The sequence below is a fragment of the Halichoerus grypus genome, chromosome 4, assembly GCF_964656455.1.
Source record: "Halichoerus grypus chromosome 4, mHalGry1.hap1.1, whole genome shotgun sequence".
NCBI lineage: Eukaryota > Metazoa > Chordata > Mammalia > Carnivora > Phocidae > Halichoerus > Halichoerus grypus.
In genome coordinates, this window is record NC_135715.1 from 82525077 (window position 1) to 82586024 (window position 60948).

At 45.7% G+C, this 60948-nt stretch overlaps 2 long non-coding RNA genes across 3 annotated transcripts; one reads left to right on the forward strand and one right to left on the reverse strand.

The window, feature by feature from the left end:
- Positions 1-19957: 19957 nt before the first annotated feature.
- LOC118538278 (uncharacterized) lies at positions 19958-52353 on the reverse strand. 2 transcript variants are annotated; one of them, XR_004918539.2, is made up of 7 exons: positions 51958-52353; positions 51318-51412; positions 47604-47792; positions 43011-43373; positions 42650-42869; positions 20637-20694; positions 19958-20087 (listed from the first exon to the last, which is right to left on the reverse strand). It is a non-coding gene; the product is annotated as an uncharacterized LOC118538278 (long non-coding RNA). The 2 variants fall into 2 exon arrangements; XR_004918537.2 differs by lacking the exons at positions 19958-20087; positions 20637-20694; positions 42650-42869; positions 43011-43373; positions 47604-47792 and having other exon boundaries at positions 51101-51412.
- Positions 52349-58432, forward strand: LOC144381599 (uncharacterized). Its single transcript, XR_013447057.1, has 2 exons — positions 52349-52626; positions 58083-58432. It is a non-coding gene; the product is annotated as an uncharacterized LOC144381599 (long non-coding RNA).
- Positions 58433-60948: the final 2516 nt, after the last annotated feature.

The window sequence follows — 60948 nt, forward strand, 5'->3', positions numbered from 1 at the left end:
GACTCCAAATCCCTGAAGATGCAGCCAAGCCTCCGACCTCCCAGCCCAAATCTCGTGAGATCATGCCCAAATCTCATCCATACATTGGCAAAATTTCATGATGTTTCATGGAGCTTGAGTATGATTTCACTCCAAATATCGAGAGCTCTCACCCAAATCACACTCCTTCTTGGGCAAAATCTCGTGAGATCTCATGGAGCTCCAAATCTCCTGTGCTCACGTCCAAATCTCACTCTGTCTTGTTGAAATCTCGTGAGAAAACACGGAGCTCTGCTGTGATTTCACTCCAAATCCCATATGATCTCACTCAAAACTCACCCACACTTGGGTGAAATCTGGAGAGATCTCACGGAGCTCTGGGGAGATTTCACTCAAAATCCCACCAGTTTGCAACCATGCTTCTGAGACTCAGAGTCCAAATCTCATGAGGTCTCTCCCAAATTGTGTTCAGATTTGGGAGAGAAATCATGTGAGATTTCATGGACCTTGGGCGATTTTTCACTCCAAATCTTGTGAGCTCGCATCCATCTCTCTCCAACTTGTCGAAATCTCAAGAGAAAACATGGAGCTCGGGTGTGATTTCACTCCAAATCTCATGACATCTCACTGAAATCTTGCTTCTTCTTGGGGGGAAATGTCATGAGATCTCACGGAGCTCAACGAGATTTCACTCCAAATCTTGTGAGCTCACTTCCAAATCTTGCTCCCTCTTGTCAAAATCTCATGAGAAAACATGGAGCTCAGGTGTGATTTCACTCCAAATCCCATAAGATCTTACCCAAACCTCACCCAGACTTGGGCAAAATCCCGAGAGATCTCACAGAGCTCTGAGGAGATTTTACTCAAAATCCAGCAGTTTGCAACCATGCCTCTGAGACTCAGAGTCCAAATCTTGTGAGATATCGCCTAAATCTCTCCCAGACTTGGGCAAAATCTCATGAGATTTCACAGAGTTTGGGCGAGATTTCACTCCAATTCACATGTGATCTCACCGAAATCTCGTTCCTTCTTTGGCAAAATATCGTGAGATGTCACGGAGCTCCACGAGATTTCACTCCAAATCTTGTGAGCTTGCATCCATCCCACTTGGATTTGTCGAAATCTCATGAGAAAACATGGAGCTCGGGTGTGATTTCATTCCAAATCTCATGACCACTCATCCCAATCTCAATCCATCTTTTCAAAATCTCATATGATCGCATGGATCTTGCAAGGTTTCACTCTAAACCTCATGAGCTTGCATCCAAAAAACGCTCTGTCTTTTCAAAATCTCATGAGAAATCATGGAGTTCGGGCATGATTCCACTCCAAATTCTGTGTGATCTCAGCCAAATCTCACCCTTGTAGAGTGAAATCACGTGAGATCACATGAAGCTCAAGCGAGATTTAACCCAAACCATGAATGAGTATCCAACACTCCAAGACCACACAGTCTAAGTCTCATGGGATCTCGCCCAAATCTCACCCAGACTGGGGTAAAATCCTGAGAGATCTCTGAGGTCGGGGGAGATTTTGTGCGAAATCCCACCACCTTGCAATCATGCCTCCAAGACTCAGAGTCCAAATCTCCTGAGATCCCACCCAAATCTCACCCAGACTAGGGCAAAATCTCATGAGATTTCATGGATTTGGGGTAAGATTTCATTCCTAATCTCGTGAGATGTCACAGAACTCCAGTGAGATTGACAATAAAATCCCTGAGCACACAGCCAAGCCTCCAAGACCTTGCAGTCCAAATCTCGAGAGATCTTGCCCAAATCTCACCCAGACCTGGGCAAAATCCCAAGAGATCTCTCAGAGCTCAGTGGAGATTTTGCTCAATATCCCACCACCTTGCATTCATGCCTCCACACAGAGTCCAAATTTCGTGATATCTCGCCCAAATCTCACCTAGACTTGAGCAAAATCCCATGAGATTTCATGGAGTTCAGGTGAGATTTCATTCCAAATCTCGTGAGATGTCATGGAACTCAGTGAGGTTGACTCCAAATCCCTGAGCATGCATCCAAGCCTCAGAGACCTCGCAGGGCAAATCTTGTGAGATCAAACCCAAATCTCATCCATACATTGGCAAAATCTTGTTATGTTTCATGGAGCTCGGGCATGATTTCACTCCAAATCTTAAGAGCTCTCACCCAAATCTCACTCCTTGGGCAAAATCTCGTGAGATCTCATGGAGCTCCACAAGATTTCACTCCAAATATCCTGTGCTCATATCCAAATCTCACTCCGTCTTGTCAAAATCTTGTGAGAAAACACCAAGTTCAGGTGTGGTTTCACTCTAAATCCCATACGATCTCACCCAAATCTCACCCAGACTTGGGTGAAATCCCGAGAGATCTCACGGAGCTCTGGGAAGATTTCACTCAAAATCCAGCTGATTTGCAACCATGCCTCCAAGATTCAGAGTCCAAATCTCATGAGATCTCGCCCAAATCCCGCTCAGACTTGGCCAAAATCACGTGAGATTTCACGGAGCTTGGGCGAGGTTTCACTCCAATTCACATGTGATCTCACTGAAATCTCATTCCTACTTTGGCAAAATATCATGAGATCTCATGGAGCTCAACGAGATTTCACTCCAAATCTTGTGAACTCGCATCCATCTCGCTCCAACTTGTCAAAATCTCGTGAGAAAACATGGAGCTCGGGTGTGATTTCACTACAAATCTCGTGACATCTCACCCAAATCTCACTCTGTCTCTTCAAAATCTCATGTGATCTCATGGATCTCGAGATCTCACTCTAAATCTTGAGAGCTCGCATCCAAATCTCACTCTGTCTTTTCAAAATCTCATGAGAAATCACGGAGTTTGGACATGATTGCACTCCAAATCACGTGTGATCTCAGCCAAATCTCACCCTTCTAGTGTGAAATCATGTGAGATCACACGAAGCTCTGGCGAGATTTAACCCAAACCCTGAACGAGAACCCAAGCCTCCAAGACCATGCAGTCCAAATCTCATGAGATCTCGCCCAAATCTCAACCAGACCTGGGCAAAATCCCGAGAGATCTCTTGTAGCTCAGGGTTGATTTTGCGCAAAATCCCGCCACCTTGCAATTATGCCTCTGAGACTCAGAGTCCAAATCTCGTGAGATCTCTCCCAAATATCACCATACTCGGGCAAAATCTCATGAGATTTCATTGAGTTCAGGTGAGATTTCATTCCAAATCTCATGAGATGTCACTGAACTCAGCGAGACTGACTCCAAATCCCTGAGCACGCATCCAAGCCTCCGAGACCTCGCAGTGCAAATCTCGTGAGATCACGCCCAAATCTCGTCCACACGTGGGCAAAATCTCCAGAGCTTGGGCATGATTTTACTCCAAATCTCGAGAGCTCTCACTGAAATCTCACTCCTTCTGGGGTGAAATCTTGTGACATCTCACAGAGCTCGACGAGATTTCACTCCAAATCTCATGTGCTCGCATCTAAATCTCACTCCATCTTGTCGAAATCTCGTGAGAAAACATGGAACTTGGGTGTGACTTCACTCCAAATCTCATACGATCTCACCCAAATCTCAGCCAGCCTTGGGCGGAATCCAGAGAGATCTCACGGAGCTCCAGTGAGATTTCACTCAAAATCCCACCAGTTTGCAACCATATCTCCAAGACTCAGAGTCCAAATCTTGGGAGATCTCACCCAAATCGTGCTTAGACTTGGGTAAAATCACCTGAGATTTCACAGAGCTTGGGTGAGATTTCACTCCAAAATGTGTGAGATCTCACCGAAATCTTGTTCTTTCTTGGTGGAAATGTCATGAGATCTGGAGCTCGACGAGATTTCACTCCAAATCTCGTGAGTTCACATCTGAATCTCTCTCCGTCTTGCAAAAAATCTCATGAGAAAGCATGGAGCTTGAGTATGATTTCACTCCAGATCCCATAAGATCTCACCCAAACCTCACCCAGACTTGGGCGAAATCCCAAGAGATCTCACAGAGCTCTGGGGAGATTTCACTCAAAATCCAGCAGTTTGCAACCATGCCTCCGAGACTCAGGGTCCAAATCTCATGAGATCTCCCCGAAATCTCACTCAGTCTCGGGCAAAATCTCATGAGATTTCACAGAGTTTGGGCAAGATTTCACTCCAATTCACGTGATCACACTGAAATCTCGTTCTTTCTTGGCAAAATATCGTGAGTTCTCACAGAGCTCAATGAGATTTCACTCCAAATCTTGTGAGCTCACATCCATCTCCCTCCGACTTGTTGAAATCTCATGAGAAAACATGGAGCTCAGGTGTGATTTCACTCCAAATCTCGTGACATCTCACCCAAATCTCACTCTGTCTTTTCGAAATCTCATGTGATCTCATGGATCTCACGAGATTTCACTCTAAACCTTGTGAGCTCGCATCCAAATCTCACTCTTCTTTTCAAAATCTCATGAGAAATCATGGAGTTCGGGCATGATTTCACTCCAAATCTCGTGTGATCTCAGCCAAATCTCCCCCTTTTAGGGTGAAATCACGTGAGATCACAGGAAGCTCAAGAGAGATTTAACCCAAACCCTGAACAAGCCTCCAAGACCATGCAGTCCAAATGTAAGATCTCACCCAGACTTGGGCGAAATCTCATGAGACTTCATGAAGTTCAGGTGAGATTTCATTCCAAATCTCCTGAGATGGCACGGAACTCCAGCGAGATTGACTCCAAATCCCTGACCATGCATCCAAGCCTCCAAGGACTTGCAGTTCAAATCTCATGAGATAACACCCAAATCTCGTCCAGACGTGGGCAAATTCTCGTGATGTTTCATGGAGCTCAGGCATGATTTCAGTCCAAATGTTGAGAACCCTCAGCGAAATTTCACTCCTTTTTGGGCAAAATGTCATGAGATCCCATGGAGCTTGACGAGATTTCACTCCAAATCTCATGAGCTCCCATCCAAATCTTGCTCTGTCTTGTCGAAATCCCATGAGAAAACACTGAGCTCAGGTGTAATTTCACTCCAAATCCCATAAGATCTCACCCAAATCTCACCCAGAATTGGGCAAAATCCCAAGAGATCTCACAGAGCTCCAGGGAGATTTCATTCAAAATCCCGCCAGTTTGCAACCATGCCTCCGAGTCTCAGAGTCCAAATCTTGTGAGATCTCACCCAAATCCCACTCAGACTTGGGAAAAATCGCGTGAGATCTCACCTGCTCAGGTGAGATTTCACTCCAAATCTCCTGTGATCTCACGGAACTCCAGCGAGATTAACTCCAAATCCCTGAGCACATGTTCAAGCCTCTGAGACCTCCCAGTCCAAATCTCATGAGATCACGCCCAAATCTCATCCAGACGTGGGCAAAATCTCATGATGTTTCATGGAGCTCGGGCATGATTTCACTCCAAATCTCGAGAGCTCTCACTGAAATCTCACTCCTTCTTGGGTGAAATGTTGTGAGATCTCACGGAGCTCAACGAGATTTCACTCCAAATCTCGTGAGCTCACATCCAAATCTCACTCCATCTTGTCGAAATCTTATGAGAAAACATGGAAGTCTGGTGTGAATTCACTTCAAATCCCATAAATCATACCCAAATCTCACCCAGACTTGGGCAAAATCTCATGATGTTTCATGGAGTTCAGGCATGATTTCACTCCAAATCTCATGAGGTCTCACTGAAATCTCATTCCTTCTGGGGCAAAACCCGAGGGATTTCACGAAGCTTGGGGAGATTACTTGAAACATCCTGCTAGCTTGCAACCATGCTTCGGAGACTCAGAGTCCAAATCTTGTTACATCTTGCCAAATCTCACCGAGTCTTGGGCAAAATCTCATGAGATTTCATGGAACTCGGCGAGATTTCACTCCAAACCTAGTGAGCTTGCATCCATATCTCCCTCCATCTTGTGGCAATCTCATGAGAAATCATGGAGCTCGCATGTGAATTCACTCCACCTCTCATGAGATCTCACCCCAATCTCACCTACAGTTGGGCAAAATCCCGAGAGATCCACAGAGCTCGGGGGAGATTTCATGCAAAATCCTGCCAGCTTAAAACCATGCCTCTGAGACTCAGATTCCAAACCTCGTGTGATTTCACCCAAATCTCACCCAGACTTGGGTGAAATCTGGTGAGATTTCACAGAGCTCATGCGAGATTTACTCCAAATCCCCGAGCGCACATCCAAGACTCCAAAACCTGGCAGTCCAAATCTCGTGAGATGTCTCCTAAATCTCATCCAGATGTGGGCAAAATCTCCTGATGTTTCACGGAGCTCGGGCATGATTTTACTCCAAATCTTGAGAGGTCTCACCAAAATCTCACTCCTTCTTGGGCAAAATCTCGTGAGATCTCACGTAGCTCAGTCAAGATTTTGCTAAAATCCCAAAACCTAGCATCCAAACCTCTGAGACCAAATCTTGTGAGATCTTGTTCAAATCTCAGCCCATCTTGGGTGAAATCTTGTGAGATCTCAGGGAACTCTGGAGAGATTTGTCTCCAAATCTCGGCTGCTCGCATTCAACCATCCAAGACCTTGCATCCAAGTCTTGTGGGATCTTGCCCAAATCTCGCCCCGTCTTGGGTGAAATCTCGTGAGATCTCATGGAGCTCAGGTGAGATTTCTCACAAATCTCGATAGCTAGCATCCAAGTCTCGGAGATCTTGCAGTCCAAATCTCATGAGATCTCACCAAAATCTTGGCCCATCTTTGGCAAAATCCCATGAGATCTCACGGAGTTCGCTCAAGATATCATGCCAAATCCCCAAGCTGGCATCCAAGCCTCGGAGACCTCCTAGTCCAAATCTCCTGAGATCATCACAAAATCTCGCCCCTAAACAAATGGAAGAAAGGAAGGAGGGAAGGAAGGAAGGGAAGGAGGCAGGCATGTGGCAGGGAGGTAGAGAGAGAGATAAGTGAGGGAGGAAGGGAGAAAGAGAGAGAGAGAAAAGAAAGAAAGAAAGAAAGAAGAAAGAAAGAAAGAAAGAAAGAAAGAAAGAAAGAAAGAAAGAAAGAAAGAAAGAAAGAAAGAGAAAGAAAGAAAGAAAGAAAGAAAAGAAAAGAAAAGAAAAGAAAGAAAAGAAAAAAGAAAAGAAAAGAAAAGAAAGAAAAGAAAAGAAAGAAAAAGGAAGGAAGGAAGACTGCTTGAGGAGCCAACAGTGAGCTAACCCTGAGCTGAGCAGTCACTGACAGGAAGGAGCTGCAGTAGGGCAATAAATATTCATAGAGATCTTTTGTCCTTTAGTGAAATACCCAGCCCTGGGCCTGGAGCTGGTTGGGGAGGAGGCGGTTTGGTTAGCTCCCTTCCCCTCCACCCACCCCCTGCCCTTCCTCTCCTCTGGCATCCATCACACCTCAGGTTTCTCCTGCCCCCCCCCCCCCGGGAGGTTGGGCCTTCCCACCTGGGTCAGCCAGTGGCTGGTGGGGGCTAGGGACTCCTTGGGCGCCTGTCTCCCTTTGCCTCCCCTATGTGGACAGCCCAGCAAGGATGGTTGAGCCTTCCCATATCTGCCTGAATCTGTCCAAAGTGTTTTTAGAAGGATGAGGTTAGAAGGGCCCTTGGAGGTGAGATTTGGGTGAGATCTCATGAGATTTGGACTGTGAGGTGTTACACAAATGCATCAGATAAATACTTGATATTGAATACAGCAAACATGCGTTATAAGATAATGTCCAGATTACAGCAAACATGCATTATAAGATAATGTCCAGATTTCTTCCTAAAATTTGCAATTTTAGTGTTCCTATTTGGGTGTCTGGCCCATATTAAGTCATTTTGGGGATATTGTGTGATTTATGGAAGTTCTTTATTTTGTCTGGAAACAGATTCCAAAGTTCTAGAAACTTTCACAATGTCCTGTTCAGTAATGTTTGTAACACCTGCTCAAAACAAAGATATAGAACATTTCCATCACTCCAGAAATATCCCTTTTGTTTTTTCACAATCACTTCTCCCCCATTCCCTGGAGCATTGGTATTTGTTACATTCAAAGTCAATTCCCAGACTGTGCAGTTCAACATGAGATGTGTTAACAAGGTCAGGTTCTACTCAGGATGCAGACCCCACCAATGACTGGAACAGAGCCTATTTATTTATTTATTTATTTATTTATTTATTTATTTATTTAAATTTTAGCTAATATACAGTAAAATATTGGTTTCTGGAGTAGAACCCGGTGATTCATCACTTACATATAACACCCAGTGCTCATCACAGTAAGGGCCCAACTTAATACACTTCAACCTTCTAGCCAATCCCCCCACCCACCTCCCTTCTTCTACCTTATGTTATCTATGGTTTAGAATCTCTATGGTTTATTTTCCTCTCTTTTTTGCCTCCCCCCTCCCATACATTCATCTGTTTTGATTCTTAAATACTAAATATGAGTAATATCATATGGTATTTGTCATTCTCTGACATATTTCGCTTAGCATGTAGTTGCAAATGGCAAGATTTCATTCTTTTTGATAGCTAGTAGTATTCCATTTTGTGTATATGTATTTATACATATGTATATACACATACATATCACATCTTTTATCCATTTATCGGTCAATGGATATTTGGGCTCTCTCCATAGTTGGGTTATTATTGATAATGCTAGTATAAATACTGGGAGGCATGGACCACTTTGAATCTGTAGTTTTGTATCCTTTGGGTAAATACCTAGTAGTGCAATTGCTGGATTGTAAGGTACTTCTATTTTTAACTTTTTGAGGAACCTCCATATTGTTCTCCGGAGTGGCTGCACCAGTTTGCATTCCTAGCAACAGTGTCAGAGATTTTCCCTTTCTCTGCATCCTCTCCAACACCTCTTATTCCTTGTGTTGTTCATTTTAGCCATTCTGACAGGTGTGAGGTAGTATCTCATCGTGGCTTGGATTTGTATTCCGCTGATGATGAGTGATGTTGAGTATTTTTTCATATGACATCTCTTCTGGATGTCTTCTTTGCAAAAGTGTCTATTCGTGTCTTCTTCACATTTCTGACTGGATTGTTTGGTTTTTTTTGGGTGTTGAGTTTGATAAGTTCTTTATAGATTTTGGATACTAACCCTTTATCTGATATTTTGTTTGCAAATCTCTTCTCCATTTCTGTAGGCTGCCTTTTATTTTGATGATTGTTTCCTTCATTGTGCAGTTTTTTAACTTGATGAAGTCCCAATAGTTTCTTTTTGCTTTTGTTTCCCTTGCCACTGGTGATGTATTTAGTAAGAAGTTGCTGCAGCCGAGGTCCAAGAGGTTTCTGCCAGTGTTCTCCCCTAGGATTTTGATGGTTTCCTGTCTCACATTTAGGTCTTTCATCAAATTTGAGTTTATTTTTGGGTAGGGTGTAAGAAAGTGGTCCAGTTTCATTCTTTTCCATGTGGTTGTCCAATTTTCACAACACCATTTATTGAAGAAACTGTCTCCTTTCCAACTGATATTCTTTCCCTCTTTGTCAAAGAGTAGTTGACCATAGATTTGAGGGTCCATTTCTGGGTTCTGTATTTTATTCCATTGATCTACATGTCTAATTTTCTGTTTTGATGATTACAGATTTGTAATACAGTAGAAGCCCAGAATTGTGATGACTCCAGCTTTGGTTTTCTTTTCAACATTATATTTGCCTTTTGGGGTCTTTTCTGGTTCTACACAAATTTGAAGGTTGTTTGTTCCAGCTCTAGAATAATGTTGATAGGGATTGCATTAAATGTATAAATTGCTTTGGATAGTATAAACATTTTAATGATGTTTGTGCATCCAAACCATGAGGATGGAATGTTCTTCCATTTCTTTCTGTCTTCCTCATCTCTTCCATAAGTGTTCTATAGTTTTCAGAGTACAGATATTTACCCATTTGGTTAGGTTTATTCCTAGGTATCCTATGCTATTTGTGCAATTGCAAATGGGATTAATTGCTTGATTTTTTTCTCTGAAACTTAATCCTTTGTGTACAGAAATGCAAAAGTTTTCTGCACGTTGATTTTATTTCCTGCCACTTTACTGAATTCATATATTAGTAGTAGTGTGTTTTTGGTGGAGTCTTTCAGGTGTTCTACAAGGAGTATCATGTCGTTTGCAAATAGTGAAAGTTTGACTTCTTCCTTGCTGTTTTGGATGCCTTTTATTTCTTTTTGTTTTCTGATTGCTGAGGCTAAAACGTCCAGTACTATGTTCAATAGTAATTGTGAGAGGGGATGTCCCTGTCTTATCCTGACCATCATGGAAAGGCTCTCAGTTTTTCCCCATTCAAGAAGATATTAGTTGTGGTTCTTTCAGAAAAAACCTTTATGATATTGAGGTATGCTCCATATATCCCTACTTTGTTGAGGGTTTTAATCAAGTAAAGCTGCTGTATTCTGTCAAATTCTTTTCCTGCATCTCTTGAGCAGATCATATGCTTCCTATCCTTTCTTTTATTAATGTGGTGTATCATGTTGTTTGATTTGCAAATATTGAACCACCCCTGTAGGAAACAGAGACAATTCAATAGGATGAGTTATATCCTGGGAAAATGTGCTTCCCTATCACAAGGATAAAAGAGAACTTTAAAGAATACAGAATTACAGCTGGGGTGAAAACTCCACCAGTCAGATTTGTCTGATGAAATTTCAGTTGGAAAGTAAGCTACTCAAGGAAGGAGGCTCCTCACCTTTCTGGTAAAATTGGGTGCATGCGTCTGGGTTTTGGAAGCATCAAGGGTGGCCAAGAACAGGTCCCTGACACAGAGAGCGGCAGTGGCAGTGAAGTCTTGACATTGTGGCGCCATCTGGTGTCCATGAGGGAAAGAACAAGTGAATCCCTAACAAGCAATGCAAGGCACACTGAGCTAGCGGCTTCCCATTTTGCATTTGTCTTGTGATGCTGACACTCTGGGCAGAGCTTTCTGTCCCAACACTTCACTGGTCTCCATCATCATCTTTCCAGTAGTTACCTTTTTTGCTGCCTAGTCTTTTTTTTAATCACATTTATGTCAGTTTTTCAGAGCACCAATTTTAAGTTTTACTGTTTTTCCCTACCGTGCATCTGTTTTCTTTTAATGAAGTTCTGCTTTTATATTTGTAATGTAGTTGCTTCTACTTCTTTCTGTTCCATTTGCTATTCCTTCTCTGTTTCTTATGGGAGAAGCTTCCTTAATTGATTTTGAGCATTTCTTCTTCTCTAAGACACATGAAACTCTCACTGTTCTACACTACATCCCACACAAAATTTTGTTTTTCTTACCATTCAGTCTGGAATATTTTCTAAATTTTACTGTGGTGTGTTTCTTGACCCATGGCTCACATAGAAGTGTTGCTTCACATCCAAACAGGAGGGGATTTCCAGGTTTCTCTGTGTTGTTGATTTCCTGTTGAAATCCACACTTTTCAGAGGGCCTACTCAGTGTGATTCAGTATTTTAATATTTGTAGAGACTTGGTTCATCATCCAACATACAGTCTGTTTTGGTGATCATTTCATCTTAAATGCCAAAGGACGGATATTTGGAGTTGGTGTGTGTAGTGTTGGATATATTTGGTCCAGTTGGTCAGTCATGTTTTTCTAGTCTCCATCTCACAATTGGGTTTTCCTGCTTGTTCTAGCAATTAGTTTGAGAAAGGTGTGTAAAACCTCCAGTGATGGTTTGGGATTTTCTGTTTCTTCCTTTATTTTGAGATCATGTTGTTACATGCATATGAATATAGGATTTTTATGTTATCCCACTGCCCTGACCCTCTTAATAATGAAATGTTCCACTTTGCTTCAGATAATAGTTCTTCACTTGGAGTTTGTTTTGTCTTATAGAGCTCCACAGCTTTCTTTGGGTTGTTTCTGTACGGTGTTCATTTTTCCACCCTTTTATTTTCAACTTTTCAGTTTCAGTCTGCATGTGCTACTTGTCAACAGCATAGAGTTTGGTCTGTTATTTTATTTCAGTCTTCCTGTGTTTGCTGAAATTTGCTTCTCATTAGTCTACTTACATTTCATAGAATCACTGATGCACAATAATACTTACATTCAAATATTTCTGTTTTGTGCCACCTTTCTGCTCTTTGTTTCTTCCCTCGTTCTGCTTTTTGTTTTGATGATTTTAATTATTCTATTTTTTTCCTGTATTATTCTATTAATGATAGTATTTTTATTATTTCCTTGGTGACTACCTTTGATACTCAGCTTTATTTCTTTTTTTGATGAATTATTTTTAATGATTCTATATTTCTCCTTTGCTAACTTTCTAGTTATGTATATGTGTATAAAATTATATTCATTTCTATGTCAGTGAAGATAGTTACACATAATTATTTCAATTAAATTTTCAGTCAAGCTGGAGATTCAATATGTGCCCCCTCTTAAATTTGTGTGGTTGAGAGCAGTTTTCCTGTATCTAAACAGTCTTAAGACCTTAAGACTCACTAGACTGACTTTTGAGTGTTACCCTCATATGTTTTAATTCTACATAGATGCAAACTCACTGATTTTATTTCATTCCCCTGTTTATACATTCATATATATTCATAAACATAAGAATCACAGACTGGTAAGAAGGCAGAACCAGGCATGAATCCAGCTCTGTGTCCTCAATGTTGGGACCACGACTGCACCTAGCCTTTCTGAGGGGGCTGTGGAAAAGGTTGTGTTGATATAACTGGCTACAGACATGCGGTTGGTATGGGTGTGAGGGTGAACGTTGATATCCTAGACAGGAGGCATTCCAGCAGGTTCTTGTCTGAGGAGGAGCCCAGGTTAGTGCAACCCACTGAGTGGACCCCTATCCACATCTCACACAGAGGAAAGGAGGGAATGGCTATAACACATCACTAGCAGAGTCTAGAGGTAAGGGTGGGTTCAGACTTTATAGGCCAAGGCTCCAATCCCTTCTGTAGGGTTTGCCTTAGAAATTAGAAAGCCTAAGATCTTGGAAGCTATTGCCCATCCCTCCCTAGGTGGTGCTGTCATCTTCTGGGCCTCCAGAATGTGAGCACTGTTGCACATGTGTGTGTACACAGGACTGTTTGTGCACCAGAATGTGCACATACACAGACACAACACACACCTGTAGGGACTGTGGGGTGGGATCTGACCAGTAACAGACTCAGAGAAGGTGAAAGAGGAAGTAAATATGGTTGGAGGTATTTCCTACCTGTGATACCACTCCTCCAATTTCATAGATATTATCCCACATATGCCTATGGATGTCTGGAGGAAGTACATGCTAGAATAATCTGTACTGTACAGACAAGACACAGACCATCCCAGACAAGCACAATGGATTATCTAGGCTCAAAACAGGTAAGAGTGGAGAACTGTGTCTAAAGCCAGATGTGTTTCCAAGCTGGGTCCTGGTTGCACCCAGACCTTCCCTGGGGGCTGTGGAGAGGGGTGTGTTGGTGTCACTGTGTACAGGTGTGTCATTGCATGCAAAAAGGGGATGAGTACTTAGCAGCCAGGACTGTTTGTGAACGTGTCAATCCAGGAGTTCACTCAGGTAGGGGAACCCAGGCAGTGAAGTCACTTCCTTGACCACAGACCCCAACAGAAATTGGAATCCCCATAACCAGGCACCCACATTCTAATGCAGTCCCATATCAGGGTTACTTGGCTGGAGACATTCAATAGTGAAAGATGTTTCTCCTGCTGCTTGCCAACATCCCAGGGCTCTGGCTTCCAGAAACCCCAGGGTGAGGACTTTTTCACATGTTGCAGACAATGTCTCAACACTCAAAGGCCTCAGGGCCTTTGACAGGAGATGCCACAAAGCAGGCCAGGCCACCACTCTGAGCCATCTCTGGGCAGCCCCTTTCACTCCTCTTCAATTTCAGGGAAAGAGGGATGTGTGGGGAGGTTCCGCCTCTGGGCTGGAGGAGGTTGCAGGGCAGTGGATACCCTGGTGATTCCTTCATGTTCACACCAATGTCATGGTGGGCAGGGGGGAAAGAGGATTCCTGAGGTGACTCTCACCTGTGTCAGAGTTAATTCAAGTCCCTGAAGCTGTGTCACTTTTCTCTCCTTGGTAGAGGTATGTGCATACTGGGGTATGGTGTGTCTGGAATGGAGTCAATTGGGTCCTAGGACCAGAAAGGCAGACAGACAGGGCTCTGAGGCCTCCTGCCTGGCTGCCAGGCAGAGCTGTCTTTACAGAGCTCCACACGGGAGATGGGGCAGGAACTGAATGATGAGATTTCTGCTATACCTCCTTGAAGGACAAGAAGGTGCCCCACACTGCCAAAGAGTCATGCACAGGGGATTTGCAAGAGCTGGGAAGACCAAACCCCCAGGGCCCCAGTGCAGCAAAAAGGGTCCCAGAAGCCAGCCTGCTTTTGCCCTGGGCTCCCTCCTAGAGTCCTGATCCCACATAAATCTGCGTCCCCAACTCCTCCCCAAACTTCCCCTCATGTCCTTGCACCTGCCTTGGCAGAGTAACTGTCCACATATTTGTAGGAATATCAGAAAAGAGACTTTAAACCACTTCTCATCCCATTCAGTCTAGAGTAGTTTTGCACTGTGCTATGAATTTTCCCAACTAGTGCTCCCAGTTGTCCCCTTTGGCCTAACAGTCCTTCCCCAACTTTTCCAAGTCTTGCACATGATCATGGTGAGTTGGGAGAATTTTTCCCAAAGGGACATGGGGCTCATGGTACTATGTCTCTTGCTCTGTGGTTTGGTTGTAAAGGAACACATCCCTGGGGCCCCTTCAGGGTCAGGAGCAGGGGCCTCACTGGCTGTACAACATTCCAGAAGGCCAATCAGTTACCACAGCCATTGAGCCCTTTACTGATGCAGGACTTTGATGTGATTCCCTTCTGTTGCCAACTCATAGTGCTGCACTAAACATCCTACATGCCCTAATATCCTGAGCACTCCCGCCCAAGGAAAAGTCTCTGTGTTCTCATCTCAAGAATGGGATATATTGTCAGAAATCACAGGGAGGATGCTGTTAATCCAGGGAGGTGCTGTCAGTACTCAGCTAACAATCTGACCTGAGATACTAACATGTTCAGACATCCCCCACCTCAAATTCTTATATTGTTGCCAAGATCCTTTTTTCATAAAGATTTAATTATTAATTTATTAGAGAGAGACAGAGAGAAGGTGGGGAGGCCGAGGCTAGAGACAGAATCCTCAAGCAGACTCTGTCCTAAGTGGGGAGCCCAGTGAGGGGCTCAATCTCAGGATGCTGAGATCATGAACTTAGCCAAAACCATGAGTCAGACAATTAACTGAGTGAGCCACCAGGCACCTTGCTGCTTTTTTCTACCATGGGCACTCCTGTACCTCTTGCCTTAAGTTACTGAAGCTTGGGGGTTTGGTCTGATCTCCAATCCCCAACCCTCCTGGTGGCTACAGTGCTGACTGCATTTCTTCCCTATTCCACCTCAGGGTAAAAATGCTTCAACCACGAAGAGGAATGAGACCTGCATGGTGTGGACTATCCAGGCAGACCTCTGGAGAAGTGAGTAGAAAATCTGGTGCCCGCCTTCCTTGGCAGAGACCTCACCTACATCTCCACATTCCTGGGCACCTACAGAGCTTTTGCCACCACGCAAGAGGTGCTGGACCTCCTGTTTACAAGTACCATACCCCTAACAGCCCAGGGGGATTTGGCCACTGCCTGATTGTGAGTCTTGGGAATGTCACCAAACTTCCCTGAGCCTCAGCTTGTTCTTCTGCCTGGGACACAGTTATTATAGGGACTCAGTGGTGTCCTGTAGGGAAAGTACACCAGGGTCCCTTGCCCTGTGGAAAGGTATGCTAGAGGGGATGTGGCTGTGCTCATTCATTATTGTCCTGCTCCCCATAATGAAGCCTCTGCCTCATCCATCATTGTCACCATGGTCTTGAGGTAGGCTGTTTCCCCCCACCCTTCTTATAGGCTCCATGAACAAAATGGGGCTTGAACTCAATACTCTGAGATCAAGAGTCAGGTGCTGTGCTGACTGAGCCAGTCAGGCACATATTAAACCTATTGAGCACCTAGGTGTCAGAATATATCTATTCATTTATCCACCTTAACACAATTTTTTTAGAAGAATGTTTCTTGATGTTAGTCTGACACTGATTTTTGGATTTGACATCAGAAGCAAAGGCTACAAAGCAAAAATAAACAAGTGGGACTATATCAAACTAAAAAGCTTCTGTACAGAAAAAGGAAATAACCAATCATCAACACAGTGAAAAGACAACATACTGAATGGAAGAGAATATTTGCAAACTCCCTATCTGATAAAGGGTTAATATTCAAATTATTAAAGAACTCATACAACTCAATAACACAAAAACAAACAACAGTTACAAAATGGGCAGAGTTCAGAATAGACATTTTTCCAAAAAAACCACACAGATGGCCAACAAGTACATGAAGAGATGTTCAACACCACTTCTCATGAGGGAAATGCAAATCAAAACCCAAAGAGATGGCACCCAACACCTGTCAGAATGGCTAGTAGGAAAAAGACCAGAAATAACAAGGGTTGGCCAAAATGTGGAGGAAAGGGAACTCAGTGCTCTGTTGATGAGACTGTCAATTTGTGCAGCCACTATGGAAAACAGTATAAAGGTTTCTCAAAATATTCAACATAAGGGCCCATGGCTGGCTCAGTCAGAAGAATACATGACTCTTTTTTTTTTTTTTAAGATTTTATTTATTTGACAGAGATAGCGAGAGCAGGAACACAAGCAGGGGGAGTGGGAGAGGGAGAAGCAGGCTTCCCGCCGAGCAGGGAGCCCGATGTGGGACTCAATCCCAGGACCCTGGTATCATGACCTGAGCCGAAGGCAGACACTTAACGACTGAGCCACCCAGGCGCCCGAGTATGTGACTCTTGATCTTGGGGTCATGAATTCTAGCGCCACATTGGGTGTAGAGATTACGTCAATTTAAAAAATTCAAAATAGAACAACTATATCATCCAACAATTCCCCTCCTAGGTATTAAAATCAAAGAAAATGAAATCGCAAACTCGTAAAGAAACCTTCAACTCATAAAGATACCTTCAGGAAGTGGACAAAATAGGTAAGGAGATTGAAACTAATAGAAAAAGAGAATATCAGGAGTGAAATTGGAGAGTAAATATGACTTCAATATATTAATTTCTAGCTTCCTCTATTTCAAGTACCTTGTTAATTCATTCTATTACATTCAATTCTTCTGACCTATCAGAATTCCTCATTATGATGTGGTTGTAGTTTTTGAGATGAGTTGTTTATTTAGTACGTATTACAGATCAACAAATACAGATTACTTATATTCCTAATTGTGTGAGCCTTTAAATATCTTTATAGCTTTTTGAAGTATAATTATGTAATCAAAACCTCCATAGATTTGAGTGTACAATTTCGTGAATCTTCATATACGTACACACCAGTAAAACAATCACTGTAATTAAGTTAATATAAGGTAATGTAATCCATCACACCCAAATTATATTTCCTGCTTGATTTTTAGTCCAAGGTTAGCTTGATGTGTGAGTTCTGTTGGTCCCTAGAGTCACTCTTTCCTCATGGAGAAGGTTTTTATAAGAATGAAATAATTGCTTGACTCTGTTGTTCTGTACTGATAGGAGTTCATAATATAGTTTGATCTAAAGATAAATTTTAAATGCACTTGGGTGGTCAGTCGATTGAGCATCTGTCCGACTCTCGATTTTGGCTCAGGTCATGATCTCAGGGTCATGATATCAAGCCCAGCATTGGGCTCCATGCTGACTGAGGAGCCTACTTGGGATTCTCACTCCTCCTCTGTCCTTTCACTCACTCCTGCCACCACTCATACTTGCTCTCTTTCTATCTTTCACACAAAAAATTAAGAAAATAAAGAAAAAAATTTAAAATAGCCAATTTGAAAGTTCCAAGGCCTTCCATGGAGGAGAGACCATACACTGACAGCTTACAAGACCTAGCCCATCTGTGTTGGAAAAAGTCTGAGTGGTGTAGGTGGGAATCAGATCTGAGAATTGTAGCCCAAAGGGACAAAGGAAAGATATTAATTGAACTAAATTCATTTATATGAATATGCTCAGTTAAGATTTGGGATTTAAAGGACTGCCCACACCACTTGCATGTGGTGTTGGTATTCTGGACTCTATATTGGGTCAATAAGGTCCAAAATGCTGGGATTTCCTTAGTATACTGTTGAAGAAGGCAGGAAGAAGTCAGGAAGCATAAGAATCAGGAATGTCAAAATGGTTCTGTGATGTGCAATGTGCTCAGCCATCCCTAATCAAGCTTGCTGAAAGACGCAGCAATCAGTGCACTACCTTCATCAACACACTTACAGAGGCATGGGTACAGGAGGTACCAGTGTCCTCGAGGAGCTCTGTGGGAGCTGTCCTACACTGCAGGAGAAGATGGGAGGTGAAGAGTGGCAGGAGAGGATGCTTCAACCAGCAGAAACAAGGTGTATGCAGTCACCCAGTAAGCCACAGGGACAGAATGGTAACCAGAGGATGTGACCCTCAGGGGTGTGTGCTGTTGGATAGTTGATCAGGTCTGTCCAAATTGAAATTGTTGGGCAGTGTACCAGAAAAATAAATATCTAGATACAGTAGTTACTACAGTGAAGAGTCACAGTCTCTTCCCCAGCTGTGAGCCCTAATCCAGTGTGGGCCTCTGAGCCCCATGACTCAGGGGGAGACTGGAGCTCTTTGAAGGAATGGCCCCATAGACTTCCAGATTTGTGCCATGCATCCCCCACCCCCAGCTTTCCCCAATTGTCCACAAAGGTATAGACATTTACCAGTGGGACCAACTCAGGGAAAAAGGGAAACACTACATTTTCTGGGAACTTATATAGAATGATTCTGAACATATGCTGATGCCCAAAGGCCAAAACTGTTTTTTTTTTTTAAGATTTTATTTATTTACTTGAGAGAGAGCAAGAGTCAGAGCAAGAGAGCACAGAGGGAGAGGGAGAAGCAGACTCCCCACTGAGTGGGGAGCCCGACGTGGAGCTTCATCCCAGGACTCCGAGATCATGACCTGAGCTGAAGGCATGACCAACTGAGCCACCCAGGTGCCCCTCAAAGACCAGAACTGTTAAATGGCCTGCCCAACAATTGGAGTGGGAGTTTTGAGAGGTGTGAAAATAGAAGAATCCTTGTCCTACATTTAACAGTTTGTTCACTGAGACTACAGATTCATCCTGTGCTCATTTCCCTGGTTCCAGAATGTGGAGTGGAAATACATACATTAGCACCTGGTGGAATTCCCAGTTTGGTTTCTGAACCTTGGAATGATGGTTATTAGGGAAGAGAAGAACAAAGAGAGGCCCTTGGAACCATGCCCTCCCTCAGACTAAACCAGAGGCCATGCAACATCCATGGAGGAGATGGGAAAGATTAATAAGTTTATGAAGCTCTGCAGAGAGGCAGGGTTGGTTATTTCTACCATTGCTCATTTTACTGACTGGTCTACTGTGAATATCAAATGGGGGTTGTTGAGACTGACATGACTTTCACAGACTTCATCAGATGAAGACGCAACTGCATCTGTGATTCTGTCTCTGGATTGCCTTGTGGAGGAAAACTGCCAGGTGGAACACTGCAGCCCACTGGGAACAAATCTCTTGCCCTGAGGTACTGCTTCTGAAGGAATGTCTATGACCAGCAAAGTCAACAAGCTCAGAGCCATGTTAAAATTATCACTGATGAAAACAGGCTAGACAACTGTCAAGAAGGCCACCTCTTAAGGAGGGCACATGATGTGATGAGCAATTAATGAATAATTGAATATTATATCAAAAACGAATGATGTACTATATGTTGGCTAACTGAATTTAAATAAAAAAAGGAAAAAAATAAAATCAACTAACAAAAAAAGGAAAGAATGTAAATTTGGCAAATATACTTGAATATATCCTAGTCAAAAAGGAAAGCAAAGGAACAGACATACTGAGCTGGTGAGTGGCTGAGGGGAGAATTGCCTGCATTACCTGTTGGTTTTAAATTATCGAGTGACTGGGCAGCCACGCACCACAGTCGCTATTTTGACTATAACCTGCCTCATAGATTGAAGTGAATTCTCCTTCTTTCATCAACAGAGCTGAAGTTGATTGGGCATTCGGAAGCAGTCACTGAAAGGAAGTACTTAGAAGACCCATGGCAATGATCCATGAGCAAAACTTCTCTACTTCCTCTGGACACCCATTCTCCTGTTGACTGCACAGCTTCTCCTGCAGAGTTCACTCTGCAGATGAAAATGGTCATTAGGAGGGAGCAGTGGCAGGTCTTGGCCCTGAAGTCTCCCAGAGGAGTGAGGTCTGGTAAGCGAAGCCAGTGGACATTTCCATTGCCAAGGCTACTGATGTTTGCACAAAGCAACATGAAGAAACACGGAGAAAACTCTGCAGTCCAAGGCCTGGGGTACCATATGGGAAAGGGCAGCCTTGGTTTGCTCTCCCATCCCCCAAAATACCTCCTGCCTCAACAGAGAATGGGCCAGGTGATGGGTTGTTCATCTTTCCTCTGAAGAAGCACCCAACCTTTTGGATTTCATTGGTAACCCTACTTTTTTCTCTTTATTTACTCATCTCATGGTCCTCTGGGGGAGCAGTTAGCAACCACCATTTGGGCAAAGAAATGTCAGAAGCTGACATTCACAGATGGCTATGGGGAGGGGCAGGAAATGAGAGACAGGGAGGCAGGCAAAGGCCCCATCTCATAAGAAGAGATGAGAGCTGGCCAGCAAATGTGTCACCCTGAAGAGAAACATGCTAGAGAGAAACAATTTTCTTACCTGCTCCTCAGAACCATAACGCTAGGGTGGGCGTAAATTTCTGTTTCTTATGATTTCCCTAACAGAGACAAGAGAAGAGAGGCACAATGAGATGAGGACACAGGCCAAAGACCCAGAGGGCCTGGGCCCGCCTAGTTCTCAAATAGGAAGTGAAGAATACCCAGAGAGACCACCCTGCAGAACTCTAAGGGACGAGACACACACAGAAAAAGGTGAATGGGGGCCCTGGTGTGTACAATTTAAAGAACTCTCACACTTCAGAATATTCTAGAGCAGTAAGGAGCAATGAACTTGATACTCACCCAGAAAAAGTTGTAGATTTTTTTCCAAAGGCTGCTAAATTTTATTTTATAAGGGGATGGAAATTAGAAGAACCAGTAAGGAGATATTAAAGAATAGAGAAAATAGAAAGATCATGGATGTCAAGCTCAAGTAGCAAAAGGGTGGTATCTGGCAGGGTTTGGTATCTGTGCCTTTATTGGGAAACCCAGGAGGGAGTGTATAGAGGGTGGGATACATAATTAAGTGTAAACTGAGGCACAGTGACTCTCCTAGATTTGTGATATCTAAGTAGGATGTGCCTGTTTCTCAAGAGAGAGACAGGAACTAGAGATCCAGACCCAGTAGCCTCTTGGTAACTTTAGCTGGTAATGAAGCCAAGGGGGCACATACAAAAGGAATTGGCGGCTCAATCCCAGGGCTTTGGCCTACAAGTAAACCCAAGACCACATCGACAGTTTTTATTATTGCAAAGTAGATAGTAGAGAAAATTATGTGTGAGTTTAGAATCAAATGAGGCTCCCTAGTGGAATAACCCCAAGTCAGATATGAAAGGCTTCCAGGATGACTTTTTCACTTACATCACATTTGTCAGCCCAGACAAACATTTCTCCACCAAAATCACAGCAAGTTCTTATTCAACCTTATATGCCACTCCCGATATAATGGATCCAACAGATTTCACACACTTTTGGATTTTCTAAAAACTGAAAAGTGTTAAATCAAACCTTTATATCATGAAACAAACTGCCAGGGTACTATCCAAACATTTCACACTCTCAAAGTCATTTAACCAAGATAGCACTGCTACAACAGTAAGATATAATCAGCTGGCAGAACATGTTGGGCAGATGCAAAATGGAATGCCTCTTATGTGGAATTCACATAGCTAAACTCCACACAGACAAGTACTGGTCTACTGCTTTAAGGGGCAAGGATGGGGAGAAAGACACCAATGATCTTCTAGCATGTAAGTTAAATATGACTTGCAAATGTGATCTCAATTGTTATCCCATTGTTTTTAGTATTCTTTTAAAACAAATATTCCTTGTTCATAATGAAAAGACCACTCACAAATCTTTCCACAAAGAATTCAAATGCATACTTTTCAGGTTCTGGTAAGTTCTATTCTAGTCCATTTGCTTCTTAATGGACTTTATGGGCTTCTAGTCTCTAAGAAATGTTCAACATCAATGCAATTCTCTGAATATGCTATCATAGAGTCATAAAAATTCTGTCAGTAAGCAAATATAATAGCAAGTGAAATAGAAAACATAACAAAAAGTAATATAGCCAATAAATTATATTGAAATATGAGGAGTATAGTTTTTTTAAAAAGCAAACTTTTTTTTTAAGTATGCTGTACCCCCAGCATGGAGCTCAATGCAGGGCTTAACCCTGAGATCAAGACCTGAGCAGAGATCAAGAGTCAGATGCTTAACCAACTGAACCATCCAGGGGCCCACCCTCTTTTTAAAATTTTTTGAGTATTAAGTAAACTCTTTTTTTTTAAATGTAAACTCTACACCTGACATGGGGCTTGAACTCCCAACCCCCACGATCAAGAATCACATTCTCTGTAGACTGGGTCAGCCAGGATCCCCTAAATAGTACTTTTACTGAGTAGTTTAAAGGAAGAGGAAAAATGCAAATCCTATAATCCATATACAAAAAGAAGGTGACATTTTTTAATATAATGAATCTAATAGAACTTGCTCAACATATTTGGTGCCAACAATAGAAAGACACCATGTACTTAAATCCTTGGGTCACACGTCGTAAAACACAGTGTTCCCTTCTTTATATTTCCATGAACCCAGTCACCACCCACCAAACACAATCACTGCCTTCATCTTCAGACACAAAAGGTCCCAAATTCACATTGGGCAATGGCAGTCTAAACAATCCAAATCTCCTTTAGCTGATTTTCTTTAGCTCTACAACAGAGCAGAGCTCTAAATATGCAAGGTATCACTATTAGGAGAAAGGTAGCTGCTGGTACCGCCACTTATACAGACTCGTGAGGCTGCATTTACTTTTGCACATGGGAAACCAATATACTGGGAAGAGGTGGGACATCAGTGCCCCATGTCTTCCAGGAGGTCAGGGGGATACTTTAAAAGGGAGGCAGATGGAAGGACTGTCTGCCTGCACTATTGTCATAGCGCTGCTATGGACTTACTGATGAAGCATCTTGCTTTCCCCCCTGTGTATGTAATTCTGTGTAAGGATGCAAAATTATTGTCCATACAGGACCTCTGTCTCATTGCATAGTGCAGGGGGGGATCCTTTTAATTGTGGTATAAAAAGAGACCCAAATGAGTAATGTTTGGGCATTTTTAAACAAAACTTTAAAACCTAATAAAGTCTTTTCTCCAGAACGTTTTCCATCCCCCTGAAAATAAAAGGACTATTTTCAGGCCACTACAACTCTGGCATAACAGACAATACCACTTCCAGTGGGTCCAGGGTATGGGGACACTGAGTGGATGGCAGAAAGGAGGCAGCTATTTTCCTATCCAATCAACACCTCTGAGCACATCCTTGGAAAGGAGGAAGGCATGTACTTCCTCCAGACGTCCACAAGCATATGTGGGATGATATCTATGAAATTGGAGGAGTGGTGTCTCATGTAGGAAATACCTCCAACCACATTTTCTTCCTCTTCTCACCTTCTCTGAGTCCGCTACTGGTCAGATTCCACCCCACAGTCCCTACTGGTGTGTGTGTATGTGTGTGTGTGTGTGTCTGTGTGAGCACATGCACACTTGCTCATGTGTGCATATGTGTGTACACCAGGGCTCACATCCTGGAGGCCCTGAAGATGACAGCCCCACCTACAGAGGGATGGGCAATAGCTTCCCAAGATCTTAGGCCTTTCAATTTCCAAAGCAAACTGTAAAGGAGGGGTTGGAGCCTTGGCCCTTGAAGGTCAGAATCCACCCTTACCCCTAGAGTCTGCCTGTCCTGTGCTGTGAGCCATTACCTCCTTTCCAATGGGTGTGATGTGGATGGGGGGCCACTCAGTGGGTTGCCATGACCTCGTTCCTCCTCAGACAAGAACGTGCTGGAATGCCTCCTGTAGGATATCAATGCTCACCCTCACCCCCACACCATCTCCCTCTCTGTAGCCACTTACTTCAACATGACCTCTTCCAAAGCCCCCAGTGAATGTCTGGTTCAGCCTTCTTACCAGTCTGTGATTCTGGGCAAGGCACTGACCCGGCAGGGGTCTTCCCCTTCTCCCCTCAGTGGCTCCCGCCGATCCCCAACTCCTGTGTACACATCCTTGTGTAACCCCCTCCCTTGGAGTGTGATCTGGACGTAGTGATTCACTTCCATTCCACAGAACATGGCAACATGACCCAAAGCCCCTTCCGAGAATCGGTTATAAAAGCTCCGTGCCCGGCCCCGTGCTGACCCTGATCCGTGTTCTCGCTCAGATCCCCACACTGGGAAACAAGCCCCTATGTGGAACCATGACACAGGCATGTGCACGTGGCCTAGCACCGAGGGCCAACAACAGACAGAAGAACTCAGGCCTTCGAGATGGACTGAATCCCGCCAACACCCCTAAGTGAGCTCGGGTTCTAAGTGAAGCAGGTCCTGCCTTGGTGTTGTCAACAGCCCCAACCTCCTGAGAGGCTCTGGTAGGAGCCCCCAGCTGAGCACTGCTGGGGTCCTGATCCCCGGAGACTGTGACCCAGTGAGTGTTTGTGGGCGAAGCCACCGAGTGTGGGGAGATGTGGTGTGACCCAGCACTAGGAGCAGGGCACTGAGACTGTCCACCTGCCCCAGGCCCTGCCCCTCCTCCTCTCCCTCTCTGCTCTCCTCCTCAGCTTCCTCCAGCCACCCTGGCCTCCTTTCTAACCTCCACTCTGGCAACATCAACTTGGGCCTCCACTCCTCTGCAGCGTGGTGCCCTCTGCTGGCTGCATATACTTGGATTTGTGCTGGGGTGTCTCCTTGGCCTGCCTCAGGAAATCTCAATGTCACCTCAGCACGGCCTTGTCAGACCCCTCACCTGCCGGAGCTCGGGACCCAGTTGTCGCCCCTGCTCTCTTCCTATGGAGCAACTGCTCTTTTCATTCACGTTTTTCATTCATGTTTGTCCATCTTCCCTCTAGACCCTGAGCTCCTAGAGGGGGAACCCGGGTGGCTGAGAAGCACCTGCATCATCTGAGTGCTCGGGGCACAGCGGCTGATGAACAGGCCAGAGGATCCATCCCACCACCGACCAGCTCAACTGTTGGAGCCTAATTGATTTGGGTCCTTTGGAAGTCCTTTTGTTTTCTTTTGTTTTGTGTTTTAAGTAAACTCTGTGTTCGATGTGGGGCTCAAACTCACCACCCCGAGATCCAGCGCCATGTGTCCTACTGACTGAGGAAGCCAGGTGCCCCTTTGGTCATTTTTAAAGCTACTAGGCTGATAACTATTGAAGTTAACTTCGTGATTTCAACATTTAGCAGGTATATTTCGTTATGCTGAATTACCAAATATCTCCCCAAGTTTCGGTAGCATGTCACCATGGATTCCCCCACATGACAGCGCTGAGTGGCTGTTCAGATGGGAGATGGAGCGCCTTCCTGTGGTCATTCAGGACCCCAGGGTCCCTGCACCGTGGGCCTTCTCCCTCCCTGGGAGGTCATGTACCTCTGCAGCCGTGAGCACAAGGGGGAAGATGACAAAGATATACATACAGGAGAGTGTTCCTAGCCAGGTCTAAAAGGCTCAAAATGTCCACCTTCATGCTCAATCTTTTATTTTTTGGGGGGATTTTATTTATTTATGAGAGAGAAAAAAGCACAAACAGAGGGGAGGGGGCAGAAGGGAGAAGGAGAACCAGAGAGATGCTGGGGGTGAGGAGGATAGGGGGTGGCTTAATGGGCCTGTGGAGGGAACAGCTTGGGCCACGCAGAGCAAGCCTCCATCGACTGTGGTTGGGCCGGGAGCAGTGAGTAGTCCCAGATCCCTGTCCCCATGGCCTGCAGTCTGGGGAGACCTCCCAGTGATTGGTTCTTGGACTCAGACAACATTGAGTGGTGGAAAAAGTTTCCTTTATTTAGAAGGGACCTGGGAAGCCCATCAGGCTGATGATACTTTCTTTTCTGGGAGCTACAGCACCAGCCCCAGAGCGAGATCCGGAACCAGCGCAAGAACTGGGCCCAGCTCCCGCTGTGGCCCCTGCTGCAGCTTCCGAGCCCGAGTGCCGCGGGTGGGGATGAGTGTGAGGGGCATATGGCTGAGGATACAGCAGAGGGGAGGCACCCGGCTTAAGGAGGCTACTGCAAAGTTTTATAAGCAAAGAAGTGCCAAGTTAAAACTTTTAGAAGTCTCCTACTGTGGGGGATGACCCTGGCTTAAAGGTGTTCAAGTGGGGAAGCAGGGTGGAGTCCCCGCTGTGACAGCGTGATCTCAGGATCCCGGGGGTCACAAGAAGAGCGGGTGGGGCCTGAATGCTTCAGAGTTCCCAGACGTCAGATCGGGAAGGCTGGCTGAAAGCCGCGAGTCTAGGTGCTGGCTTCCTGCTCTATGTAGCCCTAAACCACGAATCCCAGCACGGTTGCGGGGTGGCTTTCCTGGGAGGGGTCCAGCAAAAAGCAGAAGCATGGCAAGCCCTCCAACACCCAGGACGTACAGCGTGGGTCTGGGCCACAGGAATCCATAGAACCTGGAGTTGGAACTCGGTCTCGGGCCTGAGATAGGAACACTTCGTCACTGGCAGGTGAACACAGAGTTCTGACAGAAACCGGGGAGGTAAGACAGACTGCTTTTCTGTGAGGGCTCACTGAAGAGCTGGGGGGCAAATTTTCAGCTCCTGGGTAGGGAGCAGGGTGCAGCCATATTCATCCCGCCCATTGGGGCCGCAAGCCTTCAGGGAGTAAAACAGCGCCACATCCTGGAATCCAGAGCCGCTTACACTGAGGCCTGCCTCTGCTGGGAGAGGGGCATTTGCACCAGTTGAAGTACACCTGAGGATCAGTGCTCAGGGCCCTCCCCCTGAAGGCCAGCACAAACCATTCAGTCCTGTCATGTTTACCGATCAGAGAGGGGTGCAAAGCTTCAGCTCCCAGGGGAAACACTAGTAGCATTCTTTGTATTTTTTTTTTAACGTTTTATTTTTTTCAGGTATTTTTTCTTATTTTTCCGTCTTTTTTATTATTAGTTTGTTTGATTCCTTTCATTGTATTTTTTTTTCTTTCTTCTATTCTTTTCTGGACACAATGACGAGATGGAGAAATGCACGCCAAAATAAAGAACAGGATGTAGTACTCACTACCAGGTATTTAATCACTATGGATATAAGTCAAATATCTGAACTAGAATTTAAAACAATGATTAGAAAGATACTAGATGGGTTAAAAAAAATCGTAGGAGACATTAGAGAATCCCTCATTGTAGAAATAAAAGAACCAAAATCTAGACAGGCCCAAATTAAAAATGCTATTACAGAGATTCAGTCCCCAACGAAGACTATTAAAAGGATGGCAAAGAGGGCACCTGGGTGGCTCAGTTGGTTAAGCGACTGCCTTCGGCTCAGGTCATGATCCTGGAGTCCCGGGATCGAGTCCCACATCAGGCTCCCTGCTCGGCGGGGAGTCTGCTTCTCCCTCTGACCCTCCCCCCCTCATGCTCTCTCTCTCTCATTCTCTCTCTCTCTCTCTCAAATAAATAAATAAAATCTTTAAAAAAAAAAAAAAAAAAAGGATGGCAAAGAGGCAGAAGAGTAAGTCACCAATATAGAAGATAAAATAATGGAAAATAAAGAAGCTAAAAAAGAGAGAAAGAAAAATATTGGATCACAAAGGGAGATTTTGAGAACTCAGTACTTCCCTAAAGTGAAAAAATATCCGGATAATAGGGGTCCCAGAAGATGAGGAGAGGGACAGAGGGGGAGAAGGTTTATTTCAACTAATTGGAGCTGAGGACTTCCCAACTCTGGGGAAGGAAACATGTACTCAAGTCCAGGAGGCACAGAGAACCCCTCTCAAAATCAATAAAAATGTGTCACCATCTTGACATATAATAGTCAAGCTTTCAAATTTCAGTGATAAAGAGAAAATCCTGAAAGCAGCTCAGGACAAGAGGGCCTTAACCGACAAGGGTAGATACATAGGTCCAGCAGCACACCTGTCCACGGAGACCTGGCAGCCCAGAAAGCACTGCATGATATATTCAATGTGCTAATGGGAAACTTACGCAGTCAAGAACACTTCATCCGGGGAGCGTGTCATTCAGAGTAGAAGGAGAGATAAAGTATTTCCAGGACAAACAAAAAGTTAAGGATTATGAACACTAAACCAACCCCAAAAGAAATATTTTTGGGGATCCTTTGAGTGGAGAGAGAGCCCAAAGGTAACAAAAATCCAGAAAGGAACAGAGACAATCTAGAGAAACAGCACCTTTGCAGGTAAATCAATGGCACTGAATTCATTCCTTTCAATAATTTACTCTGATGTAAATGGACTCAGTGCTCCAATCAAAAGACATAGGCTATCAGCATGGATTAAAAAACAAAACAAAACAACAACAACAAAAAAACAAGACCTATCAATATGCTGCTCACAAGTGACTCATTGTAGAGCCAAAGACACATCCAGATTGAAATTGAGGGCATGGAGAATCCTTTATCACACTAATGGACATGAAAAGAAAGCTGGAGGAGCCATCCTCATACATCAGAAAAAAACAGATTTTAAACCAAAGCCTATTATAAGAGATAAAGAAAGATACTATATCATAATAAAAGGGTCTATCCAACCAAAAGATCTAACAATTATAAGTATTTATGCCCCTAAGTTGGGAGCAGCCACATATATACACCAATGAATAACAAAATTAAAGAAACTCACTGATAATAATACAAAACTAGTAGAGGTCTTTAAAACCCCACTCACAGCAAGGGACAGATCATCTAAGCAGAAGATCAACAAGGAAACAAGGGCTTTGAATGACACAGTGGACCAGTGGGACTGCACAGAGATATTCAGAGCATTGCCTCCTAAAACAGCAGAAAACACATACTTCTGGAGTGTACATGGAACATTCCCCGGAACAGATCACATACTGGGTGAGAAATTAGGTCTCACTAGTACAAAAAGATTGACATCATACCATGCATATTTTTAGACCACAGTGGTATGAATCTTGAAGTTAACCACAAGAAAAAATATGGAAGGACCACAAATACGTGGAGGTTAAAGAGCATCCTACTGAAGAATGAAAGGAGAACAAGGAAATTAAAGAAGAATTAAAAAAATACATGGAAGCAAATGACAGCAGGACAACTCAGAGCCTTTCAGATACAGCAAAGGCGGTCCTAAGAGGGAAGTATATAGCAATATAAGCGTTCCTCAAAAAACAAGTTATTATTCTCCAATACACGACCTAACCCAGGAATGGACCCACAACTCTATGGTCAATTAATCTTTGACAAAGGGGGAAGGAATAGCCAATAGAAAAAAGACAGTCTCTTCAACAGATGGTGTTGGGAAAATTGGACAGCCACATGCAAAAAAAAAAAAAAGAAAGAAAAAACGAACCCAGACCACTTTCTTACACCATACACAAAAATAAACTCAAAATGCATAAAAGACCTAAATATGAGGAAGGAATCCATCAAAATCAAAATCCATCAAAAAGACGAGAACACAAGCAACAACCTCTTTGACCTTGGCCACAACAACTTCTTCCTAGACATGTCTCTAGAGGCAAGGGAAACAAAACCAAACATGAACCATTGGGACTTCCTCAGGAAAAAAAAGCTTTTGCACAGCAAAAGAAACAATCAACAAAACTAAAAGGCAGCCTACACAATGGGAGAAGATATTTGCAACTGACCTCTCAAGTAAAGGCCTAGTCTCCAAAATCTAGGAAGAACTCATCAAACTCAACCTCCAAAACCCAAAAAATCCAATCAAGAAATTGCCAGAAGACATGAACAGACAAATCTACAATAGAACACATAAATGGCTGACAGACACATGAAAAAAAGGCTCAATATTGCTCTTCATCAGAGTAATACAAATCAAAACCATAATGAGATACCACCTCACACCAGTCAGATGGCTAAACTGAACAGCTCAGGAAACAACATATGTTAGCGAGGATGCAGAGAAAGGGGAACCCTCTTACACTGCAGGTGGGAATGTCAACTGGTGCCGCCACTCTCGGAATAGTATGAAGGTTCCTCAGAAACTTAAAACTAGAACTACCCTATGACCCAGCAATTGCACTACTAGGTATGTATCCAAAGGATATAAACGTAGTGATTAGAACGGGCACATGCACCCCAATGTTACTGCACCAATGTCCACAAGAGCCAAACTATGGAAAGAGCCCTGATGTCCATCGACTGATGAATAGATCAAGAAGACTTGGTATAGATACACAATGGATATTACTCAGCCATCAACAAGAAGGAAATCTTGCCCCTTGCCACACTGTGAATGGGACTGGAGGGTATTATGCTAAGTGAAATAAGTCATTCAGAGAAAGACAAATACCATAAGATTTCACTCATATGTGGAATTTAAGATACAGAACTGATGAACTTAGGGGAGGGAAGGAAAAATAAAATAGGCTAAAAACAGAGAGGGAGACAAACCATAAGAGATCCTTAACTACAGAGAACAAAGTGAGGGTTGCTGGAGGGGAAGTGGGTTGGGGGATGGGGTAATTGGTGGATGGGCATTAAGGATGGCCCTTGATGTCATGAGCACTGGGTGTTATATGCAACTGATGAATCAATAAATTCTACCCCCAAACTGACAATATACTATATGTTAGCTAACTTGAATTTAAATAAAACTAAAAAATACAAGTAAAAAAAAAAAAAGAGGTGTGCAAAAAATGTAAAAAAATCACTCTTCTCACTAGCTTTTTAAAAATACATAAGTATTTTTCACTTTAAACATGTGTTAATATAAGATGTATGTGGAATTTAAGAAATGAAACAGATGAACATATGGGAAGGGGGAAAAGAAAAAAAAATGAGAGACGGAAACAAGCTACAGGAGACTCTTAAGGATACAAACTGAGGGTTGATGGAAGGAGGTGGGTGTGCGGTAGGCTAGATGGGTGATGGGTATTAAAGAGGGCACTTGTTGTGATGAGCACTGGGGTTGTATGTACGTGATGAATCTCTGAATTCTACAACAGAAACCCATTTTGCACTGTATGATCTCTAACTACAATTAAAATTAAACAAACAAACCTGTGTTAAGATGGGTCAGCCAATACTATTTTAAGTGAATTAAGAAGTATTTTAAATCTTAAAAATTCTAATATTGGAGATATTAATACATGTAACCCACGTAATGAAAAACTCTTCGATATCTTCAATAATTTTTCAAGTGAGGAAGGGTCTTGAGAGCACAAACTGAGAATTGGGATCCCAGGAATGCCTCCGGCTGTCCTGCCGGTGGTGGGCCACAAGGGGGCAGCATGCTCCCTGCTACTCACCCACAGGGGTCTCCCCACATCCCTGTCCAGCACTCTTCCCGCTTCCCTTCTTTCCTTCTCTGCACTCTCCTGAGCTGCACCGCCTCTTCATTACAGGAAGTAACCTTCTAAGCGTGGTGCCATCAAGACCAAGGCAGTCACATATTACTCTGTAAATGTTCATCAGATGTCTCCTATGCAAAGCTTATCACCCAAGGCTGAGTGCACAGGAGAAGCCCCCTCTCAAAGAGTTAAATAAGTGGTGAGGGAGCGGGACCCAAAGGCCAGACATTAGAACAGCGACACGGTGATGAGTGCGAAAGCCCTTTATTTTCTATAAAGGACTGAATGTTACTAATAGATTCCTGACCTGACAGGCAGAGGAAAACCAACAGGGAGATACTGAGATACTGGCCAGGAATGTCTGGAAGGATCTGGAAGCTCAGGGACATAAGAAGGACAAACACCAGGTTCTGAGAGACATAGAAGAGGAGAGATTGGAAAACTAGAAGCCAGGGAACTGGAAGGGGAACACAGGATTTTTCTTTTTTTTTTTTTTTTTAAATTTTATTTATTTTTGACAGAGAGAGAGAGAGCACAAGCAGAGGAAGCAGCAGGTAGAGGCAGAGGGAGAAGCAGGCTCCCCGCTGAGCAGGGAACCCGATGCGGGGCTGGATCCCAGGACCCTGAGATCATGACCCGAGCCAAAGGCAGACGCTTAACCGTCTGAGCCACCCAGGCGCCCCGAACACAGGATTTTTCTACTTGGAAGGTGAGGTTTCCCAGATGTCAGGAGAATTTGAGCAAAGACTCCAAGTAAAATGGGGAGTAGAGGACCTTCGAACTTGGGAGAACGGCCGGTGGGGATCTAAGGAGCAGGCCTACTGGAGGGGCCTCACTATAGAGACAGGGGCAGGGTCCAAGCTGCCCCCAGCAGTCTGTCTCAGAGACACAGGACACTGGTGGCTGAAGGCCATGAGCAAGCTAGGTGGCAGTCAGCCTTGGTGTGGACTAGCCCGAAGGGACAGTGGTCTGACTTACCCATGGCCATCCTAATATGCCAGAGACAGAATGTGTAATCTGGGGGCGGGGGTGTCAGGAGGCCTGTGGTCAGGAGTCCAGATCCAGAAATCTCCATGGAAGAGCATCTGGGAGTCCTGGGCTGAGATGGAGGGGAGGAGGACAGGGAAGACGGAGGGAGGGAGGTGTGCAGGAAGAGGCAGCAGGGGGTGTGGCCAGGAAGGGGTTTGGCCCAGGAGCCATCCGCCCTGTGGGAGAGGGAGCCTGACCTCTCTTGCTGGGGGAGCTGCAGGTAAATGGGGTGGAGGGTGTGGGGGGAGGGAGCAGACAGGGCCCTGGAGCCCTGAGGCATGTGGTACTGGGGCAACCCCAACCCCCTCCAGACACCAGCAAAGCCTGGAGGCAGCCCTAGAAATGACTAATGGCCAGCAAGTCTAGCCTCCTCACTTAGTGAAGAAAAGGGACATAGCCGATGAACATAGGGGAAAGGAAGGAAAAATGAAATCAGGTGAAAATGAGAGAGAGGCAAACCATCAGAGAGGCTGACCTCTAGGACACAAACTGAGGGTTGCTGGAGGGGAGATGTGGGGGAAGGATAACTGGGCGATGGGCATTAAGGAGGGCACTTGGTGTCATGAGCACTGGCTGTTACATGCAACTGATCAATCGCTAATTCTTTCCGAGAAACTCGGGGGGAAAAAAAAAGAAAAGTAAAGGGAGTCCTGGGCAGTGGGATGAATGACTACCCCGAAGGCCACGCAGAGAGTCTGGCAGAGCTAGGGCTGGGACCCAGTTCCTAGCTCCCCCTTCTGCCATGACCTTTCCCCCAGGGTCCCACAGGCGAAAAGAGGCAGGGCCTGAAGAGGTCCCACTGTGTGCCTGGGGTCCCCACCCGTCCTTTACACATCAGGAAGGGGTAAGCTTCCCTGGGGGCCCACAGCAGGACAGCTGCGCAGAGGGGCAGAGACAGCCCCAGTCTTGGTCCTGGGCATGGGGGAAGGAGGACAGGGACAGGACGAGGGCCGCAGGAGCCGCTATCTGCTCACCTGTTTGCCCATTTGCTTGAACACAGCTAAGGAGACCGCACCCACATCTCCCGGGGACAACCTCCAGGAATCCTGTGCAGACCAGGAAATCTCCCCAGTTTATTGCAGAGGCCGCGGACAGGTTGCCCCAAAATGTGCCATTTTGGTATACTGGTTATTTATTTATGTATTTCTGATTTTATTTTTAAGCAATCCCTACACCCTACCTGGGTCTCAAACACATGACCTCAAGATACAGAGTCCCACACTCCACTGACTGAGCCAGCCAGGTGCCCCTGGCATACTGAATATTTTCCATAAAGGTGACTTAGGACACAGCCTGTGCAAGGACACTTAGACCTTCCCCTGGCAGCAGGAAATACATCTCGCATGGAACAGGTACCCTCTCTGAAGCAGGACGTAAAGAGACTGCCTTATCCCCAGAGGTGGGGAATTTAGAGCCCAAAAGGCTTTAGAAACAACCCGTTACTTTTTACCATGTACTGCTCCAGCCCAAACTCTGTCTAGAATTCCTTACTAATCCAAGCTCCCAAAGCTCAGGGTTCTTTGTCCTGTCGATGCCTCACAGATTTATTGTCACTTTGTCAAATGGGTAAAACTGCCTGCCTTGGTCCCTTCTTTGAGTCTCAGTTGCATTATTGGGCTTCCAATCATTATCCTATTAATCTGACTCATGCAATTTTAATTCTTAGTCCTGCTAAGACCTTGAGGGTAGAGAAGAACTTTCCCTCCCTTCGTCAAGCCGTAGTAGGAGGCTCTGAGTCTCCCCAAGGAGAAGACCTTACTTCCCACCACCTGCATCCCAACCTCTGGCCTTGGGGATCATTGAGGAGGTTGGGGGGAGCCCCAACTGCGGGAGCCCAGAATAGGCTGCCTGGGTCAGGACCTGCACTGTGCAGCCCGGCCCTCCCTCGAGTCTGGGTGGACCTGGGATCACTGGGCCCGCTATGGCCTTCTGACCTGGAAGAACCCACTGGCATCACAGGATCCCCCTTCTGTTGGGGGACTCCCTTGTGTTTCAAAGTCTGTCTAGACTCTCAGTCCTGCTGACTGCTGATCCTGTTCTCGCTGCCCCCAGGTCACTCTCGTCCTGATTGGAAGCTACAGGGTCATAGTCAAGGAACCTCAAGCCCTACATTCAGGCGAACTCTCCCCACGCTTGTCCTGTTCCACATCACTGGCTACTCTGCCCCAAGCTGGCGCATGCGCAGCACTCTCCTCTCAGCTCACCCGAGGCACTGAGGGCACTGCAGGCCCCTGGAGCCGGGGCTGGTCCCTGGTCACCAGGGTAGTGGGGCCCACACACCAAAATTAACCATGAGATCGAGGGGGGTACTCGACATATGCCAACTTCCAAGCACTAAGCTACACAAATGCTCATCTTTTCCCCTACAGTAGAACCACGAGTATCTGCACTGCTTTGCCAGGACGGAGCAGGCAACTGACAAAAGCAGCCCCGGCCCCATATGAGAGACCTGGGAATACTGAGTGTGGGAAGCCTTGGACCCCATCAGGCTGACTGTCACCATTTAAAAGCTGCTTCCGAAAAATTTGGGGGGTTGACTCCCTCTACCCTGGAAGGTATGCAGGTGGTTGGGAAGCAGCCTGAGCTACCTAGGCCTGCCCAAGCCTGCCAGATGGGGTTCTTACTGCGCATGCACACGCTGCGCATCAACAGGGCAAGAAACGGGAGAGGCCGGTCACTGGAGCAGGCTTTTGGGGGCACAAGGCCACCTGCCTCATTCTAAACTCTAATTACACAGTTTTCCATTGAGGGCAGAGATGGAGAAACCAATCTTGCCAGGACAGAGCCAGACAGGCTGGGTAGGGCATCTTCCAGCAAGACACACTGGGGAGCCTTTACTGCTGGTCAAGCCCGGGACCCCATCCAGAGTGGGTCCAAACAGGTTCTGACTCTGGCCAGTTGAAAACTGCAGCCTCCACGGAGGTATCACATTGCCTGATTTCAAACTCTACTACGAAACTCTAATAATCAAAACAGTAGGGCACTCAGACATACAGGTGAATGGAATCAAACAGAGAGCCCAGGAGAAGCCATGCATATAAAGGTCCATCAACTGATGACAAAGGAGGCAAGTCCATACAAGGGGGAAAGGACAGTGTCTTCAATAAAGGGTGTTGGAAAGACTGGACATGCGTAAGAATGAAACTGGACTACTGTCTTCCGGCATACACAAAAATAAACTCAAAATCAATTACAAACTTGAGTGTTAAGACGGAAACCATAACACTCCTAGAAGAAAACATAGTCAGGAAGCTCTTTGACATTGGTCTTAGCAATATACTTTTTGGACCAGTCCCCTCAGGCAAGGGCCACAGAAGCTAAAATAAACAAGTGCCGTAATAGCAAACTGAACAGCTTTTGCACAACAAAAGAAACCTACAACATAAGGAAAAGGCAACCCAGTGAATGGGAGAAAACATATGCAAAAGGTACATCCAGTGAGAGTTAATACTGAGAATATGTAAAGAACTTATACAACTTCATGCCAAAACCACAAATAACCTGATTTAAACATGGGTAGAAGACTTCATCGACTCTTTCCCAAAGAAAACACAGGTGGCCAACAGGCTTCCGAAAAGCTGTTCAACATCACTGATCATCAGGGAAATGCGTATCAAAACCACAATGAGATATGACTTCCTACCTGTCAGAGTGGCTATTACCAAAAAGACAAAAAATAACAAGTGTTGGCGAGGATGTGGAGAAAATGGAACCCTCGCACACTGTTGCTGGGAATGTGCATTGGTGCAGCCACTATGGAAGGTCCTCAAAAAATTAAACATAGAAATACTGTATGACCCAGCAATTCCACTTCTGGGTATATACATGAAGAAAACAAAAAAACACCCATCCGGAAAGATATACACATCCTTGTGTTTCTGGCAGCATTATTTACAAGGACCAAGATACTGATGCAACCCTAAGTGTCTGTTGATAAATGTATAAAGAAGATGAGGTATGTATACATAAGGAATATAACTCAGCCGGAAAAATGAATGCAATCTTAACATTTGCAACAACTTGAATGGACCTAAGAGTATTATGCTAAGTAAAATGAATCACAGAAAAACAAATCTACTAGGATTTCACTTATATGTGGAATCTAAAAAACAAAACAATGAAACAAAACAAAACAGAACCAGACTCATAGATGCAGGAAGCAAGCTGTTGGTTACCAGAGGGGGAAGAAGGGGTCAGGGGCAGATGATACAGGTGAGGGGATTAAGCAGTACAAACTTCGAGTTATAAAATAAACAGGTCATGGGGATGGAATATACACATAGGGAATATGGTCAATATAATTCCAGTCACTTTGTAAGATGACGGATGGTAACTAGACTTACCCTAAGGATCATTTCATAATGTATAAAACTACTGGATCACTCTGATGTTGATCCACCTCAAACTAGAAGATAATGTGTATCAATGATACTTCAATTTAGAAATTGATTAAACTGAAAAAATAAAAAATAAAACTGCTACCTCACAGAGATTCTGGGGCTGGGCTCCCCCTACCAAGCATACTGGGCAGTTGCTTGGGGCCAGGCCCCAGCTGCCCAAGACCTGCTGAAGGAGTGTGCCCTGCACATGCAGGGCTGCTCAGTGCAGGGCTCCCAGGGATCTGGAACAGGGCAAGGGTTTGCAGACGCTGGTTCCAGGAGCTGGCGCTCGGGGTACAAGGGGTTGGTACAGTCACATGCCTTCTATGCACAACACAGCCTAGGCTCACCTCAGGCACAGCTGGAGGATACTGGACTAGCCAGGGCAAGGAAGGGCCACTGGCTGGCAATAAGAGACAGCTGGGCTGTCTGGCAAGGGAGACACCTGGTCCCCAATCAGGCAACCGGTCCAGACGTACTGTGCATGGACTGTGCCTGTGGGCCTAGCGGTTCAGGGTTGCCTGGGATCTGGAACAAGGCGAGTGTCCAGGTCATAGGCTCCGTCTCTACAGGGATAAGGGGTATGTCTAACTTCAAGGCATAACCTGCAGAAATGAGCATAAGTTTCCCAAAGGCACAGCTGGAAGAGACTAGAATATATTCCCAGGGCGGCGCTAGTTGGCTGGAAGGTGATTCTTCCAAGGAGAGTCCTCTGGGTTCCCTGGTTCTGGAAGAGCCCTGGACCCGATTAGGCTACAAGTCCAAATAAGGATTTGCAGCTGCCGCCTCAGTGTGATTCTCAGGGAGTGAGCTGGGGACAGTGCTCCCCAAATCTGGGGCCGGAGGCCCTCCCACCTGCTCTGTGCTGCCCTGCAAGCAGGTGAGCTCCAGGGGAAGCTGGTGGCCTCTCAGGCTGAAGTCACACATTTCCCATTCTCGGGGGTCTTCATCCATTCTTGTTCACCACAAGTCCCTCTCCATTGGGTTGCTTGGGCCCCATGGTAGGAAGAAACTCACCGGCTGTGCCCGCACCGCACTGTGCTCGGGCCTCCAGTGGAGGCTCCATGGTGCAAGGACCTGGGGTTTGCTCACCTTGCAGCCAGAGCAGGGCTGTCTCCAAACAGGCACCTAGAAATGCTGCAGGAAGGATGGATCCTGCCACGAAGTCAGGGATGGAGGAAACCAGGAGCTCTACTGGGGTAGAAATCTTGTAGAGTCAAAAACTCCACCTCCCAGCCTGTGGGAGGAGTCTCCCACATGATCCAAGCAGCCTCTATTAGAGAGCACACCCCTGTCCCTCACAGCTACTCCAGCCCCGAGAGACCCTGTGGTATCTAATCCCAAAGCAACCTCAGGGCCCAGCACTGATGTGGGGAACAAAGGCAGAAGAAAAATTATTAAATTTCCTTATACCTACAGCCCACTGATAAACCCTTGAAACAGGCAGAGGGACATTCCTCTATCTAGGGACTCAACTGCCTCTATTGATACTTTGCTAAGGGGGAAAGGCAACCCTATCCTGAAAGCACCCCCAACCCCCAGATCCTGTAGGTCCAACTTTAGCATATAAAACTTCCTTCGGAAACTTCCTTTCTCTCTAAACCCCTCAAGATATGTGTTGGTAATCACACCCCAAGCAGATGGCCCACGGATATACATCTGAAGGTTCTCATGACTCAGGTTTTATTAGGTGGTAATAAATGACCTTTTCCCAACAATAGCTAGCCCCCTCAAGGTCCTGGAAACCTTGCTTCCAAAGTTCCTTAGAGACTTACCCTATCCCTAACCCCCTCCCAACTTGAAAGTATATAATGGGCCACTCCTCATGACCCCAGTGCAGTTCTTCCTGAGCTTTCATAAAACCACCTTTTTGCACCAAAGAGGTCTCAAGAATTCTTTCTTGGCCATTGGATTTGACCCCTAACGTTCTTTCCTACATCAGTCCCACCTCCCAGAACTTTCCCATCCTCCCACCTTGAGAGTGGACTTCCACTTTAATTAGGTGTTTGGTGCTTGCTACATCCCTGCTGACTGCCTCGATTCAAGCATGGATCGGATCCCTGCATGAATCTTCTCCTGGAGGATCCAGGAACTGAGACCTCCCTTCACACAATGCAGACTCAGGGGTAACAGCTTCAACTGATGCCTGAGCGCCACCAATTGGCACCTGCTGCCTCAGAATGATTGGGAGTGGGGGGCTCTCCCATCCTCTACACTATGCAAGCATTTGGGGACAAGCACTAACTCCCCAGGCCCAGAGGGCCCCAGTGCCCAAGGTCTGCAGAAGGACTACCTGCTGTGCATGCGCAGCTGTGCAGACCAGTATCGGGAGGGATCTGGAACTGGCAAGGGTCTTGGAGTCCTGATCACAGGATTCAGCTCTTGCAGGACCAAGTTTGTGCCTAACTGGAAGCTCCACTCGGCACAAGTGGGCATGGTCCCCCTGAAGGCCGAGATGGAGGAAATGGTAGTGCCCTGCCTGCATCAGCCCAGCCCCCTGGCTAGGGTCTCCTTCACTGAGAGACTTGCTTACCGGTCAGCCCAGGCCACTATCAGGCAGTCAGTCCAAACGGGGACTGGTAGTCCCCAGTTTAAAGCTGCCCTCAGGAAGATTCAGGGGGCATTGGGCACTGTCCCCTCTGGAGGCTATGCAGCTTTGGGGGACCAGCCTGAGCCTAACAGGTCCCAAGAGCCAAAGGCCAGCTGACAGAGTACATACTGCACATGTGTGGGAGACACAGGTCAGGGGAGCCTGGAATCTGAACCAGGGCATCTGTAGGGACAGGCTGAGTTCTAGTAGTGAGCTACTGGGGGACCAGGACACGGCCTAATTACAAGTGCTAGTCTGCACAGATGCGCCAATTCTTCCCCCTGAAGACATACCTAGAGGAATCTGGACTGCCCTGTCAGGCAAGGCAGTGTAGGATGGGTTGAGATTTCCTCCAGTGAGAGACACCCAAGAGCCTTGATTATGGTAGCCCGGGACCCCATCAGGCAGCCAGTCTAAGTGGGGAGTGACTGAGCCAGGTTGAAGCTGCCACCTCAGAAAGAGTTTTGGGGAGTGAGCTCTGTCCACCCCGGGAATGCTGCAGGTTCAGGGGACCTGACTAAGCCCAGCGGGCCTGGTAAACCGGGGCAGCCCAACACTGCTGGCCGACAGTGCAGACACTCTTGGCACACACTACTTGTCTCTCCTGGTTTAGCACCCCATATCCTCTCCTGTCTTTACCTGCTAGACGCAACCGGCTATCACCTGCATGTCTCCATACTGACTGTCTGCATCATATTATGCATACATCTTGGATTTCTTTCTTGTCCTTTCCTTTCCTTTGCTTCCCCTCCCTCCCTCCCTCTCTTCCTTCTTCTTTCCTTCATTCTTTCCTCCTTTCTTTCTTTCATTGTTTCTTTCTTCTTTCTTTTCTCTCTTTCTCCCTCTCTTCTCTCTCCTACCTCACACCCACGCCCCTCCCTCTCTTCCTTCCTCTTTCCTTTCTTTCCTTCGTTCTTCCCTTCTTCCTTCCTTTCTTTCTCTCTCTTTCTCCCTCCCTTCTCTCTCTCCTACCTCCCACCCACGCCCCTTCCTTCCTTCCTTTCTTCCTTCCTTCCATTTGTTTATGCTAACTGGGAGACATTAATTTGTCAAAAGCTTTTATTCCCTTGCTTGGCACAGTATCCAAATAAGCTGTGGCCCTAAGGGTAGTTTTTCTAAGTATGTCACAGCCACACCTTTCAGGTGGTGAAATTCATGCAGCTCAAGACTGAAACCAGTTCCTGACGGTTAGCAGATGCTGTAGGACGTTGCTAACCATGCTGGAGAAGGTTATCTTTTGACATCTGCGCCACTATGGATGAGAGAGAGGGGAAATACTGGCCTTCCTCCTTCTCAAGGATGTGCCTGGAGGCGTGGATTGGATAGGAGAACGGCTGCCTCCCTTCTGTCACCCGCTCAGTGTCCACGTGGCCTGCACCCACCGGAAGTGGGACTGTCTGTTTGCCAGAGTTGCAGTGGCCTGAAAAGAGTCCTTTCATTTTCAGGGGAATGGACCACATTCTGGAGAAAAGGGAGCTTTTAATACGTTCTGCAGTTATGCTTAAGCACTACTCATTGGGGTCTCTCTTTATACGTCAAGTAAAAGGATCCCTCCCTGCAGTATGCAATGAGACAGAGGTCCTGTCTGGACAAGAACTTTGCGTCCTTACACAGAATTACATCCACGTGGGGAGCACGGTGCCTCGGCAGGAAGTCCGGAGCAGCACAGTGACCGCAGTGCAGTCAGACAGTCCTTCCGCTGCCTACCTTTGTGGCCTCCCCCTGGCCTCCTGGAAGACAGGGGGCACTGCTGCCCCACCTCTGCCCTGTGCACCAGTTGCCCAGGTGCGAAAGCAAATGCAACCTCACGAGTCTGGAGCCGCATTGGGCCGGCAGCTCCCTTTCCCCTACTAGTGGTACCCGGCATAGCTGGAGCTCTGCTTGTTGTAGAGCTAAAGACAATCAGCTCAAGGCCATCTGGGTTGGTTAGACTGCCACTGCCCAGTGTGAACGTGGGGCCTTGCGTTTCTGAACACAAAGGCAGTGATTGTGTTCGGTGGGTGCTGACCGGGTTCATGGTATTACAAGGAAGGGAAAGCTGTGTTGTATGATGTGAGACCCAGGGATTTAGAGTATAGGGCGTCTTTACACTGTTGGCCCCAAATATAGTGAGCAAGTTCCCTTAGATTCCTTATATACAAGAAAAGTCACCTGCCTTTCTCATGTGGATTATAGCATTATAGTTCTCTTGGTTGAACTACTCAACAAAAGTCCTACTAGTAAGGGGGACTGGTTGGTTCAGTCTGTAGAGCATGTGACTCTTGATCTTGGGGTCCTGAGTTCAGCCCCATGTTAGGTGTAGATTTTCCTTTAAAAAAAAGAAAAGGGAGAGAGAGAGATTTTACTTAATACCTTAGAAAAAGGGTGGTGGACCTGAGTGGCTCAGTTGGTTAAGTGTCTGACTCTTGATCTCACCTCAGGTTTGATCTCAAGGTTGTGAGTTCAAACCCTGCTTTGGGCATGCAGCCTACCAAAAAAATAGTTTACTTAAAAAAAGAATTACTTCTCTTTTTTCACTATATATTCATTTTCTTATGTTTTCAATTTTCCCTGCTGTTATACATGCTTACTGACATAATTTTTATGAGTCTATGATAGTCCATTTAGAGGTTTGCACTATGTGAAATATTCCTCACATCCTATGTGAGAACTTGGTGGACCCAGGTCCTCTGGGGTCCTTGGTCTGCGTTCTCATCTCATTATGTCTTTTTCTCTTGTCTCTACTAAGGAAATCATAGGAAACAGAAATTTGCACCTACCCTAGTGCTATGGTTCTGAGGAGCAGGTGAGAAACCTGTGTTTCTCTCTAGCATGCTCCTCCTCAGGGTAACACATTTGCTGGCCAGCTCTCATCTCTTCTCAGTCTCTCATTTCCTGCCCCTCCCCATGGCCACCTGTGATTGTCAGCCTCTGACCTTTCTTTGCCCGAATGGTGGTTGCTAAGGGCTCCCTCAGAGCACTGTCAGCACGTAAACAAAAAGAGAAGGAAGGTCACCCGTGAAATCCAAAAGGCTGGGTGCTTCTTCAGAAGGAAGATGTACAGCCCATCACCTGGCCCATCCCCCAGGGAGGCAGGAGGTATTTGGGGGGATGGGAGAGCAAACCAAGGCTGCCCTTTTCCATGTGGTTTCCCAGGCCTTGGACCACAGAGTTTTCTCTGTGCCCCTCCGTGTTGCTTTGTGCACATATCAGTAGCCTCGGCAATGGTGATGCCCACTGGCTGTGCTTACCAGACCTCGCTCCTCTGGGAGACTTCTGAGCCAAGTGACCTGCCAGTGCAATCTCCTAATGACCATTTTCATCTGCAGAGTGAGCTCTGCTGCAGAAGCTGTGTGGCCAACAGGAGAATGGGTGTCCCGGGGTAGCAGAGAAGTTTTGCTCATGGATCATTGCCATGGGTCTTCTACTTCCTTTCAGTGACCGCTTCCGAATGTCCAATCAAGTTCAGCTCTGTTGGGGTAAGAAAGAGAATTCACTTCAATCTATGAGGCAGGTTATAGTCAAAATAGCGACTGGGGTGCGTGGCTGCCCAGTCACTCGATAATTTAAAACCAACAGGTGATGCAGGCAATTCTCCCCTCAGCCACTCACCAGCTCAGTATGTCTGTGTGTCTGCTGTCTTTTGTGGCTAGGATATTTTTCAGTATATTTACCAAATCTCCTTTCTTAAGAGATGGCCCATCTTGACAGTTGTCTAGCCTGCTTTCATCAGTGATGATTTAATGTGGCTCTAAGCTTGTATTGTTGACTTTGCTGGTCATAGACATTCCTTCAGAAGCAGTACCTCAGGGCAAATGGTTTGTTCCCAGTGGGCTGCAGGGTTCCACCTGGCAGTTTTCCTCCACAGGGCAATCCAGAGACAGAATCACAGATGCAGTTGCGTCTTCATCTCATGAAGTTTGTGAAAGTCAGGGTGAGTCTCCATGACCCATCTGGTATCCACAGTAGACCAGCCTAGTAAAATGAACAATGGTTGGAATAACCCACTCTGCCTCTCTGCAGAGCTTCACAATCTTACTAATCTCTCCCATCCCTCCAAGGATGTTGCATGGCCTCTGATTTAGTCTGAGGAAGGGCATGGTTCCAAGGGCCTCTCTTTGGTCTCCTCTTTCCTAATAAACATCAGACCAAGGTTCAGAAACCAAAGTGGGAATTCCACCAGTGCTTATATGAGTATTTCCATTCCACATTCTTGACCTGGGGAAATGAGCACAGGATGACTCTCTGGTCTCAGTGAACAAACTGTTAAATGTAGGACGAGGCTTCTTCTATTTCCACACCTTCCAAAGCCCCTACTCCAACTGTTGGGCAGGTCATGTAACAGTCCTGGTCTTTGGGCATCAACATATGTTCGGAATCATTCTATAAAAGTTCCCAGAAAAGGTAGTGTTTCCCTTTTTTCCAGAGTTGGTCCCACCAGTGAATATCTGTGTCTTGGGGGACATTTGGGGAAAGTTGGGGGTGGGAGATGAGATGCATGGCACACATGTAGAAGGTTGTAGGGTCATTTCCCAAAGGGCTCCAGTCTCTCCCTCACTCTAGGGGCTCAGAGGCCCACACTGGCTTAGGGCTCATAGCTGGGGAAGAGACCATGATTCTTCACTATAGTAACGACTCAATCTAGATATTTATTTTTTCTGCTACATTGTCCAACAATTTCAATCTGGACAGACCTGATCTCAACTGTCCAACAGCACACACCCTTGAGGTTCCCGTCCTCTGGTTACCATTCTGGCTCCGTGGCTCCTGGGTGACTGCACACACCTTGACTCTGCTGGTTGAAGCATCCTCTCCTGCCACTCCTCACCTCCCATCTCCTCCTGCAGTGTAGGACAGCTCCCCCAGAGCTCCTCAAGGACACTGGTACCTCCCGTACCCATGCCTCTGTAAGTGTGTTGATGAAGGTAGTGCACAGATGGCTGTGTCTTTCAGCAAGCACGATTAGGGATGGCTGAGCACATGGCACATCACAGAACCATTTCAACATGCCTGACTCTTATGCTTCCTGACTTCTTCCTGCCTTCCTCAACGGTATACCCAAGGAAATCCCAACATTTGGCCCTTATTGACCCAATATAGCATCCAGAATATCAACACCATGTGCAAGTGGTCAGGGTCGTCCTTTAAATACCAACTCTTAACTGAGCATATTCCTATCAATGAATTCAGTCCAATCCATATCTTTATTTTGTCCCTTTGGTCTACCACTCTCACAACATATTCCAGCCCTGCCATTCAGGCTTTGGCCAGCACAGAAGGGCTAGGTTCTCTAAGCTGTCAGTGTATCGTCTCTCCTTCAGGAAAGGCCTCGGAACTTTCTAAATGGCTAATTTTCAAAATTTTTTCTTTTCTTTTTCTTTTTTTTTTTTTTTTTGAGAGAGATAGAGAGTGACCATGAGCGGGGGCATGGGGGAAGGGTGGGGTGGGCGAGAATCCCAAGTCGGCTCCATGCTCAGCATGGAACCCAATGCAAGGCTCAATCTCACAAGCCTAAGTTCGTGATATGAGCCAAAATCAAGAGTCAGACACTCAACCAACTGAGCCACTCAGTCGCCCACAAAATTTATCTTTAGATCAACTTCTATTATGAGCTCCTATCAATACAGAGCAATGAAGTCAAGCAATTCTTTCATCCTATAGAAAAACTTCTCCCTGAGGAAAGAGTGACTCTGTAGGGACCAACAGAAATTACACATCAAGCTAATCGTGGACTATAAAACAAGGGGGAAAATCATTTTAGGGTGATGGATACATGTACATCACCTTCATTACAGTGATTGTTTTACTGGTATGTATATATATCAAGAGTCTTGAAATTATACACTTAGATCTATGGAAGTTTTGGTTACATAATTATACTTCAAAAGGCTATAAAAATATCCAAAGACTCACACACCTAGGAAGGTAAATACTCTGTACTTATTGATCTGAAATAGTTACAGAAATAGACAACTCATCTCAAAAAATCCAACCACATCATAATGAGGAATTCTGGTAGGTCAGAAGAATTGAATGGAATAGAATAAATTCACTAAGGTACTTGAACTATAGGAAGCTAGAAGGTAATATATTGATGTCCTATATGCTCTCCAATTTCCCTCTTGATATACACTTTCCTTCTTAAAAATTTTATCTATTTCTTTGAGAGAAAGAGCGGGAGCACACATAGAGGCAGGGGCGAGAGGGGCAGAGGGAGAGGCAGAAACAGACTCCCTGCTGAGCCCGATGTGGGGCTCCATCCCAGCACCCTGAGGTCATGACCTGACCTGAAGGCAGCCGCCCAACTGACTGAGCCAACCAGGTGCCCTAATATTCTCTTTTTTTATTACTTTCTACCTTCTTACCTATTTTATCCACTTCTTGCCCCTCACCTTGGCAAATCATGTATATGTTCTCTGTATCTATGAGTTCGAGTTACTGTGTTTTTTGTTTTCTGGTTTGCTTTAGATTCCACATATATGTGAACTCGTGGTATTTGTCTTTCTCTTTCTGATTTATTTCACTTAGTATGTCCCCTTGGCTGTTATGAATTATGTGGCAATGAATGCAGGTGCACACGTATCTTTATGAGTTAGCGATTTCAGTTTCCTTGATTTTAACACCTAGGAGGGGAATTGTTGGATGATATGGTTATCCTATTTTGAAATTAGTTTCCCTGAAGTAATCTGTATCCCCAAGGTGAGTCTTGAACTCACGACCCGCAATCAAGAGTCACACACTCTTCTGACTGAGCCAGCCAGGAGCCCCTCACATTGAATTTTTTGGGAAAACTTGATACCGTTTTCCATAGTGGCTGCACCCATGGACAATCCCAACAACAGAGCTTTCCTCCACATTTTGGTCGACCCGTGTTATTTCTGGTCTTTTTACTACTAGCATTTCTGACGGGTGTCAAGTGCCATCTCTTTGGGTTTTGATTTGCATTTCCCTGGTGACACATGGTGTTGAACCTCTCTTTATGTATTTGTTCGCCATCTGTGTGTTTTCTTTGGAAAAATGTCTATTCTGAACTCTGCCAATTTTGTAACTTCTATTTGTTTTTGTGTTATTGAGTTGTATGAGTCTCTAATAATTTGGATATTAAGCCTTTATCAGTTAGGCAGTTTGCAAATATTTTCTCCCATTCAGTATGTTGTCTTTTCACTGTGTTGATAATCGGTGACCCTCACAAGTGTCTGCAGTTGGCCCTGTCTGTTCTTCTAGGTCACAGTGCCCTACATGCTGAAAGGAGACCCCAACTACAAAACACATTCTTCTCTAGCCTGACCATACCCCACATCCGGGTCAGAGCACCTCGAAAACCTGTCACCTGCTGCTCTACCTGGCCAAGAATCAGCCCCTCCCCTCACCCCCATGGGCGCGGCTGCAACCCTCTCACATCCTTCAACACCCCTCAAAAGGCCCAGCCTGACAGAAACTCGGGGCTCACATGTCTCTTGGTGTCTGGCCCCTCTCTTCCCTTGGAGAGTGAACCCACTCTGTCCTGCTTGTGGCTCTACTCTTTGTGCAATTCTTTTTTTTAAATTTATTTTTATTTATTTTTTTTAATTTTTTTAAAAATATTTTAATTTTTATTTGGCAGAGAGTGAGATAGTGAGAGCAGGAACACAAGCAGGGGGAGTGGGAGAGGGGGAAGCAGGCTTCCCGCTGAGCAGGGAGCCCGAAGCGGGGCTCGATCCCAGGACCCTGGGATCATGACCTGAGCCGAAGGCAGACACTTAATGACTGAGCCACCCAGGTGCCCCTCTTTGTGCAATTCTTTGCCGCCCGCGGCACCGGCCACCCTAACCCTAACATCAGAATACATTACATCTTCCAAAATTAGAGAAAAATGATACTGGTCGTTAAATCTGTTTAGAGTTTATTCTTTTCTCTTAATCCCCACTTGATCCCTATCGGGGTCTTCATGACTTCCTGCGTAAGCATCCAAGAGCTTCCCCAGGGTCTGGCCTTTCTATGCTGTAGTTCCTCCTGCATCACCTGGCTCCACCCACGGCTCCTCCTCCTGCCCTTCCACCCCTCCTAAGGACCCTGGTGGTCCTGCTTGTCATTCCCACAAGACCTCCCTCCCTCTAGCAGGCAGTGCTCTCAACACTGCCCCCCAGAGCCCACGTCCTGTAACTGCCCTGTAACTGCCCCGTGGGGGTAAATCAATACTTCCTGCTCTAGAAAGCCCTGCCTTACCTGCAGAACTGGGGCAGTGACTCTCCATCCAGTCTTTTCCACTGTGCCCACGCAGAAGCCCTGAGCCCCCAGCAGGGGTCCGCAGCACACTGTCATGGTTGCGAGGGGTAGCTCAGCTTTCACCGCCTGGGCCAAGGCTGTGAGGCACACTGTCCAAGCCCTCAACTCTTGAAACCTCACTTTTCTCACCTACAAAATGGAGACATTAATGTCTATGTCATAAGAACGGATGCCAATAAAATAGAACAATCTGTGTGACTCAGTGAGAATAGTATGCCTGGTCCACATTAAACAATAAAATAAAGCAACTTGAATCAAACCAGAGTGTAGATCAGATGAGCCTGGGTTCAAGCCTCCACACAGCCAATAGTCACATATCCCCAGGCCAGTTTCTTAACTTCGCACGTCTCAATTTCCTCACTGAGAAATGGGTGTAGGTGTGATAATCCATTTATTCCTTTATTCATAGGAACACCACCAGATTGTGTGGTACCATACATCAGGCCCTGGGCCACAAGGTAGGAATGCAAGGACAAGAAAGGAGCACTCCCAGCACTGGGGGCACAGAGCCACCGAGAACACAGACCGCAGAATCACAGTCCTGGCTAAATACTGGAGTCCCCTGAGCAGGGTAAACAATCCTGATGCTGGGCTCTGCCCAGGGATTCTGAGCAGGAGGCCTTGAGGTGTGGCTTTAGGAGGGATTCAGAGCTTCCCCTCAGACCCCAACAGGCAGTACACATCGAAAACTACTGCTTTCGCACTCTCAGAGAATTCCTTTACACCTGATTTGTTGCAGAACATTTCCCCCAGAGCTTGTTTGAAGTACTGAGGACACAGAGGTGGGGTGGTATTCAGTCCTGGGACAGGGTGTCCCACTTTCCCACACACGTTGTGTCAGCTCAAAGGGAGTCAGAAGCTCCACTGGAGGTCTGGTGGGTGGGTTGGCTCCCATCTTATCTGTTTACAGCTGATAACAAGAAAGAACCTTCCCCAGAGCCAGGGATCCGCTGCCCCTCACCAGGCTTCCAGCCCTTCTCAGGCAGCTGCTTCCAGCTGGGCCTTGCTCACCAAGGGAACCTGTGCTTCTCTGCCCTGAAATGCAAAGCACTCTTTTACAATACCTGTGGGTAAATGAGAGCACGTGACAGCCCTTTCCCTTCCTGGAGCTGCCTTAGGCAAACAGCCAGAGACAGGACTTTCCATCCCTCTTTCTGGCTTCTCAATCTTGTCTTGCTGGCAAGACATTTCCTTTGCTTTTCCTACAGGTTCCTTGTAAAGTGTATATTTTCAGAACCTTATTTGACACAGAAGTTATCATGATTTCTGAGATTTGGTTTCAAAGACTCCAGAAAAAAAAAGGGGGGGTGGGTGCTGAATAAATGAGATTGGCAAAGGTTGATACTTAATCTCTGAACCCCAGTTCAGTGAATCATTATCCTGCTTCTTGGTATATTCAAAAGCGACCACAAACAAAATATAATGAAAGGCAGTATGGGAGGAAATACAACTTTGGATACTACTCTTAGAACGTTAATGTCATAAGAATGGTTTGAATTTGTTCGATATTATCATGTAAACTGAAGTTTTAAAACTTCTTATTCAAAGAAATATAGCCCTTTAGATTATACATGGTTTTATTTTAGCGTACAACCCATTTTGCTCAAAAGAGTTTCTCTTGATTTAGAATCATATAATTTTATATATAACTAAACTATGCAGTGAACAAGTAATAAGCATTAAGTTCAAAGGTATTTGTCATGCCTGCAATCACAGATGCTTGCCCGAAGGTGTGAGGGGTCCTCCTCCAGAGAGTTTGCCCAGCCAGGTCTCCTGGTCCCCCCGGGGTCCTGGCAGCTCACAGAACTAGTCCTTGGGAGGCCCACGGGAGCCAGGCTCACCAATTCCCTTGGCTCTATTGCTGTATTTATTAGCCTCTGGAATAAACCTCACATTTAAAGATTATGAAAATTAAATCAGTATCAAAGACTATTTCATCTTTGGAGGAAGCAGACTATTTCTAGAAAGCTGTTTTTATATTAAAATCACAGGACAATTTGCCCCAGAGTTGCAAAGCATCCTCTTCAGTGATGATAAAAGGGTCCCAAGGCCTTATTTTGGCAATCACTCCCTTCTTGGATCCAGAGCTTAACATCAGACAATGACTGGGGGAGTGCCCTCCCAACTCCGTGGTCTTCACACACTGAGCACCCTGTAGGCTTCTTCTCATAAAATTACCTATTGTTTGAAGATCTAACTGCCACAGGGACTTAAACTAAGCCTCCGTTGCCTCTCCTTTTACATGGAGGATAATAAAAACACTGCCCCAGAGGCATGCTGTATTAAATGGGTAATGTATATGACACAGTCACCACCGTGCTGGGCAGAGAGAAAAGGCTCAGTCTGTGGAAGGATCGATACATCCTCAGAAATCATTCGTGGGGAAATGTCTCCCTTTATATTCATGCTCCCCAGTCAAGACTTTTGGGACCCATGTCCCACCCAAGGGCTCCCTTCTCTAGCTGGGCCCTCACCACCATACAAGGGTATGCAGTATAAAATTTCCATTTTCCTGTGAAAACTTTTCTTGTTGAGATTTTAATTGTTTTTTGTGTTTTGTTTTGTTTTTTCGGTGAGGGAAAGGCTTGTTGCCTTAGCCACCAATGCTGACATCAGGGATTGACTACTCCTGTTGCTGTCAGCCCTGTTAACACCACTGAGGGGAGAATCAGCCCAAGTCTCCAGCCTTCACCCCACCCCCACCAGGTCTCACTGAGGGGACAGTCCTGGAGGCTCAGCATGGGCCCTGCCTGTCACAGCAGCTCACTGCCTAATGGGCTTCCACAGCAGAACGCAGAGATCTCACTGCTGTTTCTCACGGCCTAGAGAAGAAGAGGAAAGATCTGTTTCTTCTTTTCTTATCCGTCTTATGTCCTAACGCAGTTATTCTACGACCTGGAGTAAAGATCCCTTCAAATACAAAACCCGGTAAGACTCGACTTCCTTGGAAACAGATCTACACTTCCTTGGAAATTGATCTTCAATGTACTGAAGAGAGAAAGAGACGCTTACACCAGACCTGTCAGTGGGAAATGACCCGGAGACACCCTGTTAGGTAAGGACACACATCATCCAGATCTCAGGGCCAAGAGCGGCATCCAAAAGCCTCCAGAATAAACTGCAGTGCATGCACAAATGTTCCTTCTCATTAAGGGACATGCACACTTCCTTGGTCTCAAAATCTAAGTCACGACAACATTAATTAAGTTACATCTACAAGTTACAAAATGATGGCATAATATTTATTATACATTACATATTGAATATACTTACGTTTATATATGATTGCTTTACATTTTAAGCATATGTACATTTCTACTTTTAATATTTTAAACTTCAATAATTTTCTTTAAACATTCTAGGCTTCTGTTTTTTGTCAGTTTGGCATTACACATCATCCACTTGGGAGACAACAGTAAGAAACATTTTATTTATACTCCCTTTTTATTGTATATTTATTGTTTAGTCATCATCAGTCTCATACTTTCAATGTTTTCAAAAGGTTATCAAGGAGAGAAACATAAGGGTAACAGAGAAGAAATCAATGCTCCAGCCCAGAAGCTCCAGCAGAAAACACTCAACTGGACCCTGAATAACTCTGGGGAGGGGAATGGAAGCATGGATGGCTGGCGGCCCCAGGATTCAAGTCCCTACCTCAGGGCTTTCCAAGGTGGTAAGTCGCCTTGTCCCCCAAATAGCTTTGTGGTCATCTCCATCACTGGTCTCCCAGTTTAGGATCTGAGAACAACCTGGAATACATTAAGAATAAAATGAAAACCCCAAGAGAGTTCATTTTATCATCTTCACATGATGATATCCTATAAAGCGAAAAATATGTCCGAGTGACGTGCTCCTTTGCTGTGAAAACAAGTTGTGCCCTTTCATTGGTACAATGTTGCATTTGCACAGGTCTAGAGGAGTGTGATAAACATATTCAAAACAACTATCCCACTCCAAGTGAAAAGCGCACCCTTGTTTGGCTTATTGCAGACTCTCTGGCTCCAGACCCCACGTCTCTCGCGGGGGGGGGGGGATGATGTCCCTCTGGGGGGGACAAGGGGTTGGGAGGGTTTTCTGTAGTCATCAAAACCTGTGGGTGGTCCCCGCCCTGAAGGCCTGGTTTTAATCACTGTCCAGGCAAGTCACAGCCTGACTTTAACATATGAAAGGAAGGAAGAGAGAAAATGCTACTTGCTGGGGCCAGGGTTTCTCCTTGGGTCCTTGAGCCGGTTCCTGACCCTCCAGGACCCCTGGCAGTTAGTTTTGAATCCTTAAATTAACAAGCAGGGTTTACCTGAGCAAACACACATGGGCATGGAGGTAAAGTTTACTGCCTCTCCGGGGAGGCTCATGAGGCGCTCTCTGGGGGAGTCACTGCGAAGGGCCAGGGGGCAGCGGACGCCAACACCCAGGTGTCCCCCCAACAGGCGCGCCCCCTCCGCTGCGCTGCTGCAGGAATGGCGGCACCTGCGTCCTGGGCAGCTTCTGCGTATGCCCCGCCCACTTCACCGGCCGTTACTGCGAGCACGACCAGAGGCAGAGGTGTGTGCCTGCGGGAGCCGGCTGAGAGTTGGGCGGGGGGAGAACCGGGGCTTGACCTTGCGGAGGGGAGCGGGCGCGGGCGGAGGGCGCCGCGGTAGGGGTTGGGGGAGGGGAGTGGGGAGTGGATGGGCGCAGGCGCTGAACACGCGCGGGGTGTGGAGGGGCGTGGAGGGGCGCGGACACGAAGGGCGGGGGGCCGGGCGGGGCGGGGCGTAGAGGGGAGCGGACACGAAGGGCGGGGCGTGGAGGGGCGTGGGCGTGGATAGCGCATGCGCGCCGACCCCGCTGATGCTGCCTCCCTGTCCACTCAGGGAATGCGGCGCCCTGATGCACGGAGCCTGGACCTTCCACCGCTGCCGCCTTTGCCGGTGTGTGTTCGCAGCTCTGCACTGTCTCCCCCAGCAGACGCCGGGCAGCTGCGGTAAGAGGATCGCGTCCTATGCACACAGTCCCCGCTCGCAGGGCATTGCTCCTTGGTACCCTCCAATCCGCAGAGCGGTAGCTGTGCCAGGCGACACAGAAACGAGAAACTGGGTTGATTGATCACTTAGGAAAGTCACATTGGTTGTGAATCACATAGCATATTATCATTATTATTTAAAGTGATTCCTAAGTTTACTCTGCCCCGATTGCTGGGTTTAAATGTGTTTTCCAAACAGTGTCCTTTGAGTGCGCAGACTTTGGGGAGCACAGCAGCTGGTAAGCAGAGCCAAGCCTGGCAGAGAGGTTGCCCACTCAATCTCCAGTGACTGCCCTACACCACGCCAACACCGTCTCCTTAACTTTGAAATGAGGAGGGCAGCGGAGCAGGACAGGGACAGGCGTGGATGGCCAGGCGCCGCCCTTTAGAGCCAACCAGGCAGTGCTCCCAGAGAAGGAAGGCACCTTGTAACCACCCTCAGACCTGCCAGGCATATGAAAAGCCAGGAGGGTGTGGAGAACACATGGGGTGAACACTCATTTGTGAGAATTCTGAGCAGGGAGCAAACTCAAGGCACATGTTTCCCTTGTTAAACTCAGGAACATGAATTTCCTGGGTCAGAAAACAGACTTAGGAAAAGGAGGCACAGCATTTCCATCCCACATCCTGCACCCTCTCCCGTCTTCGGCATGCTCTGCCTGGACTCCAGTGAGAAGCACAGTGAATGAAGGCACACCCCTTCAGCCTCTTCATCAGCCCTGAGGGCCTTGGCTGTGCAGTGAGCAGTCAAAGCTCCCAGACCCCCTTTTCTGTTCCTCCGTCCACCTTCTTCGACTCTGGCCAAATCCCACGGTTGAAGGGGATTTACTTCCTGATACCACAGCCCTTCAACAGCACTCCCCACCCCTTTGTCCACTGTCAGGACTGCAGGGGAGGGGCAGCACCACTGGGGGTGGACCCTCCAAACCAGCGTCCTGCCCCTGCCTTCCTGGTGGGCCCAGTAGTGGAGGAGCGCACTTAATGACTGCTCAGCTTCCAGCCCACCTTCCTGCCCCTCCCTCCCTGTGCTGCAACCTTGGGGAGGATGAGCTGTCAAGAGATGCTGAATGAAGGTACAGCCCATCAAGCCCCCTTCCTGCCCCTCCCTTCTCATCCAGCTGTGCATGGTGTGGCCAGTGCCAGTAGGGAGAGAGAGGTGATGGTACAGCATTGCACGATGTTGCGGGTTGTCCTCCCTCTCTCCTGCCCACCGGGTTTCCCAAAGCCCCCCGCCCCCCCCTTCCATTTGCCGGGCTTATGCCCCTGATTCGCTGGCTGCTCCTTTTGTGGCCCAGAGAAAGAAGGACACAAGTTAGGGAACAGGCATCGGAATGGCAAGTGGCACCTGTGTGGTCCTACAGGTGAAGTCATTTCCTACATGCCCTTGGCGCTCCCAGCAGGAGTGTGGGGACGGGGCTAGCTGCGGGCATTTGCAGTCTCCTATGCAAGGCCAGCTTGGGTTCAGAAGCAACAGGGCAGGGACCAGATTCCAGACCCTCTGCTTACTGTTTTCTATCCTTGGAGACCTCCAAGGCTGGGAATGCTGTCTGCCAAGGACTGGGGCAGTGGCTCCTCCATGTGACTTCTGCTCATCACAGTTAAACAAAATAGCCATGTTTCACAGTAATTTGTCAGGTGCCGAAAGGACAGGAGCACTTTTGTACTGTTGGACCTTCCTCCCTCAGGGCGGATGACCGTGCTGGCTTGCTGACGGAGGTTATGATGACAGGAGGGATGGTGATGAGAATGATGATGGCTCTTAGCATAGTTCAGGCACTGTCTCCACTTTATCCCGTTTGATTCTCTTAAGTCCATGAAATAGGTATTATTGTACTTTTTATATTTGAGGAAGCCGAGGCTTCGAGGAGTTAATTCCTACAGCTAATAAACATGATCTGATATTTCTTTCTTAAGAGATAATCACAAAAGGCTAATTGTCAATTTAGAAAAAATACATTTTATAACATTTAATTATTTAAAAATAGTGCAAAAAAACATACCATAGCATATTGATGTAATTATTATTCTATGAATAGTAAGAATATTACTCTATGAATAAAATGGCTACCCTTTATGGACTACATAAGGACATCCCTAAAGTATGTCAAACACTTTTTTAAATTGTGATATAATTTGCAGTTAAGAGTATATTAGTTTCAGGTGTACAACATAATGATTCGCTATTTCTGTATGTTGTGAAATGATCACCACACTAAGTCTAGTTAACATCCATCGCCTCCCATAGTTATGGTTTTCTTTCTTGTGATGAGAATTTTTAAGATCTACCCTCTTAATAACTTTCAAATGTAGATTTATTAACTTTAGTCAACATGCTGTACATTACATCCCCGTGATTTATTTATTTTAAAACTGCAAATTTGTACCTTTTGATCTTTGGTCGTCACTCACTTTGCCCACCTCCCAGCCCTCACCTTTGGCAGTCACCAAACTTCTTGTATCTATGAGCTGTGTTGTTTTTATTTAAGATTCCACATGTGAGAGTTTATGGTATTTGTCTTTCTCTGTTCCATTTATTTAATTTAGCAGAACACCCTCAAGGTCCATCCGTGTTGTCACAAATGGCAAGATTTCCTTCTTTTATGTGGCTGACAAATACTCCATTGTGTGCGTTTGTGTTATCTATCATATATTTTCTTTTATCCACATTTATGTCACATTCATTTTATTTATATCATATTTACACATTTATATCATATATGTTCTTTGTCCATTCATCCATCAGTGTTCACTTAGGTTGCTTCCATGTTTTGGCTATTGTAAAAAATATGCAGTGAACACAAAGGTGCATATATATTTTTGAGTTAGTGTGTTTGTTTCCTTTGGATAGATGCCCAGAGAGGGAATTGCTGGATCATATGGAGTTCTATTATTAATTTTTTGAAAACCCCCATACCCGTTTCCGTAGTGGCTGCACCAGTTTACATTCCCACCAACGGTGCATAAGCGTTCAGGATGTGAATCTTAACTACTGTGCCATTTCTGTACTCTTCCTATAGGAATAATTATCAATATAAACTAAAGATATTTTTGATAGTGTTATTTTGAATATTGAAAATATAGCCATATTCTAAATCTATAGGTGTTTTAAATCCTTTACTGGGATGTTATGAGGATTTTGAAGAACATATGGAAGATAGAATGGAAAATTATGTTCCTAATATGATGAAAGAGATGTGAATCAAGGATACATCTGAATGGGTGAGTCGCCAGTAGATAACATCATACTACAAAATCATGACCCTCCAGCACCTCCAGGGACCTGAAGGACATAGGACCTCCTAGGGTCCTTCTTGCCCTGATGCTCTGTGGGTCCAAGAATGACAGGCTTTCTTAGTGCCAAATAGAATGTCTTTTCAAGAGCATGGTTTTCCATTCTGATTCAGAAGAACACTATTAGTTTCTCAACTTGCCCTCCACCTTCTCACGTAGATGTTGAAGGATAAACTGAAAGTGAAATAATCGTGTTTGTTGCTGTGAGCTATTTTGTCATTTTCCTGTTACATGATGTAAATAGTGTTTTGTGAATAATATTCTCAATAAATATTGAATGGATGGTCTTTGACCAGTTAGTTCCAAATACAGCTCCAAAGAAGAAACACCATATAAGCCCTTACCTGTTATTAGATTGCATTCAAAAGAAACCATTTTGAGTATTCTAAAAACGATATGCTTGAGGCAGGCAACTCTCATTACCTCTACTATTTTCTTCATTTACATTTGTTAATTTTGCATTTAAAGAGACAGTGTAGCATAATAGAAAAAGCATTGGAAAATCCCTCCAAAATACTTGTTCAACTCCCCAAAAATAACTTGTTATAATGCTTACGATCTTTATGAAAGGTTGAATAATTTGCTTGTGTTTCAGTCTCTTCAACTACAAAATTAGAGCTGAATATTTACCCCATGGATTTGTTAAGATGAAAAGGACTTCACCTGTTATATATGATGCACAAAATAAATTATTATTTTATTCTCATCCCCATTAACAGTGTTCAAGTCAATATAGTGAGGTTTCAAAAATTATTTTATAATCTAGCATTTATATGCAAGTTTACTGAAATGTGTTTTTTAGTTTGTGAACAATATCCACTAATTGAGGGGCATTAAGTTAATTATGGTTAAAAAACAACAACAACAACAAAAAAACAGGCTTCCAGCAAACAGGAAGCTTAGTGTTGAGCCAGACCAAAAACTCATTATACCAAGGGGTGGTTCTTCCCCTACGTAGCCCCCAAAACTTAAGTATTTCATTAGCTTCAAGAACCAGTTTCGTGTTCCAAAATTTAGAGTCTTAAGTACTGACACGGTGAAGTAGCAAATTCAAGTGCCTTCAGGGGTAAACAGGGAATGTGAATGTCAGGTTGGGGTCAGGTCAAGCCTCACCTCATGCTTCCAACTCAGTTTTAAAAATGGTATTTCTGACACCAACCAACCCAAACAAGGAAACAACCATCATAGGGCCAGAACCAGCCTATTCGGCCTATGGGTGACATGGCCCTCCAGGGTCGTGGCCCCAGCCAGCAACAACATGCTGTGTGGGAGAGACAGAGACCCTTTGTCCTGCCCTCTGGGGACAGTCTCCCACGCTAGGTGCCATTGTAATGGGTAAGATTCTCTGGGTGTCATGGCAGGAGAGGAAGCCGTCTGGCTCCCAGAGGTATCTGCAAATTGGAGAGTTTTAGGAATGCTGCTTCTGGACCCCACATTGAAATATGACATTCTCCTCATTCAGGGTGGTCTTCAAACTTTTTTCTTTTTAATTTCCCACTCCCCTCCAGTAAAAACACTTGAGTATGTTCCCCATTCAGTGGTGTGAGACAGTGGTCATGCAGAGCAGGTGCAAACTTGATTTTACTTACATCTTCTTTCTCACATTTGCACAGGACTAATACACATGATAAAAATCTGTGCTGTGTCTGACCAAGTCTGAAAATGGCCTTTTGATAAGGATGTGATACGAATCCTAGGTCACAGTAAGTCATCCACTGGAGACAGAATTTCCTTTTTGGTAGGAGGTCAGTTAATGGCTGTAGAACAATTGATTCAGTCGATTCTAAGAAGTACAGTAAATATTGTAAGGCTTAGTTTTACATTTTCTGTAAATGTATAGTGGAAGTTCTAATATTGTCTCTCTGAGCTCAGTGGGTGACCGTGGGCCTCCCGAGAGGGACACCGTATGGTACTCACAGCCCCAATTTGCGTACCCCCATGGGCAGCGCTGACTTGGTCTAACCTCATTCCCAGAGCTGACTAAAGCAGGAGCCTGTGAGTTTGTATCCAAGAAATGACTGCCAACAGGGCCTTTCCTGTGGGCAGCCTGTTTCCTTCCAGCAGGGAGAGTCAACACTGAAGCTCAGTATGGGCTGACCCCGTTCTTACCTGGATTATTTTTTCAGACCTGGAAGATTTTGTCGCCGCGCGCTCCAATGGACTGAGTGCACAACGCATGCTGAGTGTCCTCTTCCTTCTTCCGTGCTTGCTCTTCCAAAGCCTCCTCAGGGAAGGGGGAGACTGCTGACCAGACCCTAGTTGACCGAACCAGACTGCTGACCGAACCCACAGTTCCACACCGGCAGAGCCTTGGCGTCCCTGCGCAGCCTGAGCCAGCATGGTCCTCCGTGGGAAGGCCGGGACTTGGGCAGCCTCTCATTTTCTGTGTTGTAGGGAATAGATCTGTTTCATCTCCTATCAAGTGAAGCATTCGATGAATGTTTTCATTGTTTAATAAATATTTTCATGAACGAGACTGTCTCGCTTCCCTAAGCCTTATTTCAAGGTCTGTGACTTAGACACCATGAGTAAACACTTGTGCTGGGGCCTATTCAACCCTAAATTCTCTCTGATGATTTCAGAGTAAACAGCACATGGCCCCTCGCAGATGACAGCTCTTCCTCGAGCACCCCTTCATCCCCCCGACACAGATGCACCGTGGCTGTGGCAACACGTCCTGTCACGCATCTGGGCACTGTTCGTCTCCCGCACCGCTCTCTGAGTCCTCGGCCGGTAGACACGGCCCCACACGGGCTGTGCTCCGGGTCAAGCATAGCTGCAGCCTCAGAAAAGCTTCATGGATAAGGAAGGCAAGAGAGGGGAGGGAGGGTGGGAAGGAGGGAGCCAAGACGTGGGTCTGACAGCCAGTCAGCCCACCTCCTTTTCTGCGCTTCCTCTACTAACCAGGGCCCCTGTGACACCCTTTTCAGGGCAATTAGCACTGCCTGGGATTATCACCATCTCCTTAAAAGGGGAAGATCCTACACAGCAGAGCCCATTCTCAAGGCAAGGCAGAGGGAGAATTAGCACAAAGAGGTTACAGCCTCAGGCTCTAGGCTAGCCCTCCACTCTTGGAGTCCAGCCATCTCCTAGCCCGCCAGGCAAGCACAGCTTCCTTGCAGTAGGCCAGTCCCCGAATCTTGTTCCACACTCAAACCTGTCCATGCACATGATGCGCCTTGCTCTGTGTTCCCAAAGCTGCCTTGCTCTGTTGGATCTGGGAACTGTATATATCTAGTGACTGGGGAAGGAGAGGAATACATGAGCGGAGGCTAATGGGCCTCTTGAAGCCTTGGGTGGGGGGAGCCTTGACACAACCCAAAGGTATGTATTCTTCCAAACACTGCGGTGCCATCCAGGATCTGCTATGCTGGCGTGCGTCGGTTAATTTCGAGACAGGTGTTACCATCTGGTCTCCATCAGGGTTCTATGATCAATGTGCAAACAAGGAGTAGAGAGTGGAAAACACAGGGTTAATGATTAATCATACCTGGGGCTGACAGGAGCATAAACCATAAGTAAGGAACATAACCAACAACAACATGAAGCTGGGTTAATAATGTAACTCATACAACTCTAGTACTGCTTATGCTTTCAAGACAGTCTAGGAAGCAAGCATCCAGCCTCAGTCTGAACCCCAAGGTGAAATCAATCTGAATTTGCAAAACATAAAGGGACTGAAGGCCCATCTTCCTATCAGTTGCACAGTACTCGGGAGTCAGGCGTTCTAAGCTGGATCTACCAACGATACTAGCTCTCTGATAATTTTCACAGCCCTGTTTGAACCATTCCTACAATGAGAAATCGGAGTGAAAACAAGAAGAATATTACCAGTTATTCAGGTAAACAAGAATAAAATGGGAGCAAGGAAAGGACTCGGGAATAGATAATACAGCCTGTGTTAAAATATTAATTGATCAAGATATTGATATTTTATAAGGCTTATGCAATTTCATTTAAAATGTTCCCAGCTGAACTCAATGGAAAGGCCATCCCATGACATCATATTGCCCTTGTGATGATGTAACGCCACACGTACTGGAGTACTTTTGGGGACAGAAAGGTGCCCTGCCCCCAGACAGTTACCACAATGCTCCACTGTCAAATACTGCACTGGAGGGTGGTTTTGACTCCCCCTCGATGAGAGAACACTACACCTCGAGGGGAACAGAGTGATCGATGTGAGCTCTGAAGTGGGAAGTCCCGCTGAGTTCCCTAGGCTGCTACCGAAGTGCTCCACGTAGTATGCACACATGTGGAAGTACACATATCTCCAGTCATCCGCTGACAGATACTTAGGTTGTCTCCGTTTCTTGGCCATTGTGAGTAATGCCACGGTGATCAAGGGATTGCAGGTATCTCTTCAAGACCCTGTTTTTATTTCCTTCACATACATACCCAGAAGAGGAATTGCTAGATCATAAGGCAGTTTCATTCTTCATTTTTTGAGGAACTTCATCCTGTTTTCCACGATGGTTGTACCAACAGTGTACAAGTGTTCCCCTTTGTTCACATCCTCATGAATACTCATTAGCTCTTGTCTTTGGTATAAGAGCCATCCTAACAGGTTGCATATGTCATTGTGGTTTTGATTTATATTTCCCTGATGAGTAGTGACATTGAGTCCCCCTATTCAGATACCCATAGATCATTTCATGTCTTCTTGGGGAGAAAGTCAGGTCAGGTCAGTAAAGGGTTGATTTGGACTATGGTTCCTGAAAAAGCAATTACTAACGTTGGGAGACATAAATATTTCTAGGCAATTGTGATTTTTGACAGCAAAGTTGTCTTTAAATGGTTTCCAGTGCATTCTGAGCTGTACCTTTTATATCAGCTCAATTATTCTAGAAACAAACAAGTGATAAACTTTGAAAACTGCTCCTCAGAACTTGATGAATATGTTTATACTATGTGTAGAATATTTACCAAATGCTTTTTACACTTTTATACCAATAGGAAGTATGCTGAAAAACATAGGCAGACAAAAGGACA